At 28.1% G+C, this 72,089-nt stretch overlaps 3 protein-coding genes across 4 annotated transcripts; all 3 read left to right on the top strand.

The window, feature by feature from the left end:
* Window positions 1-20,201: 20,201 nt before the first annotated feature.
* LOC107450535 (flavin-containing monooxygenase 5-like) lies at window positions 20,202-27,415 on the top strand. The gene is made up of 3 exons (XM_043039116.2): window positions 20,202-20,307; window positions 23,197-23,830; window positions 26,416-27,415. The coding sequence occupies exons 1-3, from the start codon at window positions 20,228-20,230 to the stop codon at window positions 27,343-27,345; spliced, it is 1,644 nt and encodes a 547-aa protein (XP_042895050.1). The 5' UTR covers window positions 20,202-20,227; the 3' UTR covers window positions 27,346-27,415.
* An 11,244-nt stretch (window positions 27,416-38,659) lies between these two features.
* On the top strand, window positions 38,660-48,390 carry LOC107438675 (dimethylaniline monooxygenase [N-oxide-forming] 2). 2 transcript variants are annotated; one of them, XM_043039107.3, is made up of 4 exons: window positions 38,660-39,212; window positions 42,933-43,037; window positions 45,227-45,877; window positions 47,227-48,390. In XM_043039107.3, exons 2-4 carry the CDS (start codon window positions 43,035-43,037, stop codon window positions 48,178-48,180), a joined length of 1,608 nt encoding a protein of 535 aa, XP_042895041.2. In that variant the 5' UTR covers window positions 38,660-39,212; window positions 42,933-43,034; the 3' UTR covers window positions 48,181-48,390. The 2 variants fall into 2 exon arrangements, with proteins under 2 accessions (XP_042895041.2, XP_042895042.2); XM_043039108.3 differs by having other exon boundaries at window positions 38,737-39,212; window positions 45,239-45,877.
* A 6,678-nt stretch (window positions 48,391-55,068) lies between these two features.
* LOC107438674 (flavin-containing monooxygenase 5) lies at window positions 55,069-68,411 on the top strand. The gene is made up of 3 exons (XM_016051003.5): window positions 55,069-55,272; window positions 63,474-64,116; window positions 66,821-68,411. Exons 2-3 carry the CDS (start codon window positions 63,478-63,480, stop codon window positions 67,775-67,777), a joined length of 1,596 nt encoding a protein of 531 aa, XP_015906489.3. The 5' UTR covers window positions 55,069-55,272; window positions 63,474-63,477; the 3' UTR covers window positions 67,778-68,411.
* The last annotated feature ends 3,678 nt before the right edge of the window (window positions 68,412-72,089 follow it).

The following is a 72,089-nucleotide window of genomic DNA, read 5'->3' as shown; positions in this document are numbered from 1 at the left end:
TATTAACTTAGATTATTAGTTTTGAATTTTACCCCCATATTAATAATTTAATCTGTATTGTAAAATTTGTAAATTATATACTCAGTAATCTAATTACTAATAAATTTTTAAAGATACTATGATATTTTAAGAAGGATTTAAAATAAATTTTCTAATATTTAAGTACATTGTCTAAGTAATAAGTTAAGAGATATACTGCTATTTCTTACAGTTGAAAACTTTGAAAAATTATTACCTAATTTAATCACTAAAGAGCTTAAAGTTTTAAAGGCAGAGATATAAGAGGGGCGTGTTTGATTTTCCATTTGAATGCTCATTTCATCTTAAATTATGCCCCCTCCATTGCTTTAGATAAAAGCTTATCGTAAATAAAGATACAATCTTACTCCCTAGTTAGTTGGAATTCATATTTTAGTCCGCGGAATGGTAATTACCGGAGCATATTAACTTAATTAGCTTTCTCCCATAAGCAGAGGGGATATTTAAATATTCTCACTGGAGAATAAGTCGCTTTTAAAATGTATTTAAGAATTCAGATCAGTGTCACTTCAATGTTCTAAAGAGTTTAGATTAAATAGAGAGTTAAGCTTTAAAGTAAAATGTATTTTACTTTGCGATGGATTTAAAATTTTAATCAGTCATGAAAACTATTTCCACGCATGTTGAGAGTAACTTTTATAAAAGTTTTGCTATGTTTAAATATGAATTTGAACAAATGCTATTGGCAGAAATTGCATGAAATCTTCTGATTTATAAAAATTGTGCAAAAAATGTATGCATGTTTTGTTTTTAAATAACATGAATTTTATCGGATTAAATATTTTCCATTAAATGTGTAGGCTTATTCAGAAAAAAACCCTACAAAAGTAGTGTTTATTGTAATATTCATTTCATACACACAATATAAATAAAAAAAGTAGTGTTTTTGAGTCAATAAATAAAAGTTATGTGCATAAGATTTGTATGGATATGGATATGCTAGGAGTGATGTGAAAATATGAATATTCATCAGTGCACCATTTACTGAAGTGTTGAGGCTGTTCATGTATTACACTGTAAAAAAATCAGGATCAAATTATGTTAAAAAGTACCAGCGTGCTCAGTATGCCTGTACTTTTTCGGCACATGGTACGGAACAAAAAAATCGGATGTATCGTAATTTTTACAGTAATAACAATTAAATCACTGAATCACTCTAATTTAATAAATATCATTGTAAAAATTACGGTACAATATTATACGATGAAAAGAGTTTTACGGTAAAATGGATTTTAAGGATGATGTGCCAAAAGTGCCAGTAATTTATACTGCAAATTTATTCGGAATTTTTTGCAGTGCTGAGTATAGGTGTATATCATAAATGTTTACACATTAATTTACCTAACTTACAAATCCTTTCAAACAAATATAAATATAGTTTTACATCTAAAATATGTGTCATAAATATAAAAAATTATAAATATAATATCTACGCACACATCTTCTTTTATTCTACGTTAAATATTTTACGTTTATTTTTTTGTTTCACGATTTGTTAAAGAAATACTCAAATAGCGTTTTATTTGTTATTTTAATATTTGATGTACTTTAAACCATCACTAATGAATACGTATAATTTAGAATACATGGAATGTTAATAAAGTACTTATGTTTCACTGATCAATTTATCTACACTGTAAAATATTTCAGATCAAATAAAAAAAATTTAGGCATTTTTTGATTGCATCATCCGTAAAATCCATTTTAGCCTTAAAATATTACAACGTAGATTTTACAGTAAAATTTATTTAATTTGAGTGATTCAGTAATTATACGGCAATTATTACTGTAAAATTACGGTATATCAGATTTTTTGTGCTGTAACAAGTTCCGGTAAAAATTAAAAATGGATTTTAAGGTAAAATACTTTTGCCCTAATCTTATCCAGAATTTTTTGTTGTTTTAAAAATAAAAGAAAATATAATAAAATGGGAAAAAAGTTAAGTACAAAGAAAAAAAAGGAAAGAGAAAAAAATGAGAGGTTATTTTCCCGATATTACGTTTGAAAATATTTTATTTGTTTTTTGCACGTTTTCGAAAAAAAAACACCCATCAAGAATTAAAATACTTACAATAATGAATTTAAAATCCAAAATTTTTTTTCAGCTGATTAAATATGTATTTTATGTTACATCAGATAAAAAGTTTTGCTGAAAGTATTATATATTTTTTCTTGACCAATTAAAAGGGAAAAGTTATAACTTTAAAGTGTTTTAAGCATAAAATATATTAAAACTCAATTTAGCCCAAGTGTGGGCATCACAAATCCAATATCTTCACGCGTTGTTATTAAAAGCAATCTATTATAAACATGATAAACTAATATCCGCCCTCAGAAAAGCAATATCCCAAACTTCAGGGCTTCTGACTGATGAGAATATAATAATGCAGATCGCTCAGGTTGATGGATTGATGTAGAAATCATTATGCGTCGCAATTCATTTCATCAAAGATTGATTGCGGCGTCACCATTCCATCAACGGTGGCAATTACTGCAGGCAGTTGACTTCATTGAATTTCTAAAGTGGTGCACCTTATACTCCCAGCAATAGGTCAGTGAGCATAAAATAGTTCTATTCATAACTTGAGAACCCCCTTCCACTCTGCGAAAAGTTTAATGATAATAGTCCTAGATAATGATCTCTCATGTGAAACATAAATATTAAATTTTATATGATGATGTTTGATACCTGTTGATGTTTAAACTGATAAAAGTAAATTTATATTAAGATTTAATTGAGTCTTGCAGTGCAATAATAAATACTCCAATTTCGGGGCATTTTCCTCGTTGTTGTTAATAATACCGTTTATTTAGAATTGCTTTGAATAGATATTTCGTCAAATTTAAGAATTCATTACATTTTTATACATAAATTTTTCAAATGTATTAGACTTAATGTAAATAATCTGCAATTAACATAATAAAATTATGTATTAGACTTAATGTAGTTAATCCTCGATCATCAAATATATTAGACTTAATGTCGTAATGTAACCATCGATCGTGAATGTATTAGATTTAATGTTGCTAATCATCGATCTTCAAATGTACAAGACTTAATGTAGTTAATCCTCTATCATCAAATATATTAGACTTAATGTCGTAATGTAACCATCGATCGTCAAATGTATTAGATTTAATGTTGTTAATCATCGATCTTCAAATGTACAAGACTTGATGTAGTTATAACATGAAATAAAGGAACAATGAGTGAACGAGAACACTCAGTCTTATAGAAACTAGCTTGAGAAGTGAGTAAAATAGAACACGTATAATCCAGCTTCCATGAGTACTCTTTCTACCTTAAAGTCTGAAGTTTCCTGATGCTATAGAAACTAAACTAAAATTACTCCTAATAGGGGAGAACTGAAGATTTTCATGGATCTTTCTATCTATCTATCTATACAAAGGAGAAAAAACGTACGCCTTAAATTTAGATATTGAAAGTGAATTATTCTAGTAAACACAGGAGCCGGCAGCACGCGAGCATGGAGGTTATGACATCATAGTCCTTGAAAAGAAAGCTATCATAGCTTGCTATGCTGCGTCAGAAATCACGTCAAAATTTTCTCGATGAAATATTAATTTAAATTAACTAAGTACTATGCAGGAATTAATTGTTTATGAAAATACGGAGTTGACTTATAAAATGTTGATTAGCATGTATACTGTAATACTGTAAAATAATACAAGAAATACTGTAATAATTTCCGGGTAAAATTACGATATATCAGATTTTTTATCAATATTTAACGATAAAAACTCTTTCTTTTAACGGTTCTTTTAATTTTAAATGTTATGTTCATATTTAGCTTACGGAGTAAATTTAATTAATTTTATTTATAAATACAAAATTCATATATAAAGTATACGAAGAGGAAAGCATAGTGTGAATCGTACGAAATTAAGAAATTGCAGAAAAAAATTACATTCCTTAGATATTTAATGTTAATTGCGAAGTTGTCATTGATCAGATAACTGTTAGTCACATAAGTACACTTTAAAAACTGTAGTGTACTATTTCTCCCAATTTGACATTGAAAAACCCAAAAGAAATTGTGTAAAGTAACACTTTTATTCAAGTTAATACAGAATCGAGCTTTCATATACAACTTAAAGAGTGCAGGTGAATCTAAAACACTTATGATCGAAATGATTTACATCAAACCACTCGCAATCACACCATACGCTGAATATTTTCGCTTTGGAAAACACCACACATGGCGCACTTTTTTTATGTATCTAGAAAGTTTACAAGCGATCACGAGTTGGCTTGTAATTGGTGATATTTTTCACTCGGCTATACACCAAATGAATCAAAAGTTCACCCTTATGAAATGTTTGTAGATGTTTAATAAGGATATTTATATTTTTGATTTTAAGTTGTAAAGCCGTGGTGGTTTAGGGGATAGAGCGCTCACCTCCCAATGAGGAGACCCGGGTTCAAATCGCAACGATGGCTGGTTGATACGAATTCCGCACTAACGGTTCTCGCCGGCTACAGTGCTGACGAAAAATATCCCGAGCGGTGGACGAATCATGGGTTAAAGTCCCCTTGCCGTCAGGTGAGAGGTTTTCGTGGCTTCCTCTTAGTTATATTCCTCTCCATATAACTAGGCCCATCAAAAAGTCCTCCACGGAGTCAAAATACTCCAAATATTTTATCCAGGAGTTCCTCTGTTTTCTGGATTCGGTTCAAAATTGCGAGGTCAAAGATTTAAACATCAGAACGAAGTTGAACGGTAGTTGTTAACTCAAATTCAGCTGTTCAACGACGGTCATAAAATGAAATTTTAAGCCACTGAAAGCTGTTGTAAATAATTTCTTAATGTATATTTGGAATTCTCGTGCGACTTGTAATGCATTTGTAATGTATATTTTGTCCTACGGGTATGTTTTATTTACAAAAAAAATTTTTTTTGGAATAAGTTGTTAAGTTAATATTTATTACTTTAAATTGCGTCGTAAAATAACTTTAATGACTCTTATCCTACATCTTATGACTCTTATCTTGCATCTTATGACTCTTATCTTACATCTTATGACTCTTATCTTACTGTAATTATAAATTTTCGAGTTACTGGAAACCAGAATATGGTGGCAGCTACTTTACACCAAAAGTTGTAACCACCAAAAAACAAAAAAAAAACATTCTTTGTGTTTTATTACGCCAGGAACTTTCCTTAGTTTTGCAGGACTGCTGTCGTGTCATGTAGTTACCATCATCTTTAGTGTTAAGGTACTCAAAAAACTTTTTACAGTGGAACATTTTTTTAATAATATTTTTTAGCATTTATATTTCGTCTCAAAATACTACTGTGAAACATGAAAACTACAGTATCACTTCGTGAAATTTAGATTCCAACTCAGCTTATAGAATAAATTTATTTTTTTCATTTAACAAACATAATTTTGAAAAACTTAAAACTCATATATGAAGCATACGGAGTGATATGCATTGTGCTTCTTAACAGGTAATCTAAGTATGCCATGTCGCATCTCGGATTTCTTTTGAAGAGTTTATAAAAAAAAAATGAATTCCTTTCAAAAGCTTAAAATATTCTCTTATTTCTTCTTCTTGTATGCATAATAAAGTAGTAATCCCTTATCATTTGGAGAAAAATCAGAATTGAAGCAAAAATGTTTTTTAAATGTCTTCTCCGCCTGACAGCATATTTAGTTTTGGAAATTTTCCTCAGATAAGAATATATATATATATATATATATATATATATATATATATATATATATATATTTTAAAAAAAAGAGAAAAAACATTCTAAGAAAAATTCTAGAAAGCGAAGAAAAGTTTTTCAATCTTGTATTAAAGCTTAAAATTTGTCGGATTAGTTTATCCTCAAGCAAAAATGGTAGCTTGTCAAAATTTTATGGAAATATTGCATTTTAAAAGGATAAAATATTGCTGATGCACTTAAGTTCACAAAATATATTCAAATGTGCTTTCTCAATTAGCATATTAATATAAATTCCGTATAAATAAATAGTTTTTAAGGAAAAATGAGGAAAATATTTTTTTCACATTAAAAAAATTTACATAAACATGTAAGTAGAGAACCTTATTTTTTAAAAAAAATAGAAATGAGATAATTTCGATTATTTTATTTTTTTTTCTACATGATTTAAAATTACCTTTTAGATGCACAATTCTTTGACGTCATAATTTCCCCCCTTTTATTGTATTTATAAAATATTACCCTACATACGAACACTATATACGAAAACTATAATACGGATAATGAAACTGAAATATATATTTAGGATTTCGAATTGTTTAGAATTTTATATTTCGGTAGAAATGTGTACTATTAAAAAAAACACTCAAGGAAATTCACGTAATCTATATTGGATTCAATAATGTTTATTGAAATGAAACAAAAGTAAACTTAAACAAGAGATGTACTATTATTTCGTAGCAATATACTGTAATAATTCAATGCAGTTTCTCAGCTGCCTGTTGAAATCTACAGTAACATTTAAACAATTAACCTTCGTCTTTTAGCACTGATAGAAAGCACTACGAACTGTTGGTCTAAGAAACTTCTTCGAAAAGTGTTTTTATGACATCACAGTCCATAGGCTTTGAATATTTCTTTGTTCAGAGAATTATACTCGAAAATGCTGTTAATCTTAACCATGTTTTATTTTGAGCTCAATGATGGTATCGAATAATCCAGTTAAGGAATATTTAAATGGCAAAATAACGTTTTGAAGCTTTAGCATGGTATTAAGAAATTGCGATTCAGCAATCTCTAAAATTTTTAAAGCTCTATGTTTTGAAGAAGACCCTTCTTAATTTGCATGCTTTTTAACGATTCGCTCTCTGAGAAAAATAGTGTGGTCAAAACTACTTGAATATGGTAAAATTTACCATGTTTCTGGCTTTATGGCTACATCAAAGAGCTCGGAAAATTTTACCGAAAATCTTTCGAAAAAATTTGGTGAATTCATCAGCAAATGTTCGAAAATAATTTATTAACTTTTTCATGATACCTTAGAGCATGGCATGAATTGTAGAGCAATTATAATATAATTAAGCATGGATAAATTAAATCAGCTAAATTTACTTCTCAAGTATATATTTTTTAATGAAAATTTGTCGTAAACCGAACTATAATTTTGGAATTCAAAACATATACAGCTACCATATAAATAGAAAAATTACCAAGGAGTAATATAAAAACCGTATATTTTGTTTTTGTTAATCGAAATTATGCTGTTTTTTTTTACGAAAAGTGTCATCACTATACACTGCATTAATTTAACTGAAATATACATGCTTACACCATGTGCAGTTTATAAATCACAATTATCAGTTTTGCGCTCGATAATCGGGAATTGCGATAAAATATGTCAAGAAATTTCTCATTAAGCGTGAAGCTATTTGTTTGGGTTTATTTAATTTTAATTCCATAAGTATGCTGTATTTTGTTGTGTTAAATTAAATAGACTCAATGAATTCATTGCATATATCGTTGATGTAAATATAAAATAATGTACCAAACTATTCTAAAGAAAAATTCATTCTGGTATTAGTCAATGAAATATAAAGGATAAATTGCTAAACAGTAATAGGAACTTTTCATTACAAAGAACAATGTTAAGTGTTAACTCTTTTGTCCGAGTTAATCAAATTTGCAAACATTTGTTATAATCTTACGAAATTTTCTATTCTCTTCAAAAGCAGAATTCATTTGAGATCTTGAGTAATTATAATTATCGAAGCATATTAACTTAATTATATGTTTACAGCACAAAAGCAGAATATTTATCTATCCCCTTAAGAGAATTTCGATCTTACGAGTGCAGCTATCTAAGAGCAATAATTCAGATAAATATAACTCTGTAGAATTAAAATAAAATAAGTTAAAGAACTAAGACATAGTGAAATATTAACTTAGCTTTCCGGGAAGATTTTTTAATTAACGTTGAAAAGTATTAAGGTATGCCAGAAATCAAATGAAGATTAAATTGTCAGAAATGGTTTTGGCTTAAGATAGAAAATGTAATTAGTTGCAATGTTTAACTAAAAGTTTTCTTGAAAATTGGAAGAATTTTAGGAAAAAAATTTTTAAATATTTGTGGTTGTGATCTGAACTAAAATATTTTCCTTTAAGTTTTGTGCATTCACCATAGGATTAATTGTCTTTATTAATTTTGACTTTTGTCATACTTTTTAATCGAAAAAAAATGGTTGTTTGATAGAACTCTTATGAACATTTGTTAGCTAGAAACATTTAAGAAACTCAAAGATACGAAAAAAATTTAATAATTTAATTAAACATTTTCATATAATATAGTCGCTGTGCTGGTCAACTCAAAAACTGCTTCCTCAGTTCTTTTAATATCCGAACACACTTTGATTTCTCACGTGATATTACTATAATGGGTACTTATTACAATACCATTATCACCCAACTAATACAAAAAGTAATTGAGCATTACTGGCATCAATGATAGTTAGGTGATTTTTACACCTTCTCGAAATGGAAACATACCAGCATTTATTTTTCTAAAATGTGAAGAAAAAAAAATTAAGAAAATGGAAAAGAAAATGTTTAGCCCTTTCTTTGAATAAGTGTGCCTTTTTTTTTCTCGATGGATTCGAATTTCTTACCCCTAAAACAGAGAGTAGCCGCAATCTGCAAAACATGGCCCCCACTGTTGGGTCAAAAAAGCGACCCACAAAGTTCGGACTTCTTAATGATAAATTTATTTTCGTACATTTCACCATATCTCTAGAACTTTTTAGGCGATTTGAAACATTTTGTGCACACAGTTAAAAAATTCATTTGTACAAAGATATTTCCCTCAAAAAATAACGTTCAGCAAATATTTATTATTTTATTTAATAACAGTTGGACAATTTTAAGATGTTAGGGATACCATTTTTTGCATAATTTTAATTATTGTGATTTTACACTGCAAAATATGAAATTGGAAAGAATTTTAAACACACGACTTTTTTTTTAAAAACACAACTTTATTTTTCACATATAGTGCAAAAATTTGAGTAGACGGAGCAGACTGAAACGGACTTTCTAACAACTAAGTCTCATGATGGAGCAATCTTCTGTCCATTAGTTACATATATTTTAAAAATAATAACTGTAGCAAAATCATCAAAATTTACTGCTTTTATTAATAATGCATTTAAAAAAAATATTTTTAAATAACATTCATTGAGCTGTGACTATGCTTCCAATTCACCTGAACCATGCATTCGAGTGTATTATGATATTTAGTATATTATTTCAGCAACAGATATCTTTTCCCATCTTCTTATCTACTTTTCCATTTCAGGATTCATATCGAAAAAGGAAAAAGAATGCCTTGTTCACTATATTCGAAATGCATTGAAGAACACATATAGAGGGGGGAAAGTGTATCGCATGCTAAAGTAACCGAAGTCAACTACAAGATTTTTCTACTTTAAAATCGTTGAATCTAAGAAATGGAAATTCTGAGGTAAGATTTTCATTCAAAAGATTTCTTTTTCACTTCCTGTTACGGTATTGCATCCTTTCACATCAAACGCACCAGAAAAGATTTTTTTTCTAAACTGATGTTTTTTCGATACAGGATGCTTTCTTTTTTTCAAATATTGGTTCTCTAAAAACTTACTTTCCATTTTTCTGGGTACCTTCAGATATAAAATTTAAATCTTAGTTCCATACGTAAAAAAAATATTTATTTCTCAATCCATTTAAATATCCTGTTAATGAACAGAGTATTTTACGCTAAATATTTATAAATTCTGAAACAAATTACGCGTCTAATTATACCGAGAAAATTATATTACTTGTAGGATGGCCTTATAAAATTTTAGATCAAATAAATCAAAAGTATTGTTATATTTATTTTTTTTAAAATTGAAAAAATAAAACTAATGGTTGACGAAAAAACTTTAAACTTTAATCAGCAGAGAATAATTAGCAATTAAGAAATGACACCGCAGGGGAGTAATGAAAAAAAAGAAAGCTTTACTTTTTTTCTATTTTTACTTTTTATTTTAATTGGTAGATTTTGTAAATGAAACTTATTTAAATCCAGCTTGATCGCCGTAAGTTAGTGTTATTTAGACATTGAGGTTACTTGAAACCAGAATGGTAATACGTTTGGAATCTCTTCTGATACTAATAATGGACATAGTTCTTATCCATGTAGCTTGATACGTAAATTTTTGGGAAATTGATAAAGTCAATACTCTTTATATTTAAATCTTACGTAATATTAGCGGAATGATGTTACCATTGAGATGTTTGGTAAAATAGCTTTGGTATATTTTACGTAATATTAACGAAATGGATTTTATCAGCTACCCTTCGGTTAGATTGCTTTCGTACATTTTTACTAAAGATTGGCGAAAGAATATTTACTATTTTGACTTAGTAAAAATGTATTTTACGTATTATTGATAAAGCAAATTTATCATGTAAATTTCAGTAAATTTCGGCTCAAATTTATTTACGCAAATTTTCAGTTTCTTGGATAATCACTTTTTTCTATAATTCGACGATTCACCTTACGCATATTTTGATATACCGTTGACGTAAATAATATGTAAAAATAACGTACTCATTCTTAGCTAGTTAAGAGTGTTTGGTAAACTATTCGTAAAAGAAATGAATTTGTTTACGTAAAATTTAAGTACGTTAGATACCATTTTTCGCTATAATTCGACGTTTCAGTTTTACGTAAATTTGACGAATTTAAACGGGAAATTTGTCCATTTTTGACATAAAATAGATGGTTCTCTTCTACTTGAGTAGTTCGTACCTAAGGTTTCTAACCCCCGTTGTTTTCTAAGATACCAACTAAGGTCAGTAGAGAATTCTCTTCTGGTATCAAACAAGCACATATTTTTATTTGTTAAACTGCCTTTGCGATATTAATACATATTTGTGCAAATTAAGTGAACTTTTATGTGATATTGATGTAAACTTTATCAGTACTACGGCATTGTGCTGTTAACTCCCAACACAATCATCCGACACATCTTCACGTTGTCCAGCCCTCTCATTGCGGATCTGTTTATTTTTCTTGTACCCTCAATCTTTGAGGATATCATTTTTTTTTCGCTAGTTCTTCTCTAGTCTAGTCAGTTAAATATGTCCCCAAGTCAGTTCATCCTCAATTTGTAAAATGTTAAGTTGCTTATCTATATAAATAAAGAAAAGGCTTACATCTATGCGCGTATGTACCTTATACAAATCTGCAATTCTGAAACAAGGGTCACCAAATTAGGTGTGTTTACGTCCAAAACTGTCAAAAAAATGTGTAATTTAACTCAAATTTATCGTATAATTTCACGGACAAGGCTCGACTTTCATAATAAAAAGTAAAACTCCGTGAATTTACGCTATTAGCGTATCACTGAAGCGCACTTGAGTGTTTTTACTGGCAACATTTGGCAACACGTAGAATGTTCAAATCTACAACCAGGCCGTTTTTTTACTGCCAAGTTTTTTCAAACAAAAGATTGTCAGGGACGTCATGAGAGAATGCTTTATTATATATGTTAAATACTGATTATTAGTGGGCTCCTCCACCTTTTTAACACTTGCAAATCCTTTAAAATTTCCGCGTGATATTGTATGGTTCAATTTACGAACCAAGCTCGCTCAGCTCACAACTAAAATGAGTCCATTAAAAATGTGACGTAATACAAAATCTTAATTAGTCGATCATCCATAAAAATACTTTTTTTTCTATTTTTGATGCAAATTTCTAAACTTCATAAGAAAATTAAATAATGATTTAAACGGAACCAAGCGAAATGCAAACAATTTTTTCATACTGTAAAATTTAAATGTCTTAAGTACAATATTATTCACAAGCTAATTGCTCAATAAATTTGAACTCAGATTCGATGTTTCATTTTCGAAATATTGGCATGCTAAACAGTTGAAAAGGGGCATTCACTTCTCCCGTAATAGTTGCTATGGTTTAGTCTTTTAAATATTTAAATCAATGAGTTGTGCAAACACATTAATAATAAAATAATAATTAAAAATAATAACTAAAAATAAAATAATAATTTTATTGATTAAAATAATATAAATAAAAACAATATATTTATTTAGTTGATGAAATATTTTGAAATTTTTTGACAGATTTAATGCTTTTCAATAGATTTATTTTCATTCCCTCCTGGAGAAATCGAATAAAATAACTGTGTTTGCAAAGCATAATCAAGATACCTTTATTCAGGTGAGGTGTTTTTGAAAACTCAAGAAACCTCTGCGGAATGGAATTTTATTCAGTTTGCTAATTTAATATGCAGAATATGCAGAGTTTTATTCTTAGTATTTCAAAGAAAAGGCCAGAAGAATGTATAGAATGCACCCAGAGGTTTGAAGCAGTATTTTCTTATCTTTCCTTCTTGCATGCATAACAAAGTGGTAATCCTTTATCATCACTAGAAAGGCCCGATTGAAAAATATTTTATATACGGATGTTTGCTGTCAGCACATTCACTGTTTGATGGAACTCCGCTTCTACAGCTTGAATTTATGAGAAAGCATTCTGTAAAAGTTTCTCGAATTCAGCGAGAACTTTTATTGTACTTTGGTTTGGATATTTTTTATATTGAAGAAGTTGTGGGGAAAAAATATTCATCCAATGGGAAAAATTTTACAGCACAATTATGAACAATCATCGAAGAATTTAAATAAACTGTTTAATACCAAGAGACTTTATATTGTATTTGCATAACAGAAAGTTAATTAAAATATTAAATTGTTGTCAGCTAATTAAGTACTTAATAGAACTTCTTGTCTACAGCTTGAATTTATGCGAAAGCATTCTGTAAAAGTTTCTCGAATTCAGAAAGAACTTCTATTGTAATTTGGTTTGGATATTTTTAATATTGAAGAAGTTGTGGGGAAAAAAATATTACTCAAATTGAAACATTTTTAGAACACAATTATAAGCATTCATTGAAGAATTTTAATAAACTCTATAATACCAAGAGACTTTATACTGTGTTTGCATAACTGAAATTTAATTAAAATATTAAATTGTTGTCAGCTAATTAAGTACTTAATAGAACTTCTTTTCTGCAGCTTGAATTTATGAGAAAGCATTCTGAAAAAAGCTCTCGAATTCAGGGAGAACTTTTATTGTACTTTGGTTTGGATATTTTTTATATTCAAGAAGTTGTGGGGAAAAATTATTACTCAAATTGGAAACGTTTTACAACACAATTATAAGCATTCATTGAAGAATTTTAATAAACTCTATAATACCAAGAGACTTTATACTGTGTTTGCATAAGTGAAATTTAATTAAAATATTGTTGTCAGCTAATTCAGTATTTAATAGAACTTCTTTACTACAGCTTGAATTTCTGAAAAAGAATTCTGTAAAAGTTTCTCGAATTCAGTGAGAACTTTTTCCATTTGCTTCATATATATTTTTGTTCTTTTCCACACAACTTCTATAATATAAAAAAAAATCCAAACCAAAATTCAATAAAAGTTTTATATTATAATAATAACCATTCATCAAAGCATTTAAGTAAACTCTATATTACCAAGACACTTCATATTTTTATTGCACAAGGCATTTATTGTCTTTTCTTGTTCTAATTTATTCTCAATTAAAATACATGATTCCGATTGAAAATTTTTTAAAATTTTTCAGGCTGCTTCTGAAAAGTCTTTACAATTTCCTTTATTTTTATTTTCACAAACTTTCTTTTAAAATTCATGAATTTGGTTATTTTTACTGAATCAAAATTAAAACATGATTTAATATTGAGGATCTTTGGTGAAGAACTGTTTATGACCGTAAAAGGTGATTAGGTGAAAAAACGATTTTGTTCTCAGAAAGGATTTTTCTACAGTATAGCCCATTTTTACTGTAAATAATTCTTGCGGAGATTTGATTTTTCACGTTATTGATTGTCGAAACTTATAAATCTTTAAAGTGCAACAATCGTCATTTTTATGAAAAATGGACTTAACCCCTTTTACCCCTTGGTCTTCAATCATTATATTATTTGATAAAAGTTAAAATAATTTATCAAAAGAGTTGCTCATTATAGTTCATTATTCAACTGAAAACGTCCATACAGTATTGTAAATATATAAAAATATATAATACTATAGATATGTGAAATACTAACGTTGATAAATGTTATTTTTTTCTAATATGTTTATATATATGATATAAACGTTTAATTACTGCTGGCCAGAAAGAAGATTTCCTGCTGTTGACAACAACTCTGATTGATCTGTTGTAATAACAGGACTAATTTCATGATAATTTAATAAAGTCTATAACGACAAATGATTATTTCCATTCATCTTGCTTTCTCAAGTGAAACGAACCATTAAATGAATTTTTTATGCCATCAAAACAACATAAATTGAGAATAAAACTCAGAATAAATATTCCGAAGCGAAATGACCGTTATAAGAGAAAATAAAAATTTTGATGAGTATTGGTACTTTACTGACATTTTATTGCCTACTTGGATATAAATTTAATTTCGTCAAGAATGATTTATACTGAATACGACAATTTTGCTTATTTTTAATAAATTTTCCAATATCCACGTGTCATTTTGAAACATTTCCTCAATTGATATGTTACTTAATCAATGCTTTAGCTTATACAGTTAAGCTATGAAGTAGAAAACATTTAAATATTTTATGATTCACAAGTTTAAAAAAAAATAAAGGAATAAAATCCTAAAATATTTCTATCTAATAAACAACACAGGGCTAAATAACAATTAAGTGAAAAAAGTATGAAATATTCTGAAATATGGTTTATCCGAAAAAAAATTGAGTTTTATCTAACTCATGGCTGTGGCAAACAAATCAATTAAATGAACCATAATGGTTATTTCTTACATGTTAAGTTCTTACATGTTTCTTACATGTTAACTATGCCATATCAGTTTACGATATGAAACAGTATTAAATGACTTAGTTAAGCTGGAATCTTCCTGTAAATCTGCAAAGGTGAAGATTTACAGGATACTTTTAATAATACTTTTGGTTTGCAAATGTGATACATTAGACATTCACATTTTTATCTAATAAACATATTACCTATTAAAATTTTATTGATGGTATTAAAAAACTAAAATATGCGTTTAAAGATCTTATATGGTGAACATTAATTATAAATATATAATATTATTTCCTAATAGTTTCCTAGTACTCTAAATATAATATTTATACATGTTGTAAAATCTCAGACAAAATTACCATACTATATTGAAATGGTATTTCTGGTTAAAAAAATTAAATTCTGGTTAAGGAAACAAAAATGCACGGTATTTAAACCATTCATTTAGTAATTTTTATGTTCATATCGTAACGATTTATCGGAAATTCTTGTTTTCCAAATTATAGTTCGTAATATCACGCATGTAGTAAAAAATGCAAAACTTAAATGTAAATTTCACCGATTAAATAGTTTTATTTCAAGTTCTATTGTATCGTGTTAAAGATTAATTAATTAGAAAGAAAAGAAATTGTATTACAATAATATACAGAATGTTCTGTAAAATACATTTTTTTTTCTTTAATCTGAATTTTAAAAAAATAAGCTATTTAGATTTTTGAGATACAATATAGATTTTTTCAAACATAAAGGCATTTTATTAACAAATATTTTTTTAAAAATTCCAAAGTTAGTAATTCAGTTTTTTGACTTTAAAAAAATTCAATATAGGCTCAATTTACTCAATTCATATTTGGTTTTTCAAAATAGTTTAAATAGTTTTAAAAGTCAAAATAATTTTATATGGCCAGAAAGAATTTTTTGCCAGAAAAATATTATTACAGAAATTCAATTAGGACTTTGAAAACTATAATGCAAAATCAGATTTGATTTGAGTAAATTGAAGTTATATTAAATATTTTAAAGTAAAAAATCTGCATTAATAACTTCTGAAAAGGTAAAGAAATATTTATTATCAAAATGTCCTCACGTTTGTAAGACACTATAAAATATCTCTGAAACCTAAATGGTTTCTTTCTTTTTAAATTCAGATAAAAGAAAAATTATATATAATTTTTTCGAACATACTGAATAAAATACGCATAATATAATATACTGAATGGTCAAGAAGTGTATTTGAAAAAAAAAATAGTCGAAAAAATCAATTTCTAATGAACGTGAGTATTCTCGAAGAATAAAGTTACACTTTTCTCCCATTAACAAGGTACTACAGTCAGTACCAGCAACTGAGGTCTAATTAAGAAGATCAATCCAGGTGAGACAAAATGCATTAATTTCTGATTATTTCCTGGCAAAAGTTTCGGTCGAATTACAAATCGGAAATCCTCCTTACTAATGCCGCCCTATTAACGCTCTACGGACTATCATTCCCTTATTCGTTTAATTTAAATCTCTCATTACATTTTTTGTTCGAATTCAGAACGATTTATAGTTTCACTTTCCATTCAATGTTCTTTAAGGTAAGTTCCCAAAGGTACCGTGAAATGAAATTTACTAATAGAGATTATATTTTTATACTGAAAAGTAACTTGTTCAAAAATTTATGAAATAATTATGTTGTTATTTATGTAACATATATGTTTCGTCTCTTAAAATAATTAAATATAAATATATAATTGCTTTTATGAATAATTTAGATTTCAATATAGAATATAAGAAATATTTGATTTACCAACCATCCTTTATTCTTTTAATTTAAATATTAATAACGTAATAATATCGTTTGCGTGAATTCAGTGCACTATATTTTTATTCTTCAGTCAATGTCCTTGAACATAAGTTCCCAAAGGTACCACACAAAGAAATTTAGTAATTAAACTGGTACTTATAATTAACTTGTTCGTAAATTATAAAATAATTATACTATTATTTATGTAGCACAACTATTTCATTTTCTAATTTTCTAAAAGAAATCAAATATAAATAGATCACTGTTTTCTATGAATAATTTATAAATGAATGATTTATATAAGATGAAATATTTTTTTATTCTTTAAAATGCGTCTAATTAAATGATTAATATGATGATAATAAATAAATGTTTCGTAGTTTAAATGGTTTTAAATAGTAGAAGATCCAAAATTCTGGGTTCGGAAAGGTTTAATAATCGATAAAAAAAATTCGAAATCAGTAATCAAATAATTTGAGAAAATTGATATCTGCTGGAAAATAACGTATTTTAATAGATTTAAATTACAATAATGATTTTAAAATAGACCAAAAAAAATATTAATTTGGACAAGCCTAAAAATACGTGGGGCTGGCACTCCCCCCCCCCAACAGATTGGGGAGTTTATTAAGAAACGTTTCTGGTTTCAAGATCAGATGAAATAAAATTATTTGTTCCTCTAATGTCGATTTTATCGTGGTTTTTAACTTTCTCTTTTATTATTTTTTTAAAAAAATATTTTGAGTTTGTCACTTTGATCATGTCTGTAAAAGGTCAAAATTTCAAATGGCGGTAAATTTGATTTGGTGATAAAATGACATTATAAATTTTGCTTCTTGATTCAATTCCGGATTGAAACAAGTATATCAATAAAGAACAGATTTTCGAAAATTACTGATAAATTCGTCTCGACAGTAATATTTTGATGAATTCTACTTGAAGCGAATTGAATGTGATTGAAAATTATATTTTCATATAGGCACATATTTTCACATGCGTCAGTAAAACTGTAAGCGGTTTTGCAAATTGATAAAAAAAAAATAATAATTTTGATTGCAAAATTCCACTTTTCCACACACAAAAGTGAATTCATCAAAACATCTTAAACTGTTGCGTACTATGTTAAAGGAAATATTGCTAAATATTACTTTAATTAAATAATCAATTTTAACTTTTCTGTTTTTAATAATGAAGAAATTATTTTGGAATTTAAAATCTAGTGTATTACAAAATACAACACAAAGCTCAAAGAAATATAAAAAAAGCACTTTTAAACCCACATAAAATTGTTTAAAATTTATCAAACGTGAAAAAATGCGATTTCAAATATAAATTGAAACTAATTATGTTTATAACTTCTATAAAATTTCACACTCATTTTATTTCTACGAACTATCACAAAATTATAAATCGTTATGAGCTTTAACTCCATTTTGCGTAGCATATGTGGAATATTGAAATACACAATAAAAAGCATCACACATTTCATTGATTTTTATTAAAATTAAGAGCACGCAAAAAAAATTACTTAATTTGAGAAAAGGAAACATCTTGGAACATGAACTTCTCCTTTTTTGCATTTTAAATTCTAATCAAGGCTCTAAAAACAAATTGAGCTGGTCATGAGCAATCAACAAATGAAATAACTTCTCAATAATATTCAATTAATTTTCTTAATTATATTTTATGTCTAGCATATATTTAAATGGGCTTTAAAACGTTTTCACAACGCAATAAATAAAAAAGATTTACAGGTGAATTAGTTGGCTTTTGAATGTAATGTGCCCCGTCGCTCTACCGTAACAGACGGTAATAAGAAAAATGGAACATAAATTAAAACTATCGAAGTTTGCGAAAGTAGTCTAAATAATAAATTAAATGTATTGAAAAAGATAAAGCTTATAGTTTTATTAGCTTTGTCCTAATTTTTATCTTAATTCCATTGTTCTATTTGGAAAATATCAACCTCACACTTTCATTTTTTTAGAATACTGTAGCCAATGTTTTATGACGAATAAAGAGTTTTATAGCAGAACATACTTGGATATTATAAAGGGTAAGTGAGATTTTATTGATATACTTGCAAAATAAAATCAATTTCTTTTGCTAAAATTGATCTATAATTTCCTATTCCTTCAATAAAAGAATATCAAATTCCTTTAATAAAGTCCTATTTTTGAAGAAGAAAAAGATTTCTTTTTTCGTCTCATGAACTTTGGTCAATAATACTTATGCGAATGTAAAATAAGCATTATTGCTCTAAATAGTTTATTTTTGTAATTATCAGTCGGAATGTGAAGTAAATAACTTGCAACAAAATTGTACAATTTTATTAACCGTAAAACAACTATTAAATTTTATACAAACTAATGTTCAAACTATTTATTGTATTTTAATCATTTTATCATGAGGGCATTGTTGATAGTTAAAAAAAACATATCCTCTGTCAAGAAGGCCTTTATCACAAGTTAGAGTTTACCTATATCTTTTTATGATAACGTCTAGGGTTCGATAAGAGTCAGTACAGCTAGGAAAAAAAATAAGCTAGGAAATTCCATTCTTTGTAAAATTAGTAATTTGTTTAACTAATTATAACGCATTACGCTGAGAAAAAAATAATAGCCAAAACTACAAAAATATGGTAAAACTTACCGTGTTTTTAGCACTATTGGAAACAAGGACCTCGGTAATTTTTACATCAGCAGTTCGTTAAGGATTTTGCTAAAATCAAATAAGCCTTTTTACAATATGTGATAAAATTTGGTAAATGTTGTAAAATTTGGAAATTTTATTATGATACCTTAACGCAGGGCATTAAAACCATTCAATCGGTTAAATTTACTTTTAAGTTTCGTACATTTTAGCAAATGTTTTGTAATTATAACCATAATTGCGAAAACCAGAATTTCGGATAAAATGCTACCTGTCTATAAAAAATTTCGGTTATTACTTATGCAATAGTAACTTTTTGTTTAATTGTATAAAATGTTTAAATCTGTCACTTTGTGTGCATTAAGCCTAAATTATTTTTATCATGACTATCAATTTTTATGAAAATCGGCTGTTGTTTATTGAGAACCACGTCACAATAAGGCATTACTTAGCTGAAATTAAAAATTATATGTTGATTGTTTCGGTATTAATAATAAGTAATCAACCTCGTATAAACTTCTTTTATGCATTAAGTATAAATCAAAAAAGGTTTAGAAATATAAAATTTATACATGTATACAATGTTATTTTATTATGTCACAAGCACTTGTTTTTAGTCTCAAATACTTACGTGTTGAAATATGAATTTAATGTCCTACTTTTTTTAATAGAACAGAATAAAAAATTGCAGAAATGGCAAAAATAAAACTGCAAGCAATGAAGAAGCATATCTTATTAATTATTTTGTTTAAAATTGTCACTTATTTTGTTTTACCACAAATAAAAAAGATAAATAAAGATTTAAAATAAAACCAAAATAATACATCTTTTATTTCCTTAGAGATCTATGAATTCCTCCAGAAGAAATGAAGTCAAAATGGCACAATGAATATGAAGTTAATTGTGCTTTAAAAAATATTAAAGCTGGTTCTATTGAAACTCATAGGTATGAAAAAAATAAAAATTTTATTTTTAAATATCAATTGTTTAAACTAATTTTCAGATAGATATTCTGCTTATCTGACCTAGATAATAAGCGTTACTAAACATAAAAAAAGATCTTGATACTTACTAATTTTTATTTCAACGAATTTTCAATTGTCTTTATTTAAATGAGATATATCAAATTATTTATACAATTCATATAAATTATTTAAGGAAAATAAAAAGTACAAAACCTGTTCACCATGAAACTTAGTCTTTAAAATTTAAAGATATAAACATTTAGAATTATTTTAAATGAAATAGATTTATTAAAAAAACACATGAAAAATTATTATCGATGTGTTAAACTGCTTTAATTGACTTTTATATTTGTTGGAGATTTCCAATGTCATACAATATTTTAAAAAATTTTAAAAAAAATCTATTTTTTCCTGTATACAGTAAACAAAATTATTTAACTTAGCGCAGAAGATATTGACAAAATTACTATTGTGTTGGAATTAATGGGACAAAATGCTGAAAAAATAAATTTTGCAGTAATAAATTAGGTAGTTTTTTTATTAATTATCTTATTAAATTACAAAAATTACATGCATAACACAAAGTCAAAGAAAGAATTTGGACGAACGCGTAGATTTTTGTAGCGAATGCACTCACCCAAGCAACAAGCACTAAATAAAAAACTAACGAATGATAAATTAAATCAAAATTTATTATTTTCATATTATTAAAAAATTTCTTCCACCAATTTTTTTTTTGCTAACATTGCATTGTACTTCATACAATATAGTGAAATATATTAAAGAATTTTTATTAAAATTTAGCTAATTAAATTTTCATTTATTACATTTTAATTACTCTATTTAATTAATTAATTACTGTTAACTCTACTATCACAATCAGTTACATTATTTCTAATGTTATTGGTTAGCGTAACAGAACACTTGAATATTTTTTGATCTATTGATTGGATTTTCAAGTGCTAAGCGGTAATGTTGATAGTTATCTTCTATATTATATAAAACGCTAATACGTACGTATGTATGTATGTATCAATAAAACCGATGATATTTCTTTTCTCGCGCTGGCAATAGTTTTCATTTTTAATTGATTGGATTCGGCGTGCAAGAGCACGTAGTGAGCAACCAGATAACAATAACCAGAGCATAATATAATAGAGTGAGCATTATCAGGTTGTTCAATTCAGATTCATGCACTAAAAACATGACAATATTTAATTTAAACTCAATTAGGAATTAATTGAAGTGAGAATGCTTTAAAAGACCGCTGTTGAATTGATATTTTTCTACTGGGAGCTACCTAAACGTCTAAAAAACGTTTAAGTGTTTGTATTGAATGCATTGAATTTTTTTATATTTCGCGTTTATTTATGCATTGAATTTTCACGCTTTTAAATGCAGAATATTAGTGAAGCAATATTTGATAATTTATTTTGCTAATATGTTTCTTATTTAGCTAATGTTTTGATTTTTTCACCATGTAGAATCTAAATGGCTAATATACTTTTTTAAAAGCCAATAAGAACATTGGTAGAATTCTTCTACATAAGTACAATACTATGTCTTTGATGATAAAATACTATGTCTTTGATAATAATATATTATGTCTTTGTGCTAGAACATTGTGTTCATTGGCGAGCGAGCGCAGCGAGCCATGGTTCACGGCGTGAACCACATAGGATTGCGTAGCAATTCTCGGGGGTTGGCGAGCGTTAGGGAGCAGGGGCGGAGCCTCCTAGTATTTATATATATGTAAGATTGCATGTATGTGTGCATGTATGTACCTTATACAAATCCGTAGTTCTAAACCTATCTGCACCAAACTTGTAAATTCGCTCGAAGACATGAGGAATCTGTCTATTTTGAAACTTTCCCAACCAGTGGTTTGCGTGCTACATCTGAAAAAAATTAGTTTTTCATAAATTTTATTAAAGATTTTATAATATGAGTTATTTGCTAGCATGCTGCTCTTAGAAAAAAATAGTTTTATCTCACGCTTTTATGACTTATACTGGGGAACTAATTTTTTGTTACATAGATGCAAATACTTGATCTATCCTAAATCAGGTGTGGGGCTATCGAATTTTGCTCCAAATGCTACAAAAATTTCAGAAAACAATTTTAGTCCATTCTTATCGAAATATACAAGCTTCCCTTATATATCAGAAGGAAAAACATAAAAGTCTGTAACAAACTTCTTGGAGAGTTGGGCACATCATCAGGGTTTACAATGAATTAGAACTCACAACTGGAAATATCATCATACGTGGATAGGGCTACTTCCGCTATTATGATCTGTTGCGAAGCTCTCGAGGAAACACCAAATTCTCAACATGTTCCAATTTTGAAGAATAATCAATGGTTAAAAGGCGTTTTTTATGGGATTTTCTTCAGATTAAATTGTTTTAAAATTTTATGCTGAGTTTTTTCATAGTTTATGAAAATTTCAAAGGTACAAAAGAAAAAAGATTATTCAAAAAATATGGCAAAATAACTCCGAAACAAATATTGTCAAATTTGAAAATTCACATACACTTTATTGAGTACAGTGACAGTCTCTAATATTCTATTTCAAAGAATATGATGTTTCAATGTATATGCTGTTTCAATGTAACATACTTCACATATATGTTGCTTCAATTTTGAACTTATCACTATACTTCATAATGGGAACATGGGGGATTCAAATTCGATTATATTTGTTTGGGATCTAAATTGGCACATTTTTTCTCAATTTTGAGAAACCCTTTCTTACAGTGTGTGAAAAAATATATAAAAAGTAAAATTAACATTATAGGGCTTATCATTATCACCAAACTATTAATCTAGAGTTTACTTTCAGAAACCTACATAACATCGTTCAATTTCAGGGATATGAGTAAAAAGAAGATAGCCGTGATTGGAGCAGGCAACACGGGCATGGTATCCATAGCCATGCTAAAGGAAGAAGGTTTGGAACCAGTGTGTTTTGAGAAGACGAGCAAACCTGGAGGAACCTGGTACTACCGAGAAGAGACAGAAGATGGCGTTCCATCTATTATGCCCACCACAATCATCAACCACAGTAAGGAAATGGGGGCGTTCAGTAATTTTCCCCCCTCAGAGCACTATAATAACTATATGAGACATTTTGAACTCTATCAGTATTTTATGGAGTACTGGAATACAAAAGACTGTCTGCGCCATGTGAAGGTAAACATGGAGACAATAAGTGTCGTACGTGCTGAGGATTACGAAATGAGTGGGCAGTGGGTTGTAACAGTGAGAAGTACTCTTACTGGTGAAATTACAAGTGATATATTTGATGGTGTTATGGTATGCGTTGGGCATATCAACCGCCCTAAAATGCCCACCTACCCTGGACAAGAAAGGTTTAAAGGTAAAATAATTCACAGCCACAGTTTGAAAGGTGTAGCTGAGTACCAAGGACAAGTTGTCGCTGTTGTTGGAATGGGATGTTCCGCTTTAGATGCTGCAGTTGAAATCAGCCATGTTGCTAAACAAGTAAGTTTATATTATTAGTTAGCTTCTTCATCTACGTGAACTCACTAGTAGTTCTTCACTATTTACAACGGAATTTCAGTAATTAATTTAAACATGAAGAGTAACTATATTGGAAGAGCAACTATAAAGGTATGGCCGGAAATTGAACTTAGATATCGAAATTCGCGAAAGAAATTCCGAATATATATAGATGTTAAAATCTACTAATATACATGAATCAAAAAATGGCAAATTAAACTACAGAGAAAAGTTACCTTTATAAAGTTTAAATTTTATTTTAATAATAAAATCACTTATGATTTCATGCGATGTTTAGATTATTGGATGCTTAGAAACTGAGACCTATTTAATGCTTTTCAAATACTTAAATGATTCTATACTTAACTTCAAACATTTAAAATCAGTGTTCTGTTATATTTAAACAGCTGAATGCAGTCACAACATTTCTTATTCCCCATTCTTAAGACAATAAAACTCTTTCGAAATACATTATATGATTCGGTTTTCAAAGATAAGCTACTTTAAAAAATACAGACATACAAATATAAAAACATTATTTTTAAAATATATAAGCTGGATGAGTAAATAAATTCCCTAATAAGTAATTTTTCACTAATTAACCCACACTATTATTATAGAAAAGCAATTTAAAATGAATAATAAATTTTATAATATGTACATGTTTTTATGTTCATTAGGAGGAAAAATAAAGATATTTTATTTTAGCAATCGAAAAACAAATTAAAATTTTACTTTTTATGAATTACGTACGAATTTATTACTTGCGTAACCATAAAAACACTGTCTTTAAGTTCCTACTAAGCAATTAATCAAATCCATTTAACTATACATGGATATTTAACTCTATTCTGTCCTTCGTATGACTTCAGTCACTTATTATAGGCAAAACATATTAATTAGCTTTTAAATTTCTTTAATTCTTAAATTTATATTCAAGGCTCTAATTCCTTTTTCAATAAAAACCGTTAACCTTTTTTCCTCGTTGTCTGAGATACAATTATTTTATTTTGAAGGTTATCTTTTACGTAGTTTCTTATAAATCAATATTTTTTCGGCAATGTTTCTCCGAAATAATGTAGATTATCTTCTTTATAAATTTTTAATTTAATAATTTTTGATAAACATCTTTTCAAGAAAGCAGGTCATCGTAGTTTGAAAGTCTCGCAACCTGTAATATCAAATTTTAATTAAAAAATGTTGAGAAAGCAGTCCTTACTTGCACATAGAAAATATCATTATTCAGTGGATTTGAGTTTTATGTTGATTTATTACCAGTTACAGAAAGAATATATGTCAACCAGGTTTAAAGAGCACTTTTAAACTAGTATTAAATTGATAATAACTACATAATTTAAATGTATTTTTAACATAGTACTCATTCAGCATTAATTGTAAAAAATTAGCATTAAATTTAAAACAGTCAAAAATTGCTGAAGGCTTCTATTGTTTAGAAAGCATGTAAATTAGAGGTTTTTATCAATGAAAAGTTATTAAACCATTTATAAAAAGCTTAGAGTATAATAATGAAATTAAAATAAAAAAGTAAATTGTTTTTGTTGTACAGTTTATTTATTTGTACCAGACGCAACTTTAAGATATAATTCAACAGCCAACTTTAAGATAAAAAAAAATATAGATTTATGTTTGGAACCTTAATAAATAAAATTACCCTTTGACCTTCCAAATTAAACAAAAATTTTATTTCTTTCTATAATTGATTCCTCTTCCAAACATTTTGGGTACAGAAGTTTGGTTCATGATTTAAATAATATAATGAATTTAGTTTTGCAGATTTTAATTCAGAAGAAATTTAATGATTTGCCATGAAAAAAGAAAGATGTATCCTAAAATTATGCCCTTGGTATCCCCTTTAAAACTTGTAATTTTGCATCGCAAAAACAAAATTCTGCACCATAATTTTGCCTACTAAATACGTTTTGTGCAGTGTTAATTGTTAGTTTAAATCATATCGCAGGAAGAAAAGAGTTTACAATGAAACAAAGTATTCTGCTTAAAAATGCGAATAAATTTACGGTACCGGTACTTTGGCTGCATCACCCGTAAAATACATTTAACCGTGAAATCAATTTTTTAAGTAACATTAATTTTTACCTTAGGATTTGTTTTTACCTTAAAAATCCATTTTTACCTTAGAATCCAATTTCACCATCAAATCCATTTTACCTTAAGATATTATGCATTATTTTTTACAGTATTGCGTATTTATTTTAAGTGATTCAATTATTTTACTGTAATTATTATTTTAAACATTACGGAGTATCAGAATTTTTTATTCCGTAACATGTTCCGGTGAAAATTGATTTTACGTTAAAATATACCAACATCCTGAGTGGCGTTACTTCTTACGGTAATTTGAAACTTAATTTTTTACAAAGTGCGCAGTCTTAATGTTTCGAGAATCAGTCCAAAAAAGAAAATTTATTTAGATTCTAATAAATTATTGAAACAAATTTTTAATTCATATTGTTTCAATAAATTATTCAAATATATATTTTAAAAATCATTATGTTGGTCAGTTTTAAGGTTTAAACTGTCTTTTTCAGGTATATTTAAGTACAAAAACTGGAGCATACATAATGACAAGAGTGGGACCGAAAGGCTATCCCATGGACTATGTACTACTACGTCGTTATATGACATTCTTTTTGGATTACCTTCCAAGAGATGCTTGCAGTAAATACATTGAAATGAAATACTTGAATCCGAAGTTTGATCATAAAATGTACAGTGTACAACCTAGCTATCACATGTTCTCCAAGGATCCAGTTATTAACGACCACATTGGGTCTAAACTCTTATCTGGATCTGTGATTCAGAAAACTGATATTGCACATTTTACTGAGGACGGAATACTATTTAAAGGTGATGATCATATTACAAAAATAGATTCTGTGATTATGGCTACTGGCTACACATGGAAATTTCCACTTTTAGAAGAGGGAATAGTTCTACAAGAAGATGGTGTCATAAATTTGTACAAGTGTATCTTTCCCCCTCAACTAAGACATCCCACATTGGCAATTATGGGTTTTATTCTAGTGTTTGGACCCGGTTTCCCGGTTTCCGAAATGCAAGCTAGATGGGTCAGCCAAGTATTGATGGGCAAGAAGACACTCCCGTCTCAAAAAGTGATGGAAAAAGATGTGAGAAGTAGGTACAAAACTAATTCAAAGAAATATGCTCCAAATGACAAGATGTCTATCAGAGTTGATTACGTACAATACATGGATGAAATAGCATATTTGATAGGTGCGAGACCAAATTTTTGGAAAATGTTTTTTACGGACATAAAATTGTATTGGAGATTAGTTTGGGGTCCAGCTCTAGCTTATCAATACAGATTGAAAGGACCACATAAATGGAAAGGTGCTAGACAAGCAATTCTGACAAGCAAACAAAGATTATTATCACCATTACATAGAAATCGAGACAATAGAAATCAAGTTCACGTTAATTTAGCATATTCCTCGTAAACGAAAATTTCTAGAAAAAAATGTCATCTATAAAACTACATATTAAAAGTACTATTATGAATATTTGAGAGGGCTCTCATAGCATTTATATAAATTTTAAAAGCGTATGAAGATTAATAAATAACTTGTTTCTTTGCTTTTATTTCACACTTATTAAAATTTAAAAATACAGTTATGCGTTTACAATGTATTTAATACAAACATTATTTTTCGTTAGAAGCAAAGATTCATGTCAAAACTCGGATAAAAGACTTATGAAATGATAACATAAAGATAAATCCTTTTTTTTTTACTTCTAATTCCAACTGTGTTAACATTTTTTCAATTAGGGCATTTACAGGGCAGATTTGTTGGCTACTCTTACAGGGCCAAAATATTAAGTGATCCAACCTTGCTCCCACAGTAAGGACAGATAGTACAGAGAATGAAAGAACATCCATGCCTTGCCCGGGATTCAAACCCAGAATCTTTCCGGTGCAAGCCCAGTTCCCTAACCCCTACACAGGCCGGTCGGCTTAAAAATAAATCTTCATTTATAAAGATAAATCTTTTCTATTCATTTAGGGCTTTTTTTGTCAGTTTGTAAAGAGCATATCAAGTAATTTGTTTACCATTTATAGCTATTAACTATACATGGAACTTTCTGCATGAGAAAAGGAAACAGTTCTTCAAGATGATGGTATCACGAATTTTTACAAGTGTATGTTTCCCCCTCAATTAAGAAACCCCACATTACTAATTATGGGTCTAGAGTTTAAAACTATATCAGAAGCAAAATTATAAATATTTACATGTTCTTATACAAAAGCAATTTTTATTTTAATATTAAATATTTGTGATATCTTGTTTTAGTTCTATTCAAGTATTCTAGGTGATTTAACTGAGAAATAAACAAGTCATGGATTTTCATTTTGAATTTTGAGGTATAGTCCATGAATACTCAAGTTACCTAAGAAGGACTCTTAAGTAAAAAAAGTAAATAACTGGAAACTAAAATAAAGTGATTGGACACCCACTGTCTAATTGATTTTTTAGATAGTACTTTATTTTCAAAAAATATTGTGAAATAATTTATAGCAGGTTTAATAAAATTACGAACATGCTTACAACACTAAAACCTGAATTTTATTAACAAGGTCTAATTACAGATTACCATTAATGACGTAGAAAAAAAAATCAAAATTATTTTCTGTTTTATTTATAATATATAATTTTTTTAATAAATAAAAAAATCTGCGATCTTGTAAATTTTTATAGGTTAACATGGAGGAAGTAAAATTCATTTTCTGTTCTAAACAGTACCCTAAAATGAGTACTTTATTTATCCGCTTTCATCCTCCATTAAAAATGTGACTTATTTTGTTCGAATTCGAATATAGATTCGAGCTCAACAGCATGGTAATAAACACAAACTTCAATTTTCATAAACTTCTATTTCCTTTCAGATGTCTTATTTAAGATATCTCCTAATTTGAATGCTTTGAAAGTCACTTATAATAATTTTCCTCATTAATGATTCTCAATCCAGACAATATTTAAGGTATAATCAAAGAATTCAAACCATAATATAAAATATGTTGCAACTTAAGTCACTTAATCTAACTTAATGGTTCTAAACTATTCTTTATTAGTTTTTGGATTCAAATAAAGTAACAAATATTTTATGCTCACCTCAAAACAACTTAAAATATTAAGAATAGACAAACAGAAAATGGATTGGGATAATTTTCAATTGCAACTGCATAAGCAATTCAGTATTTCAAATATTTTTTATTTGAAAATTAAGAACATTTATACATCGTTTGACAGCGTGCATAATTGGGAACATCTTTAAAGTATGCATTAAAGAGGCTACACTTTTCGCTTTGAAAACAACACGGATTGATCAGCATTTCTACAAATTTGTACACGGTTTCTTCGGCTCTTTTAATGATTGGTGATGACAATAGAATTAGAGTGGAAATTATAATGAGTTCGTTGTGCACCGTGGTGGCTTAGAGGATAGAGCGTATGCCTTCCAATGATGTGAACCGGGTTTGAATCCCAGCGGATACAAATTCCCCACCAGACTAATACTGACCACAGTGCTGACATGAAATATCCTCAGTTTTGGACGACTCATGGGTAAGACCCCTTTACAGTCGGGCTAACCATTTAAGGTTTCCATGGTTTTCTCCTCTTCATGCGGGTTTGTTCCCTCAAAAAGTTTACCATGAAGGCAAATTTCTTCCACTACTTGATCCAGTAGTTCCCTTGTCTTCTTTATTGTGTACAAAATTACTAGACTACGGAGTTTGATATTAGTAGTCGTAAACTCAAAACTGAGTCAGCTGCTCAACGACGATTATAAAATAAAGTAAAATAAAATGAGTTTGTGACCACCATTGTAGATTACTTTTGAGAATCAGTAAATCTACACTGTAAAAAATTCCGGATTAAATTATGATGAAAAGGACGATCACTTTGGGTACGTTATCCGTAAATCAATTTTTACCGTGAATTACTATAACGTAGGTTTACAGTATTATTTATTTAATTAGATTCATTCAGTGATTTCACTGTAATTATTACTGTAAAAATTACGGCTTATCAGATTTTTTGCACCGTAACATATCCCGGTGAAAATGGATTTTGCAGTAAAAGGCATTTGTACCCAGAGTAATGGTATTTTTTTACCATATTTTGATCCGGAATTTTTATGTATTCTATTAGAGAGTCTCATGCTGCAAAATCTCTAAACTTTACATTGATGTTTAAGAAAAGTTTATATTTCAAACCACTTTAATCAAATCTCTTAGACCTATGATAAACTAGTTGTTTTATTTACTATTTTAAATTTCGTTAAAATTATTACATAGTAACACATTTGCTTTTTGCTATCCAAAAATTTACTTCGAAATTCAGTACTTTATTCCGAACTATCTAAGTGGTATTCCTCCTTCAAGCTATTTTCTCGCTAAGAATAAAGAAGTAGAAGACAGAAGTAGAGAAAGTAGGAGACAAAACTTACAGTAACCTTTCAGAATCTTCTTAGTCCATTAACTGCTCATTATGGTTAGTGATACTATCGAGATAATTACATTGCTAAGCACCTTTACAAGTAGCCGCTATTCGTTCTTTCACTCTTTCAAGTACTTGTGCTACATTGTCTGCAGTTACTAAACTTTCGTAAAGCATTAAAGATATTAATGGAATCAAATCTTTTAACCTAACGCCGGGTTAAAAAAAATTGGCGATCTCTCTTAACAATTGATTCTTATCTTGAGTGTTTTATTCTATTGTTGGAGTGATCCATAATTAGTTATTTATATGAAGCTATTTTCGAGGAGATTCGTTTCTTATTGAAATATTTCAGCAATTTTTTTATATTTTTTAACTAAACATTCTCAATTTAAAAACTAAACTGTCTTTTGCTTAGCCATAAATATGATAAAGAAAATTTCAAATCAACTACCAAAAAAAAAATTAAAAAAAACTAAGAATTCTTAAAATTCTGGATTCACAATTTTGAAATAAGCTTTTTAATAAATTAATTACATTAAATAAAAGAAAGGTTTTAATGTGTTAGTATAAAAATAATTTTACAGTGGCTATGAGGTGAACTTTGCAAGATATTAATTATTGGTTTATTATTTCCTGCACATCAAATTTTAAAACAAATTGGTTCTAGGTTTAAAATTTAAGCGGCGTTGTATAAATTGTCCATGAACGTTTCTGTATTACAGTTGTTGAAATTATTGAATATGAATTACCTTAAAGCAATAGTAAAATATGGTAAATGCAACAATCAAGAATAATTAAAATTTTTAAAAATATTACTTTTGTTAGGTTCATCAACATCAAAAGAACTTTTGCGTTGTAAAATTTGGACCAGTCTGTGTTCTTTCTTGGAATGGTTCAATGGACGCGCAACATGTTCCTATCTAGCACATATATATTTAATGCAGACTATGCCACTCACAATAAGTAAAATTGATTTGCTTTAGAAAATTATAACTTTTATTGAAATATTCTAATAATATATAATTCGATATTATGTTCATATGATTATCTTAATTTATTTTAGTTTACATATGTGACATGAAAAATAAGCTTTAATTGAAAAAGTATCCAAATTCAATCTACTAAAAACTTAAAAGAAATAAACTCCGTGTAGTGTTATCTAAAGTATGTATCTAAGGTCTAAGGTGTGTATCTAAGCGTTATGTAAGATCTAACATGCAATTGTTGAAGGTACATTGCCATGTTACACCTTCGACCACTTTTTTTATTTATTTTGTTTTCTGAAGTGCACGTTGAAATTCGTTTGGAGAAATGATTTTATTGACATATAAAATGTATCAGGTACAAAAAAATTTCTCAGCTACCTGAATTACCTTTTTCTACAGAAAAAGTAAAAAATGTTCAAATTGCTCATGGTACAACACTCTCTATTTTTAAACTAGTAATTTATCATGAAAATCAAGAGACTGTTATTATTAACTAAAATTTCATTCTTCAAAATTGTTCCCTAAAGACATTTCAATTAAGAACAATGATTAAAAAAAATGTCTCGCAACAAAATATTGCTTTTAGCCTATACAAATTTATGTACAATTCATTTTTTTACTTGCTTTTAACTCTATCATTTTACTTAATCTGACCAACACGTTTTGAATTTAATAATTTTTTACCAAAGCATTATCGGGATTTTTAAAATTTTATTTTGAACATGGCGTTTCTGTAGAATAAAATACTACAACGAATTATTATAATCTTTCCGTGAATAAACATTTGGTAGTTGATAATTATTTTCCAGTTGATAATTATGATCATCTGATTGACAATTAAAAATAATATACATCAATATTTTTGCCTTTGTTATCAATTATTCATCTAAACATCTTTAAAGCTGCAAAAATGTATTCCCTTTCAACATAACTCAGAAGAATTGGAAAGAAAAACTATATGTAAATGTATTAATGATAAATATGGTTAAAGCTTTGAAATTAATTTCGTGAGTATTTAAAAATAATGTCTAGTAAATCGTAAATAAATGCGCATCATTTTGAAAGGGAATCTTATACGGAGAAAACTATTCTGGGGAAATTACCGTATTGTATATTAATAACATTACTGGTAAAAAAAAAAAATAAACATATTTGTGACTACCACAAACAAAATATACGATATTTAAACCATTTATTAGGTAATTTTTTTGTTCATATGCATTGTTAAAAAATTCGGATAAAATTAGAGATTAATGTATCGGAACTGTGGGTGAATCATCTGTAAAATCCATTTCAAGGTAAAATTCATTTTTACCGTAAAATATTGTACCGTGCTTTTTACATTAATATTTATTTAATTAAAGTGATTCAGTGATTTTACTATAATTAATATTATGATACTTAAAGGGCATCAGATATTTTATTTCATAATATGGTAAATATTGCTTTTTCAGTAAAAAGTTCAGTAAAAGTTCCACCCTGAATGCCGGGGAACTTTTAATCCGAAAATCTTTACAGTGTGGTAACGTTTTGCCGGAAATTCCGGTTTTCAAAATTCCAGTTCTTATTATCACACATTTAGTAAACAATACAAGACTTATAAGTAAATTCAACCGGATAAATGGTATTTTTTATACCATACTCTAAGGTATCATAATAAATTACCAAATTTTACCACATTTAACAAATTTTATCACATATTATAAAAGCATATTTTACTGTTGATTCTACTAAAACCATTATCGAAGCACTTTGGTAAGACATTTCATCTTTTTGGTGTTCCCATATCGGCACAAATACGGTAAATTTTACCATGATCTGGTAGTTTTTACCAAACTTCTTAGCTCAGTGTATAGTAAATATATTTAAAGAAATTGATAAAAACGAAACAGTTTTTTCTAAAGAAATAAAACATAACCTAAAAAGTATTATACCTTGTTCTTGTAATTGCTACTTTGCTACAAAGGTTTCCATGAGTATCTAATTGATAGATAATTGGACAGAGAAAATTAATTTTTCACACATATGAAATGTAAACAAATTATGATTATTAAAAATATCGTCTTAAAATGGAGAAGGAAATCTTCAAGGTCAAATTCCAACACGCTAAAGAAAAAAGAAAGTTCATGAAACAAAGGACAAGGAAAAATTCAATAAAACAGCACAATAATAACGTATGCCAGTTTTACGAGGAAGTGGATGTATGTTATTCACTTATGTTTGCGACCAAATTATTCAGCAATTAGTTAACTTATTGTTTAGTCTTTATAAAACGTAATATAAATGTCTTGTCACTTTTTAAGGCTCGTAGATACAATTTGCAAAATATATTTTTCCAATTACGTATTATGCCCCATAGCAGAGAATAGTGAATCTTTAAAATTTGAAAGCCAACTTTTTATTTTTAAAATTTTTTTATAGGTATTAATAATAAAAACCTAACTATTTGTTGATGAGCTATTTATATTTAAGCAACTTTTCATGCAAAGTTTCGGAAGAAAAGTTAAAATTTTATAATGATAACTATGCAATTTTCTAATTACATATCCTTTCATACTACTCTTTTTAAATAATTCTAACTTTAAACTTTTTAGTCACAAATAAGGTACAGAAAAATATATAGTAACATGAAATTAATTCAACATTCAAATTCATAACCCATTTCTTAAAAATAAAACCATTTTGTTCTTAACTGCAAAGGAAGTTTTGATTTAATTTTTTAAAAGTAAAAAATATATGTTTTAAACTATTTCAAGTAAAATTGGTTCTAATTTTTTTCTATGACATATGTTTCCTAAAAGAAATAATTTTTGAAGATTTGAAGTGCAGGTGACTTTTTAAATAAAATTTAATTATTAAATTAAAAAAGTTCTGCAACATCCATGCAGCATCCCTCGATGAAAGATTTCGTTTACAGCATTAACGAATCTAAACCCGAAGTTCAGTTTGATCCAAAGTCATTTAGAACTTATTGATGAAAGTGTAAACTACGAGCGCCAAAGCACAACAGCACATGAGGAAAATTCTTAAAAGTTGAAATTTTCGCGAGTGTTGCAATTTTTCTTACCAACCTAATGAAATCGCATAGTCTGTAATTGTATGAGTTGTTACCTGTTAAATTTAACAGACCTCGCATGACTATTTTAATGAATAATGGAAACTTAAAATTATTGATTTTAAAATTCTACATTGAGAAATAAGTATTGACAAAAAATCTAGAATATGGTTAAATTTACAGTGCATCTGACTCTATGGTAACAGAAGAAAAGCTCCACAATTTTATGCAAAGCGCTTTGGTAATGATTTTAAATAAATAAACCATAATATATAGTGTTAAGGAGAGATAAAATTAGAAAAAAGCGGGAAAATTTGGTAATTTTATCACGATTCCTTAGGACATGGCATGAAAATCATTTATTGGGTTAAACTTAATTTTCAGATTCGTATTTTTTACTGAATGTCATATAATAAGAGCTATAATTTTGAGAACCAGAATTTGCAGTAAACCTTTACTATATGAAGGGAAAAATCATCAAATGAATGGTTAATAAATAATATATATTTCGATTTTATTACCAGATTTATGTTCTTTTTCTTATTTTTCTTTACTAGAAATCTCATTATCATACAGTGATATATATATATATATATATATATATATATATATATATATATATATATATATATATATATATATATATATATATATATATATATATATATATATATATATATATATATATATATATATATATATATATATATATATATATATATATATATATATATATATATATATATATATATATATATATTAGTAATTGAGATTTTAGTATTCTATCAGGACAGTTTTCTACCATTAAAAATCAGAGGTAACAGGTAAAATTTTATTTATTTGAATTTAATTATTTGATTTATTGATTTATTTAAACTTGAATTATTTAATAATTTATAAAATATGAGTCTAAGAAAACTAATTTGAAAGACTTAACAAGTTTGCATCCAAATCATTAATTTGCAGCTAAAAACAATTATTTCTGACTCTTTTTTCTGAAACTTTCGACAATAATTATTAGAAATCAAGAAACCAAGCAAAAAGTAACATAATTTATACACATAACAGCACCAATTCAAAGACGCTTGAACAGCCAATCAATAATGGAGCAGTATATAAATACGTGCAGCATATAAATACGTTTACGGCGATGTGTTACTATGTAATTCTTAGTCCAAATGATATGCCTTACCTTAACTCCAAAACAATATTTATAAGACATCCTGAATGTTCTAACTATTACAGGAGCCGTGGTGGCTTAGGGGATAAAGCTCTCGCCTCCCAATGAGGTGAACCGAGGTCGTATTCCAGTGATGGCTGGTCTATACGAATTCCGCAACCGACTCGCTCCGACCACAATGATGACGTAAAGCATCCTCATAAGATGGATCATGGGTTAATGTCTCCTTGCCGTCTGTCTAGCCGTGGGAGGTTTTCGTGGATTTCCTCTCCATGTAACGCAAATGCAAGTTAGTTCGATTAAAAAATCCTTTACGAAAGCAAATTTCTCCCAAAACTTGATCCAAGAGTTCCTTTGTCTTCTGGATGGGGTTCAAAATTTCAAGGCTATGGATTTTAACATTGGTAGTCGCAAACCCATAATTGGGTCAGCTGTTCAAAGAGGGTTATAAATTAGAATAATCAGCTACTACAACTAAAGACTACCTAACTGTTAATTATTGTGTTAACACTAAAACGACCTAAGATTTGATTTGCCAACGGTGATCATTGCGGTCATTTTGACCCCAATAAGAAAATGAGCATAAATATTTGATTTTTGATTCTAATACCATTATTAAAATAAGAAAAGGTCATTTTTAATAATTTTAACATTCTGCAGCCTATTTAAAGGTATTATTTTTCTTAGATATAGAAAATTGCTTTTATTTCCTAGAAAGAAAAAAAAACATCATAAATCAGTTGAATACGATTCCACATGTTAACACATGACTTTAATTCAAAATTACTAACGATAATTTCTAAGCATTTTCAGAACATTTTTGCTTTCTATCTGCAAAAAGAATATTGACGACGCTTATTACTCGTAGTTTAAAAAAAGTCAGGGAGGGAGCAAGCAGTTTCTTTGAAGAAAAAACATGATAATCTCAATTCGTTGCAAAAGTTGACTATCAAGAAATCTGTGGAGAGTTATCAAGCTTTTAAAATTCAAGAAAATTGAAAATAATTGAGGTTGCATTTTTTTAAAATTTTTATTTTATAACGATCGGTGAACAGCCAACCCAATTTTGTTTTTACGACTACTAATGTGTAGCCATAAGATCGGTCCAAAACGTCATCCCTGTGGAACTCCTCTTGCTAAGAGCCTCTCCAATTTCTCACTGTGAATATTAATCCTTCAATCTATTTCTGCATAATAGAAAGATTGATATCCTTCATTAGAAAGATATCAATCATGCTATTATCCAAAAAACTTGAAATCAACTTAACCAAGTCATAAGAGTAGTTACAGGAATTCAATTCTTCTTTACGACTACTAATGCTCATCTCCGTAGCCTTGTAATGTTAAGCCCAATCCAGAGGACAAAGGAACTCCTGGATTAAGTAATGGAAGAAATTTGCCTTCGCGGATTACTTTTTGATGGAATTAACTTACATTTGCGTTACATGGAGATTAAAACCACGAAACCCTTCCGTAGTTTGCCTGATAGCAAGGTGACTCTAACCCATGATCCGTCTACCACTGAGGATATTTTACGTCAGCTCTGTGGTCGGTACGAGTAGGTGGCGAATTCGTATCAACCTGCCATTGCTGGGATCTGAACCCGGTCCACCTTAATGCAAGGCGAACGCTCTCTCTGTTGAGCGAGCCACCACACCAGTTGCAAATTGAAATTGGCCATATTCTAGAAATTGATCTTGTTGTTTACAATCGGGAGCTTTTCTACGGATCACATCTATGCTCAACGAATTTACACAAGGAAAAGAAGTTCTATCTTAGGGGAAATTTTCTAATCACATAGACTACGTTAATACGTCCATAAAACGTAAAGTAGTTAAGACGCAAACATTTCCTTTTTTTATTAGTTTCCATTGATAAACTATAATAATAGGATTTTGATCCTATTCTAAATTATTTAAGAAAACGCGCAATGTAGCCGTAGCTTCGCTAAGTGATAGAATATTTCTATAATTAGCCGTATCATAACAACTATTGAAATTCTTTTTGACCATAAAAAATAAATATATTTTTTAAGAAGCAAAAAAGTCTGTTAGGATATTTCTTTCTTAACAAAATATAACGGCATGTTTTCTTAGATATATCTCATTGTTTAAAACAAACTATCTCAAGTCTCACAGTCAGCCAGAGACTTAATCTAAATTTTACAGTCATGCACTAAATAAATTTTTAACGTACGTAATTTCTAACGGAACGGACTGTTTATTGAATTTAATTAGTTCCCCCTGCTATAAAATAACAAATCAATTTTTTCTCAAAAATTTACCCTTTTTCGAATGGTAGGGCAAATTAGATATTTCTAATCTGATTGTGAGCTCATATCTTGAAGCGATCTGAATAAAAACAATTTAACACTTGCGTAAATAATTACGAGGGGTAGGTGAGCAATAGAGAGCAGGAGGGGGACTATCTTAATGAAAAACTTGTTCAGTGGCTATCTAGTCAATCATGCCCTCGAATAAAATAAAGATAAAGCCTTTACATCAATTATTTTCAACTTGATGGTCGTCCTAAGTAAATCGCCATTTTATGCGTTCATTATATATTCGAATAAAATTTCATTTAATAGCTTTTGATGATCTTAAAAAGTTTAAAAAATTTACTAAAGTAAATTAAGCTGGTATATTTAATTTAGGTCCAAATGCCTCTCAAATTGAGTTGCGGAAAAAAGGACCACTGTGGTTCCTCTAGTGTTAAAATAATTACTCTAAGAAAAAATTTTAACTTAATATTATGAACATAAATACTATTAACTAATTTTATTATCATTTAATCAAGTGAAGACCAAAATATTCTTTAAATAATTATCATCTTATTCTTAAAAATTACATTAACTCACTAAATAATATGCAAATTTTAATGCTATGTTTTAATACATATTGCTAATTTTAGTTTTACCAAATCCATTCTTACATGACGTCTTTGAAAATGTCAGTAACCTCTCATTAAACTATCAACTTTTGACGAGAAAAACAATCACAACTAAATCAATTAAAATGACGTCAAACGTATGTTATTATAATATCCTTTAAATGTCATTTCTCAAACAGTTTACTTTCTTGAACAACTTTCATTGCAAAAACCAACCAATTTTAAAGGAAATGCAGGGATAAATGAATAGCATTGAAACTTAGCGTGTCAAGTTCAATGGCAAAAAGAAATAATACTGCAATCGATGTCAAGTTTGTTTGGCGAAATAGCAAGCTCATTTCTTGTGGTCTTCACCTAACTACTAAAGCATTTAACTTAAAACTCCTTATTTAAGGAACATTATAATTTTAAAACAACTTTAGTTCTATTGTTTAAGAGGATTTGTCCTTTCCATTTAGAAACTACTAGAAATTTTTAACTATGCTTGGTTAGACAATTTCCTTTGTTTTTGTAACATTTCCTCGTAAAAAAGTTCTCATTTTTACACTTTCACTTGCATGGGTATTCTTTTTTAATAGAGATAAGTGTTTTCCTTGGATAACAAAAACAATTTTTTTTCTATTGTTTGGAATTGGATTAATATTTTAGTGTGACATGCAAAGGATCAGTTTGTTTGATGTGTCATTCGAAGAAACATCTTAGCATCTTTGTTATTGATTTTCAGTTGACTTATACACTAAATGGTAGCATTTAGGTAAGTTTTAATATATATATATATTTATAATATGATATATTTTTATTAAAAACATCTTTCTAAAAATTGCAATTTAAATTTTCAATACGCTATTTAAGTGTATTGCGTTTAAAATTCAAAAAATATTATCAGGGAATGAGTTATTGAAAAACGGGTGCCATTAATCTTAATTTTTGTTATTATTTCGATTTTCGTAAAATTTATTACAATAAGTCATATTTCTATTGAAAATAAATCTTTTGAATTTGAACAAGCACGTTTCGCATTTATATTTAATTAAGAGATGTAAATATAGTTTTTTCATATCTGGTTAAGAGGAAAATATTTAAAAATGCATCTCCTATTCAAATTACATTGTTTATTTCATAAATAAAATTTTGCCTTGTAGAAATTTGCAAATTATTCGAGATTACATTCAAACAATGTAAAAGCTATACTTAAATTTATCTAACGAGGAAAACCAGTAGTAAAATAAATGTAATTTCTGTCGGCATTTTTATCATTTTGCCGGAAAATAATAACTATATTAATTGAAATATAAGTGGCTGGAATAGTGACTTACTTTTAATTCTTTGTACTTTTATTGTAAATTTTTAGAAAAATCTGAAAGCCCTAATATATCGAGAATTTCGCTCTTATTAATCAATTTAAACATCAAAAATGTTTGCATGCTTTGTCTACTTTTTTAAAGTAATTTTTCATTTCTTTTTAAATTTCTTTCCTTATTTTTATTCTAATGAGCCGAGTAAATAATATACGTCAAATAATTACGTTCTAAAATAAATTTCTGAATAATTGCTTTTAATAACTAGTAGCAATAACTAAAATAACTTTTTCAATTAGTTTTTAAATTAGTTAATAATTTATATTAGGATATATGAGTTTGAATCAACAATTGGCAGTTTGTTGAAAAATTATAAACAAATTTTTTTTCGAATATATTAATATAAAAAGAATAAATAAATAAAGGAATCTAAAGCGAATCATTAAATAAAACTTTATTTGATTTCGCTAGTCGGTTACAGTCTTTAATCATTTATGCAACGGAATCCAGTATGATGTAAATAAATAAAGCAGCGGAATCTCAATTTAATCTGAAATTGCATATAATTATTCTTTTATTCAATTTTCAGCGTACATTTAGAAGTGAATAAGAATATGATTACGTAATATTAAGTGATTGTACATAAATTAAATTAAAATTTTTAAAAAAACTGGTGTTGAACACACAAAAGAAAAATATCATAATGCCATAAAATGGTAGCATTTTCAATTACCAAATGAATGGTTTAAAAACTGTATATTTTGATTTTTATTAACAGAATTTCCTTTTTCATACAGTAGGATAATTTAATCAGAATTTTTTCCCTATGTAGAAAAGTAAATAAAATATATTATTTATTTTATTTATTTTATTTATTTTTCTACGTGGATTTAAAAGTTAAAAAAAATTTAATAATTTATTATTTTTGATAATTTTTATATTTCAATTGCTTTTTCTTTGGCCTCTCACAGAAAATTAAATCTCACAGAGCTTGTTAAATTTCATTACCAATGTATGTCGTCACTTAAACCTGATTCTTGAATTCTTAAGAGATTTTTTTTAAGATATGCCTTACCTTTGAGTAGCTAATCAAGTCAACGGAGTATTCACTTAATGGTAATTTTAAGGAATTAAAAAAAACATTATAATTTTTATATTAATGAAAATTACGTAGTTATGTGATGCTGAAAAAATACTTTTTTTGTATTTTTCGAAATTTCACTATGAATGTTCTTACATTGACTAAGCTATTCAAGAGTAACTACAAGCATTTTTCTTGTAGTAAATATTCAGTGTAAATTTACTTTCAAACTAATATAATAAACTCATATTATAACATTTTTATTTAAATAAATAGATTGCGTAAAGTGTAAAATGAGTACAATGAATTCTCAAAATCTATTGAATGGAATTTTTGCACTTTCTCAGAAAATTTAAGGACCAAAGATGAAACGTTAAAAGATGAAACCTTAACTGGAACGTTGAATTGCTAATTTAGTGAAGATCATATTTCAAGTTATAAAATCTGACCCAAAAATATACTTGTTTCCGATCAAATTTTTTTTTTCTGATAAGAAAAGCAGAATTGCATTTCAGGTTTTGAAAAAAACTTTTATTTATTTTTAAACGATTTAACAACATATGTGAAACAATTTTTATTGTTTTATAATAAATTTAAACTCTAATTGACCTTTAATCATTGTATTTTATGACAAAGTTGAATAGTTTATCATTCAATTTGCATTTTTATCACCACCAAAGCTCATATTGATAATTGTTCAACACAAAGATATGTTTCACTAAATAATTAAAATGCACTTACGAAGTAACATTTTATCTACCTACTCTTAAAAGTTGTTATAATTAGAGATGAAAATTACCCTGTGAAGTTGGCTAAGTGATTTTGGAAAAAATTCAGTATTGTTAAACAACAGTAAAGCGGCACGCCTTTAAATTATTATTTTTAATTTAATTTTCTTTTTTTATTTACTTTATTTTGTTATTTACTTTTATTTGTTCATTTATTTTTGATCAAATGTAATTATTTTTCATGTGCCATAAAATGTAAAACCCTGTTCATAAAACAGGTGTAAGAAAAAAGAAGTTAACAGTTATAATTAGAAGATGAAAAACCATCTGTAAAGCATTTAATAGCAGAAAAAAGTATGTAATTTTCTATAAAACATTTTAAATGGTTTAAACTAGTCGCTAATTACCAAACAAGTCTATTTTTAAATTTAAAAGCAATATTTATTAGAAGTATAAACAAACTTTTGAAAATGTGACGGCATAAAAACGTTTTTCTTAGAAAATATAATCTAGCTTCTCCCGATTAAAAAAAAGTAGTTTTATAAGAAAGGCATTAAATCGCTTATATTAGTTAATACCGTCGTTCCGATACCCAATTTTTTAATGTAGTTTTCGCTCGTAAGATGAAACATAAAATTGAATTTTAATTCTGTTTCTTTTAACAAAATCCCACATTTTACTTTCGCGAATGTTTCCCAATATTTTTAATAAAAGAATTAAAAGAGTAAATGAACATTTATTTTTAAGTGAAATTGTTAAAAAATGGGGATCGAAATAACTTGAAAAACATTTCATATTTGGAGATCGAAATAATTAATTTAATAAAAACTATTATAGAAACTAAACTATAACATTTTCTTTTTGTAAATTTTAAAGATATTTGTCATGATGTTTGTTTGCTTGATTTTGTGTAAATAATTAGTTTTGCTTATTTTATAATCATGTTACAGGCGTCATCATTCTGGATTCCAAAAATTAAAATTTAATTCTCGTGTTTTTTATAAATCTTTCAAAATTTAAAAAAAATAACTACTTCCAATTTTGATATTTTCTTCATTTCAAAAGCATCTTGTCAATTTCTTGTCAAATCAGTATTATATTTTTTTTTCATTTTCTTCATAAAACAGTTTAAAAATATTTTATGCAATAATGAAATTTATCGTTAATTATAAGAAAAATTTCTTAGCTTGACCATTTCATCTCTCCTTAAAATTTGAATTAACTCGCTAACAGCGTGGTGCTGATGATTTTTCTAAAATGTTTGTCAATGACAATTATGAATCTTTAATTCATCTTGACATCATTATATGCTTAGCTATTAAAAATTTAAACCAACTAATTAATTTAATATTTAATATTTATTCCAGAACTTTAGGCTAGTAAAGTTATCTATCTGCGAATAGAGAAAATTTGAAAAAAGAGAAAACTTGAGAAAACAGAAATAGTCTATCATAAACAAATCTACTTTAATGGTAAGTATTTAATCTATTTCAAAATTTAATTTATCTAAGATATAAAAGTAAGATTCTTATTTATTGTAAAAAATTATGTAAGTTACTTAAAATTTTAATTATTTTATAAATGATAATTTTTTTACTTTTCTGTAAAGTTTCATATAAATTATCAGAACATATTATGAATAAAGAATTTAAAAGTGATTTGCATTAATATTAAGAATTATAACTGAAAAATAAGAATTATACTTAATTATTTATATGATTTTATTCTGATACCAATTTAAAAGAAATTTAGAAGCTTTTATAACACTAGAAGGCTCCGTAGTTTGCTCACTCCTCTCAGAAACTCCGGTGATTGCTTCTCATTTACAAGGGTTGCTATTTATATTTCTGGTCTTGGCAACAGTAAGTGTTGCTAGACAACCGCAGACGATTTTAATCGAAAGTTTGATATTTTTAAACATAAATTCAGCATACAATTTACCATTATAGCTTCATTTGTGTTGTTGACAGTAAATTGTCTTCAGTTCTTCTCTTTCAAAAAATGGAATTGAATCGTGAACATTTTCGTGCATTATTTTTCATAACTTTCGACGTGGATAATCAAGACAAGAGTACTTCGATGAACTTCATTCTTAATTCAGCGATAAAGCGCCATCCTACATCACTGTAAGAAATTGGTATAACGAATTTAATCGTGGTCGATGTTCGATCCAGGACGAATCCCGTGCAGGTCGTCCAAAACCCGTTGTTGTGCCAAAAAAGATCGATGCTGTGCGTGAACTGATAAAGCAAGATCGTCATGTGACATACCGTGAGATAGAGGCGTCTTTGGACATTAGTATGACTAGCATCAATAAAATATTGCAGTAACATTTGAGCGTAAAAAAAAATTTGTTCGCGTTGGATCCCGCATAATCTGACAAACGCTCAAAAAAAGGCTCGTGTCTATTGGTGCAAGGAAATGTTGGAAAAACACGCTCAAGGTACATCAAAGGCTGTGTCTAACATCTACACAGGTGACGAATCATGGATCTATGCATATGAGCCGGAAACAAAACAGCAATCGACTGTATGGGTCTTCAAGGACGAGGCAAAACCAACAAAAGTTGTTCGAGGAAGAAGCACATCGAAACAAATGATTGCCTCTTTCTTCGGCATTAACGGGTCATGTGGCAACAGTGGCGTTAGAGCAACGCAGGACGGTCAATTCTGAATAGTACACGACCATTTGTTTACCATAAGTCATCGTAGAAATTCGAAAAAAGCAGAAGAAGAGGCGAATCATTTTTCAACATGACAATGCGAGCTCTCACACATCGACTCAAACAAAGGCATTTCTGACGGAGCGAAAGATCGAACTGATGGGTCATCCGCCGTACGGCCTTGATTTGGCACCCAATGACTTCTTCTTATTCCCACACATCAAAAATAAATTAAGTGGACAACGATTTTCGACCCCCAAAGAAGCGGTTGATGCATTCAAAACGCATGTTTTGGAATTACCTCAATCGGACTGGAAAAAGTGCTTTGAAAATTGGTTCAAACGCATGCAAAAGTGTATTGATCATCATGGAGAATATTTTGAAAAACAATAAAACCAATTTCGATCCTACATATTTGTTTTTTCATTATTAGGCCTGAAATATAAATAGCAACCCTCGTACCATTGATTTCCCCCCCCTTAAACTTCAATATTTTTCACAGTAACGCAGATCATTTTGTTTTAAAAAAATAAATATGTACTCTAAATAAAGTAACAACATTTTATAAATATGCTAAGCGTAACGAAATGGATAATTAAATGAATTTGAAAAATAATAATTAGAATTTGAAAAAAAATCAAATGAAAGTCAGGTGTATTACAACTCAGTAAGAAAATATAAATGAGAAGTAATTTATTCAAGATATGATTTGATATTAATTTGATAATCACACTTGTCTGGTAATCTTCACACTAGTGTTTTTTTTCTTTTGAGGGGGCGCAATTGCAGTTGCTTACCATACATGTGTTCAATATTCCATACACTAATATTTTTAAAAATCAAGTACCTCATTCCGGTATTCCAATCACTAATGTTTTTTTTTAAATTTATCCTAATCGGATATTAAAATATTGGATTAATATTAAGATATCAAGGAATATGTCAGTATATATATATATATATATATATATATAGTGTTGTGAAATAATTGGTAAACAGTCTTTTTTACAGGATATGGATCCACCGAGAAAGAAAGTAGCGGTAGTTGGTGGTGGCTTCTCTGGTCTATTTTCAATTGTCATGTTAAAAGAAGAGAATTTAGAGCCGGTATGCTTCGAAAAAACTGACAGAGTCGGAGGCACTTGGTGTTACAGGGAAGAGTCCGTGATTGGTGTCCCATCTATTATGCCAACTACAATACTTAACCACAGTAAAGAAATGGGAGCTTTCAGTAACTTCCCGCCAAAGAAAGAATACAATACTTACATGAAACACCACGAAGTTTATGAATACTTAATGAACTACGCCACCAAAAACGATGCCCTAAAGCATGTTTGTTTTAATTCTGAAGTTACAGATGTGAGAAGATCTTTAGACTATGAAGAAACCGGTAGATGGAGCGTGACTGTGAAAAACACCTTAACTGGAAACGTTGTATCTGATATTTACGACGCTGTTCTTATTTGTGTTGGACATATAAATCGTCCTAAATGGCCATCTTATCCAGGACTGGAGGATTTCAAAGGTGAAATAATACATACACACAGCTTAAAAGGTGTTGCCAAGTTTGAAAATAAAAATGTCGTTGTAATCGGAATGGGTTGTTCTGGATTGGATGCTGCAGTTGAAATCAGCAGTGTTGCCAAACAGGTAAGATATAAATCATTATGGTTGATTGTTTATTGTTTATTATTACATCAACTATTATGACTTCTTCACAAATAGATTTTTTTGACACCATGCCAATTTTCGTACGATGGTGCAATTTTATCTTTTGGTATATAATATTGCAAGAAATCAGTTTCAGTAACTTTTGGACTATAGATAAGAACCATCTAGAATAAAATTGATGTTAATTTTACTGTAACATAAAGAAAAAAAAAGCAGTATTTTATTTATTTATTGAAATTTTTACTAAAAAATGACTATTTTTCAGTCTAAGTAATTTTTTTCATGCTTGACACCTGTTTTTGAAGTTATTTTATTGGAAATGAATAAAAGAAAGAAACAACCAAATATCAGTAGCTTCGTTTTATATTTATTATTAGCGTTGAACAGCAGACCTAACCTTGAGTTCACGACTATCTCAGTGTTCTTATAATTTTAAACTAAACTCTGAAGAAAAAGGGACTCCTGGATCAAGACAGGCTGGATAAACAAGTTTAAACTATTCGCATTTACGTTAGCTGGATAGAAAAACCATGAAGACTTCACACGGTTAACCCGATGACTAGGAGAACTGACCCATGATTCCTCTATCACTGAGAATATTTCTGAATATAATACTGAAAATAATACTGAGAATATAATACTGTGGTCAATGGGAGCCGAGAAAATAAATCTTATCAACTAGCCAGAACTGAGATTAGAACCTGGATCAACTCATTGGGATTCGAAAGCTCTATCCCTTGTACAACCATGACTCTCGATCACTATATTAGAAACATACAAAACTTCAGCTAATACAAAGGATATTGCACTCATGGATATTGCACTAATTTTAACTCTGAGAGGCTACATAGTTGTTAAATAAACTTTAGAAAAACATAGGTGTTCAAGCAATTAGAGGATCAAATTGTGGAATTTGTTTTGTAGCATTAGTTTTATCACTTCAAAAAAACTTTAAAACTGTAAAACACAAATAGGCATTCGTTAGACTCTTGTGTTCATGCTGTTATTTTACAAGATAGAATAAATTAATTAAAAATATTTCTTTGTTTTTTTCGTATTAGAACAACTTATATGCTTGAAAGTTTGCTATAAAAATAATCAAAGTGAGAAATCCTGAATGAAAATTTATGGATTTAAACTAATGAAGAAAAATACTACCTGTAGAAGTGATATTTCCATATCGGTATTTTTTGTGACAACTATAATCGCCGTGACGGAAAAATAGTTTTAAATATTTAAATATAAAAAAGAGAAAAAAACATTTTTTTAATGGATTTCCTTACATAAATTGTATTTAAATTGTGTTTAAATTTCCATTTTTCTTTCAGGTGTATTTAAGTACTCGATCTGGATCGCACATCATAGCCCGAGCAGGACCACAGGGCTACCCATTTGACTATATTGTCTTAAGACGCTTTTTCACTATTCTAATTGATACACTTCCAATTAATATCGTCAGTTGGTTAATTGAAAACCTTATAATAGATCAAAAATTTAACCACAGGTGGCAAACTGTCATGCCAGAATGGCACGTATTATCTAAGGACCCAGTGATAAATGATTACATTGGCTCTAAAATGTTAACCGGTGCTGTAAAGCAAAAGAAAGATATAACCAAATTTACGGAAAATGGCGTCATCTTTGCCAATGAGGACGAAGTTACAGAAGCAGATGTTGTAATTATAGCCACAGGCTATACATGGTCTTTTCCATTTCTGGAAAAGGATATTATTGCAAATGAAGAAGGCAGGATAGATTTGTATAAGTGCATGTGGCCACCTCACTTAAAACACCCAACTTTGGCGGTCATTGGCTTCATTCTTCCATTTGGTCCAGGATTTCCTTTGGGCGAAATGCAGACCAGATGGGCAGCTCATATATTTTCAGGAAAAGGAACTCTTCCTACAAGAAATAAAATGATGAGAGATATTAAAGCAAAGCATAATTTAAATTTGTCTAGGTATGCCCCGAGCCATAAGCAAACTATCAGAGTGGATTATGTCCAATATCTAGAGGATATAGCAGCTAAGTTAGGAGTGAAACCGAATTTATTAAAGTTACTTTTTTTTGACCCACCACTGTTTTTAAAATTAGCCTTTGGACCTCATCTCTCTTACCAGTATAGGCTGGAAGGCCCACATTCCTGGAAGGGAGCAAGGCAAACCATTATGACATGCGAAGAGCGAATGCACTATCCTGTGAAAAGATACTTGACTAAAAGATTGGAGCACCCATTTATAGTTTTGATTAAGAAGATACTGCAAATTTTCCCATTTATCTGAAAATTGTGTTTTACCAACATTCGTAAAATGTTTTTTTTTTCATGTCAGAAAACAAATGTTCTTAATTTATTTTTACAACATTTTTAGTGTCTTAATGAATCATGTCAATTTACTTTTTAATCTATAATTTTGAACACCTTTATAATCTGTAATTGATTAATTTACAAAACGTGTCATTCTCATGCTTTTAATAAATATTACTCTAAATTATCTTGGTGCTCATTCATTATTATTTTTAGTACACAGACACTATTTTAACAAAATGTTAGAAATTAAAGATTAAAACCTTAAACTTGTAAATGTTTTGAAATTTCTTTTTTTTTAATTACGTCTAGGATAGAATTTGAAGGATGATACGTGAAGAAATTTATATACTACTGATATTTCATCTCCAACTTGAAATTGGGGTTATTTAAAATATTAGACCTAGAAGGTACCAAGTAACACTGTAAAAGTGTTAAATTTCGGATTAAAAAAGCATTTAATGCTCAGCTGTCTGAGAGGAGTAAAATTTTTTCTACTGTGGTGTAAATAAGACATTAATTAGAAAATCTATTTCTAAATTCACTGAAGAGTCACCTATAACCTTCCCCAACCAAGCTCTTCAATTATGAACATGGTATGTTAACGGACAATTTATATCATTGAAATATACGTTTATATGTTATAAGTTTTTCATATGAGTTAAAATATAAGTTTTTCAATGCATTTTAAAAAAAATTAAAACTTTTTTCGCATGGACTGTGACAGCAGTTGTCACATCCGAACTTCGGATCTTCTAGTGGGCTTGTAACTTTTTCAGCGTATGAATGGGGAAAGAAGTCTTCTCCACAGTTAATGGAGAGTTATAAGTTGCAGGTGGATGTGTTTTATTGTTTTAGTTACTACCGGAAGTCTCACCTTTTAAGACAAGGAGAGAAAAGTTTCTTTACATTTCCCACCCATCTTCAAACATCTATTCCAAGTTTACATACTTCGTTGTTTGTCTGCCGATTTCTTTACTTCTGTTTCAGACAGTTTCAAGGTTGCTATTTTTTGTGCAAATTGTAAGTTCTTTTTTTTTAATTAATTTATTTATTACAAATTTAATTAAATGAATATTTTTAGTTATACATAAAAAATATATAATAATCAGAATCGAAAAGCGTTCTTTTAAGTAAATTATATCAAATTGAATTATAATAAAGGCAATATATTTTGCATAAACTCATATAAATAAAGTTTTTTTTCAGGTTCTGTTTCGAATTCGTGCTATAAATATAGTTATTGGAATTTTAAAATTTTGATTATAATTGTTGTAGTGGAGAAAATGTTCTTACATGATTTTAAATAAATGCATTATAATAAATAAATGCATAAACATAATGCAGATCCACATGACTCACTAACAAATGTTATTAATATAATTAAATATATCCTTATAAAATTTAACATATATTTTAATGTTAAAATTTGAAACCTATTATGAGAGTCTGTTATTTACGAAATAGATTCCAATAAATGAAAGTGAATTTAATTTTGTACTACATCCGTTTATTTAACTTTCATACAAATAAGTTACATTTGGTGAAAAAGTTACATTTGGAGGAGCAAATAAAGGTTTAAAGTTAAGTAAAAAGCAAGTTATTGGCCTTAAATATTGAAGTATGAAATTTAGCAAAGTCATTAATTCCATGAAAATTTCGGAAGTGATAGATGTAAAGCTACGCATTTCAAAATTTTTATAAAACTTGGAATTATTTAATTTTTTGCCAATCTTTAAATCATACGAGAGCAATCATTCAAAATTGAATTTCGAATATATATTTCATTGTAAGTGGTCGAATCGTTCACCTATTTCCAAGATTAATAACTCAGTAGCTAATAAATAAAATATTCTTAGTAATTTTAGTAGCCTTAGTACATGTTTTTTAAACACTCGGGGAGTCTCTTTTTGCATTCTGAACGTAACCACATGTGACGTTTCCAGTCATATTGCCTTCAAATATTAAATTATAAGTTGCAATGCAATTTTGAGAGAGCAAGACACACAGAGTTTAGCGAAATTTTTAGGTGTTTGGAATTAGCAATAGAAATGATTTTTGCCAAGCAGTTACGAGTTAATGAAAATATCACAACATAATATGTAAATTATAATTTGTGCAAACGCAAATTATAAGTGTTTTTTTTACTTTAAATAAAGAATTAAAAATGTTTCTGAAATGTTTTCATAAGAAATATTCATAAAAAATCAGAATTAATAAAATAAAATTCATTTCCCTCATGTTACTGCAAAAAACGCCATGAGCATTTTTTGTTATTAGCATAATTACAAAAACTATTAATGCAAAGTTGCTTTTTTTAAATGAGTTTTATAGTTAATAATATTAGTAGTTAGTAATAAGCAGTTAATTAGTAATATTTATTAAATTATATATATATATATATATATATATATATATATATATATATATATATATATAAGATCCCTCAGAAATTATAACGAAGACAGCGAAACTAAGAAAAAAATGTATTTTACTGCATTTATATTCGCCACAATATTCAATAATCAATTTCAAATACTCCTAATATCTGGTTTTTTGAGGTAAATGAAATTTTGATCTTTGTACTTCAGTTTCTTGGGGTTATTCATTTAGTGACAATGTTTACTGATACTTAAGGCGATTTATAAAAAAACTTCTACGCAGGATAATGGTTATGACTGTAAGTTCGAAAAAAGAAGAATTTTTTGAGTTGATGATTCTAAAAAAAAATTTCATAATTTTCTAGTTTTATTATTTGCAAAAAAAAAGAAAGAAAGATAGAATATCGAGCATTTTTCTGATACAACAATATCTCGTGAATTGCGCTAAAGATAATAATAATAATATTAACAACTATAATAACATCAATTACTTTTGTCTAATAAAATTAACAGCTTTTTTAAGCAAATTTTCTTAACATTATCTTTTTTAAAAAAGAAATTTTCTTAATGTTAGCGGGTGAGAATAAGTTTGAACGTCAAAATAAAATAGCAGTTCAAAAATATTTTGTCCAATTAAAAAGCGGAGCAAAATTATTTTTTTTTATTCTGCGTTGCACATATACGCATTTACTTTTCATTTCTCAAATAAATAAGAAACAATAAAAAAAAGCAATCAATAATTAATTAATCTTCATTCTTCAAAAAAAATAGTATATTTAGTATATAGTCAGATGTTTCACAACGAGCAATTTTGAAGCAGTAGAATGTTCTCAATTTCTTAACAAGGTTTAATTCTCAACTGCCAACAGCTCTAAGCTTTATTTCGTTAAGTACTTTACATAAATATAAAGTACTAAAAAATTTATTAGTGTATTATTGAGCATGAAATCTACGTGGCAGCGTGCAGAATAAGAGTTTGAAAAGTGCAAAAATATAAATAGTTCTGTAAAGCATGCTCGGCAAGATAACTAAAAAAATTCTTTTAAGATTAAGACGTTTAAAAACTGAGATGTTAAGAAATTTAAGATGTTTAAAAGTGTACGCTACGTACTCGGAAACTCTATTTTTTCTGTAGTTATATAAAATACCGAGGCATGATTTTAGATAATCATCGTTGACATTTAAATTTTATTCAAGAAAATATAACGATACCTTTTATAAAATGCATATTTTCATTTAAATTATAATTGGTTCATAAAAATAAAGTATATATTGAAGAAATATATGAATACGATATTCCAAAACTATGCATACGTACACACAATTAAATTATATCAAATATATAATGAACAAACTTAAAATATACTTTAAAAAAATCCGACGTATAATCCCATTCTATCAGAAACATGCTTTTATAAAACTCAATATAGGTTCAATGCAATGTTGTTGATTTTTTCAAATCTCTTAGCTGAATTTCAAGCAAATTTTCAGATGACATAAAAAAAAACATCATTTTTTATAGTTAAAAAAAGATTTAAAATCGTATATTGGCAGAAAAAAAATATTAATGAAATTTCAGACAACGCGTGAAGTTAATATCATTTAGTTAATAATCATCTAATTTAATTATTTCTGCATTGTCTGTAAATTCTTTCAAACATAATTAATTTTAATTTTTTTCGGCCTTCACTAATAAAGAAAAGTTGGAGCTTTAGATTTCACAATAAAAAAATACGTAGAATAATATGGGCATAAGAAATACGTAGAGTAATATAGGTATTATGCCTCATAATTCAAGATTTTTTCACAACCATTTAATTATTAATAATTATAAAAATTCTCGAAAATTTATTGTTTGCATAAAATTATCTTTGGGTAAACGGGTCTCATGAATGGGTTCAATGTTTTCTGAAATTGCTCAATTATTTTTAAAGATATATCTAAAAACACAAAAAGAGAAATTAAAATAAAGGGGACCAAACTTGCTGATAAAACTTATCTGATCAGGGACATGATTTGCAGATAGCAGCTACCCCCTATATTTTGAAGGTTAAGAAGCCAAATATGTAAAAAAAAATATGTTTATTGAGAGAAAGGACTTTTTCTCTGGTTTTATAACTTATCTAATAATTACCAATTAATAATTAACGTATTTGAAGTCCCCTGCAGACAACATTAAGATTGTTGTTGTTTCCAATCCCAGTTGGGATAGCGGAGCTATACCAGATCCATGAGACAGCGAGTCTTCAAAACATTGAGGAAATGGAGAGGTTTCTCAAGAACCTCTTCCATGGTGAAATCCAAACAATCAAGTAGATGGGGAGGATTAGTCTCGCTGGAGTTGCAATTTTTTCAAGATGGAAAAAGTTTAATTTGTCCACTGAAAGTGAGACACTGACCAAGTATGCCCACTGACCAATCTACAGGTAGCCGTTTGGCCGGCACGTTTACCCTGAAGGTCAAGGGCTCCTCCAGGACGCTTGCGGGGATACCAATTGTGATCTGGTGGAATAAGCCAAGCTTTATTAACTTTAGATTTGCGGATAGAAAATAATTCAGAGTAAGTGAGGGTCATGTTTGGAGAGGTTGGAAGGGAAGGACCTTCGTTTGCCAACTTATCAACACGTTCATTGCCAAAAAGACCCACGTGTGAAGGTATCCACTGAATATGGATGTCATGGGAGGCTGAGAGGGCATTTAATAAGCGAAGTATAGAGACCCCAGCCCGGTCCGTTACTTTCTCCCAATTGCTCAGGTGCTGAATACAGCTACGACTGTCTGTGAAGATCCAGACATTGCCAAAAGTGGCTCAGTCCTGATATTTTCCAGACCTGTTTGAATAGCAATAAGTTCACTGCGAAACACTGAACAGAAATCTGGATTTCTTAGTGATCTTGATTCGTGAACTTCAGAAGGATATATATTGTAAATTCCACTGCCGACGTGGTGCTACCATCCGTATAGATAGATACATTGAGATTGACACTTAGCGAGTGAAAATTTGATCATTAGAACGAAAGTTATCCAGATTAAAGTCTTTTTTTTTTGCTCACTCTACGTCTATGAATTTTCAGGTATGATTTAATGTTCACAGTTGAAGAATGAATGATTTCATTAAATCTGACAGTTTCTAGGTCGAACAATTTTGCTCCAATAGATCTTCGAATCTTAGCCACACTACCTTATCTGATTTTCCCCTAATAAAACAAAATGCATTTTTTTATTAACGAAAACTTTTGAGGACATGAAAACACAATTAAAAAAAACGCTTAAAAAGACCTGTACAAATTAATAAAAATTGTTACAAGTAAGGAGGTAATTATTACAATAAAAGCATTCCCGCTTCGATTGATTCATGAAAGAACTTTCCAAGGAGACAAGCGTTACACTTTTCTAAAATTAGTAAATTTGACTTCTTTTAAGCAAATGAAACTAGAAAATTTTTAAGCATTAATATCAACGTCTTTTTTCAATTATGTCAACACACCGTAAAAAATTGATACTCAAATTTCATGCAACTTTCTTCGTTTTTGATGAAACCGTTTTCTGGTACATGCTTCGAGAGAATATTTCGCCAAAGTGAGCGTTTCATTTCTGAGCGAGCTGAAATTGCTGTCGAACGAGAATTTACAAACGCGTTAGTAACGCCCGAAAAGCGTTAACTTTCGAGCACTAACTTTGTTTTGTTTTTTCTTTCAATTGAAAGCATTTTCGCAAATTATTCTCCAATATTGACAAAGAACTATAAAAATTTTTAAGCAATTGGAAGTAAAAATAAATATTGAATTGTGAGCAAAAAATTTAAGAAAGCGTATGATCCAGAATACATATGCCGAAAACAATATATTTTTTAATCGAAAATATTTTTTGAAATAATTTATATTAATTCATATTTTATTCTAAAATCTAATTTGCGAATAGGCTGTCGAAGAATTCAAAGGCTATGAATTCAAGGTTTTCATTATGATACGGAAATTATTTAGTTTGTTTTTAATTTTATCTAAATTCTCTTTGACTAACTATGGACTTTCCTTTTGAAGCAATTTCGTAATTTATTCAGTAAACTTCTTAATCAAATAATATTAGTTGGTTCCAACTGAGTAAAGGTACATGAATAAATTTAAATGCAAGAAAAAATAAAAACTCTATTCAAAATATTTTTCTTAATCATTTAAATATTTAAAAAATATCAGTTTGATCAATTTGCAATCAATATGCAGTTCCACGTGCATGAATAAATTTAAATGCAAGAAAAAATAAAAACTCTATTCAAAATATTTTTCTTAATCATTCAAATATTTAAAAAATATCAGTTTGATCAATTTGCAATCAATATGCAGTTCCACGTGTATGTGAACAAATTATCTATATGATAGTTCAAGGTTACAAGCATAATTTGCTATTGTCCTTTTCAAAATTTGATTTAATGCATTACGATTTCCCAGTTCCTGGGTAAGTTTAATAAAATGGTTTTGAAGGGTAAATCACCAACACGTGTCAAATTATATGAAGATATTATTAGAGAAACCATTGATAATAGATTGACAATAGATTATTGCCCAAGAGTAATACATAAGCAGAAAAAAGTCAGTAATTTTTTAATCAAGTGAACACAGAACTTCAAATTGATATTAATTTTCGTTTTTGTACCAGAAAATTCAAAATCAAACGGCTACCAATACAGAAAGGTAAGGATGCGAATTATTTACTTTTTATAAAATGTTTCATAAATTATGCAATTCAAATATTTATTTGTTAATTTTAAATTTTAACCCTCTAACATGATAGTATAAATACTTCAAAGTAAGTTAGCAAAAATCTTATGTGAAATCATAGTTTAAAGTAAAATTACCGTGTTATTTGGTACTAACATTTTTGGCAGCGAAGAAAAAAGAAAAAAATATAATTCAGGTTAATTAAACCAAAGTATTCCGAATTTAACCGTGAATTTCGTTATTTTCCCATCAGCTAGAAAGTGGTTTATCGGAAATTCTGGCTTACAAAATTATAATTCTTATTCCCACAATTTCAACGCAGTTTATAAAACACAATTTTATTGCTAATTTTACCAATTGCATTAAGAAAATGCTTCGGTAACAATTATCGAGCTTTTTGGTGTTTCCTCAGAGCGAGAAACATGGTAAATATAACCATATTATGGTAGTTTAGGTTATACTTTTTGCTTTAATGAATAAAATGAATACCTAAATTATACATTAGGAAAATGATTATTAAAGTACTTAATATAATTAAAGTCTCTACTTTAAGCTATGTTTTATTATAGATGGTTTATTACATATGCAAACTCTTTAAAATCATAGATTCAAAGTAGTTCTAAAAAAGACATTATCTTATTAATCTAAAGTAAAGTGAGTGGTCAATGAGTTAGTTTTCGGTGCCTATATTTATATTTTTTAGTTCAATATTTTTACTGAAATTTATTCATTTAAAATAAAATTAAAATTAGAAACATCACAGTAGCTGAATTTTACCTTCCCTTTACTAAATGTTAATATTTTTTACATAATTATATAAATTTAATTATTTTCGCTTGAATAGATGCGAAAGTAAAAAATAATTTCAGTCTTGCCTTAAAAGCTAAAAAGATTGAATGCGTAGTGTTTAATAATTTATGTTGGATAATGTTTCTAATATGATTGGAATACAAATTTAAATTCATTACAAACAGTTATTGACGATAAATAGTAATCCATGCATATGCATTGGTTTCCTTTTAATCTAATTTCTAACCAGACCGGAAAACTAACAAGACAAATTTGCTTAATCATAATAAAATTAAACAGTATATCCTGTTGTCATTTGTATTAAAAATGAATCAATTTCAGATAAATTGAAATTACCAGTTCCCAAAATGAAGATAAACATTTTGGGAACATATATTCTAATTTCTCTTTATATAGGATGTACTAGGTGTTATGAAATGCATGATTAATAAAAGTCTCATCATAATAAGAATAATTAGAATTCCAATATTCTATGATGTTTTACATATTTAAATTATATCAGTTATGTTGTATGGTTCAACACTCCCTATATTTATATGTTAAGATGATAAAATTTCAGTCTTTGATATTTTTTTTTCTAAAATACTTTCATACAGTAGATAAAAAGAACAGATAAAAAAAACACATTTTTTAAAAATAATATAACTATTTAATTTCAAGAAAATATTTTGTCAATTTTAGAAAAATATTACGCAGATATTAAAAACCAATAATTTTGGTATAAGCTGTACTACATGCAAATTATTCCTATAAAATGCGTGAAATTTGATCCGAATTTGTATATAACCTTTTAGAAAATTACGAGTCGCATAATTATCGCAGTCGCATATGTTATATAAAATTTTTTTCAGCATTTTAATTCATATTATAACATTCATTTCTCGAATAAAATTCAAAATCATGATAAAAATAATTGTTATATAGCTACAGAAAAGCTTTTCTTTTCAGTGTATTTTACTATATTTCTTATGTACTTAAGATTTCGCTATTGAAACCTACGTTTTTTTTTTTCATTTAAAACTGTTAACTATCTTATTACAACAAAGAAGCGCTGATTTTAAATAGTATTATTAATTATTAAAAAAACTGCGGTCAGAAATGAGTACATATAATTTTGAGAATAGTTTTGAATACAAAAATCTTTGAGAGAGGAAGATTGATTACCAGTTCATAATAAAAAATATAATCACTGTTATACTAGTTTGAAAAGAATATCTGAAATAATCCGGCAAAAAGTATTTATTTTCAATTCAAATGTAATATTAAAAGATTAAGCTTAGATTCAAAGATTCGTTTTTAGTTACCGTTTTACTATAATTGTAAATCATATTTACTTTTTCGCAAGTGTTTTAATGAAACTGCGTCCTCCTAACAAAAAATGCAATTAAATTAGGAAAAATTAAAATTAGTAAGATAAATCATTAATTTCTTTTCAAACCGTTGTTACTTATTTTTTTCGGTAAAAAAAAATTGTGGTTAAAAAAATTATCGGTAAAAAAAAATTGCAATGTAACCGAACAGAAGGGTTATGTTCAGATTTGTTCCCAATAGAATTGTAAATATTAACAGCGGAATCAAATCTGAGTTATTACAACAAAATATTTTTGAATCATTTAAATGAATAATTTTTAATTTTGTTGTAACAATCAATTAAACTAAATAAAAGAAAATAATGATTGCATTGTAAAGGTGCGGTTAAGTAAGTGAAGCAAGAAATGATGTAGCCTCTTATGATAACCAATTAATCAATGGAATTTTCCGGGAAGATTTTTCTACAATCTTAATAGATGAGTTTCGGTAGATACCAACACTTTACAGTAATATTTTATCAAAAAATAGTGAAATTCAACTTAAAAAATAATAATTTTAAAAAATGCCTCTTTCATGTAGGAGTAAAATAACAAGTAAAATGAAAAATTGTAATTTTTGTCAACTCAGAAAATTCTGTTAAGCTGTACGTTATCAAAATAATAAACATAGATATAAAAATTGGGAAGGAAAATTATTTTTTTTAATCAACTATACTCACAGCACTGATAGAATATTAATATGAATTTATATAAAACCGAAGTAAATAGTAGTTAAATGATATAAAATGATTTTAAAATAAATTTATTTTATGATAAATCTATATAAATGTTAAAAGAACATAAATATCATTATTATCCGACTCAAAACCTGCATGCATTCTGTAACAATTTAGAGCAGTTTGTTAAATCAATCCGACTAGGAGATTAAAATTACTTGGCGGATAATGAACGGAATTCGCAAATTTTCATGAATCCGTAAAGAGAATTACACCTTACTTGCTTCAAATAGACTGCTTCCAGTTAGCAAATTAAATCTGACAAAAACTCATTTTTCACGTGTACACTTAATGTAAACAAACAATCATAGCTGCCATATTGTCAATATCCTAAAATTACACAATTATTCGTCTTTAAACTTCTATCAATGGCACAGAAGTATATTTATGAGCTCAAAATATGGCCTATCATCATTATTCATAACAATTTAGTTAAATAGTTTAAATATATATTAATTATTCACCAAATTTACTGAACAATAAAAAACACAATGCTCTTCATCTCGGATTTGCAGATTGTTGTAATATTTATAAACTATTAGTGCTAAGGTTTAACTACACCCTTTAAAGTTTTTCGGTATTAAATTAAAACCATGTAATCATTCCCACTATTCTTATAGTTTTTTAACACGATATTCGGATAGGTAATCACACCACAGTTTTTACGATGCAAGCTGTGAAAAAGTGTGTTGAACTTGAATAAATTATATGCACATTAAATTATAGATTTATATATCAGAACAGCACTGAGATCTAAATTAGTTAAAATTTAGATTTCAAATGTGTAGAATAAAAAAAAAAAAGAAATTTCAACTAAAAGTCAGTAAAAAAAAATCCTACTCCATTCAAAATAAATTTTATGCAAAATGCTGTAAATTTAATGCAAAATCCGTATAAAAATAAATCAATTGTTTAGAAAGTATGTAGATAAATCTGAGATTGTAACCATGCTTCAGTGGAGTTTTTTAGGATTGTACTCATCTAACATAATACGAGAAGAGATACACAGTAAAAATTACAAAAAAATTGAAAAGTTAAAAAAAAAAATTATTACGATAGTAAAAAATTTTGTTCACAATTTAAGATATAAAGGGTATTTAAACCATCGAACAAGCATAGAAAACTTAAGGATTCTCTTTTAAAAAGTTTTAACCAATTCAAATTTTTAAGAAGATAATTTTTTTTCTTCAAATTTTTCATTAATTGGAATGGAAGCATTATGCGCAGCCGGAAGATAAAAACCATATTTCCTTTATTATTAGTACAACAGACTACTTGTCCACACTAAAGAGTTCCGAAATCAAATTTTTTTTTCGACTCACTTTAATTTATAGTGTGTTCTAAAATTCATGTAATATTACATTCGTTAGAGGGAGATAAAACACAACTAGACGAGCACAAATCACTCTACAAACCATGGTCTGAACGCAAGTCGTAACGAGCTAGAGGCTATCCCAGCGGCTACCTTGAAAAGCAACTATCATCTTTCGCTCTGTGCATCATCGATAAGACAGGAGAAAACCAATGTGCATTACATGCACAGAGCTGCAGGTGGCAATGCAAGGATACCCTATATAGCAAAATATCGATATAATTTTATTTAATTTCATAGAAATTAAAATCAAGCATTAGAGGCGCAATTATTTATTAATATTGTTCAGATAAAATGCATGTTTTTGAATATTTTAATTATATTTTTTGAAAGCAAAGCATAATTTGTTATTTCAATTTTATCTTTGCTTCGACGAAAATGATTATATATGTGACATAAAAAAAAATGCGGAGTGAGAGAAGTTTATTGTCACTTGTTGACACCATCTCGGTGCCTTGGGATCATATATGGTAGAACTTTTACTTTCGTTACTTGTAACGCCGGTACAAGTAAAAAGTACGTACTTTTACTTGTACTTCGTTACTTTTTAAATTTGGTACTTTTACTTGTACTTCGTTACTTTTTAAATTGGGTACTTTTACTTGTACTTTAATTACTTTTTTAGGGAAGTACAATTCAAGTGTTTGTAGCGGAAATGTCGAATGAAATCGTTACTTTTTGCTAAAACTCGGAAAGCTTTCTAAAAAAAAAAAAATATTAAATAAACAAAAAAAATGCTTATGTTTTTTCAATTTATAGAATTAATGTGCAATACATATGCATTCACAGCTAACTTCGTGTTTAAATACCTTGACCTTTTAAAATTGTCATTCTTGAAAGGGAAAAGAGGGCTCTTTTGATCTTTTTTTGACTGCTTTGTGAGTGGAGTGTTCTCCAGAATTGTGTGTCCAGAACAGTCATTATTCATCTTCTGAAAATTGCCTGTGATAAAGGATGACATGAATATCAAAGGTTTTGAATACAGGTGATTTTCACCTCAAGAAAAAGTTTCAGAATGGTAAAAAGTGCTCTTGGAAATTCTGTGAACCAAGTATAATGAATGTATACGATTATGCGATTTTACTGTTACCTTGCATCAAATTTAATTGGTTGGAAGAAAAAGCTAAGGAGGAGGCTACAAAAAAAATTGGAAAGAATTGTCCAAGCTGAACACCCTGCTATAACTAATAACGTAACAGAAAAAAACCAAGGATTTCAAATTTTCTAAAGCTGAAAACTTCATGCCAATCACCAGCGACAGAAGAATTTATGGCATACATGAGCTCAAATGTCGAAACGGAAAGCATATAAATTTTGAATCTATATCCAATCGTAAAAAAATTATATGTGAAATATAATACTGCAGTAATTTCTAGGGCTCCCGTGGAGCGCGTATTCAGCGTGGCTAAGCACGTTCTGAGAAATTCTCGCAGAAGACTCAGTAGCACCACTTTCGAAACACAATTATTTTGCAAAATGAATAAAAATATTAATTAAGTTATTTTCATTCATTTTCGAATTTTATGCATTTATTTAATATATTTTAAATAAAAAATTTTGGATTTTGTTATTACGCTCTTCAATTTTCTTTTTGAACACACTAATAATACATTTTTGTCTTAATACATTTTTTACTAAATACATTTTTACCTAGTACATTTTTTACTAAAATTATGTTTATGCCCGACCTTGTCAAGCAACGCCCAGTCAAATCTCTAAGAGTTTCAGAACTATTTGTGCCATTGAAAACTATTATAATTACTATTTTAACTTTTGAAAACTCGAAGGTATTAATTTAGCCGCTTAAACTGAAATTCGTTTACAAATTTTAACTATTTCGTTAGGCAGAAATATTCGGAAAATGATTTTCTCGCATGACTTCAGCATTAGCCATTGTTACAAATAAAACTGTAGACTGTTCTGTTTCAACTTATATTACACATTCAACTATTTTTTACTAGCTCAAAGATCACAAAGCCATCTGAAACCCCGTGTTTGTTTTGTTTATGTTTGTGCTTTTAAAACGCATTTCTATAGAGTACAACAATTTTAAATCAATGGTAATTTAAAGAAATAAAAATAATCAGTTAAAAATTAAAATCAATAGATAACATTTCCTTTTCGAGCAAATCCATAAAAAGTTTGATATTAAAATTATATTTGATTTAAAATCATATTATACGATTATATTATACGATTATATTATACGATTATATTATACGATTATATTATACGATTATATTATACGATTATATTATACGATTATATTATACGATTATATTATACGATTATATTATAAAATTATATTATAATATTCTTCCGAATTTAAAAATAAATTAATGTCCATAACTTTCAAAATTAAAAAAATAGTTGAATAAACAACAATAATTTTGCAAAAGCACTAAAGAACATAAGAATATTATTCAATAAAATTTTAGGTTACTTTGAATTTTCGATTTCCTAGAAATGTACTTTTAAATCGTTACTTTTTTTGTTTAGTACTTATACAGTTACTTGTACTTTTTACTCGTTACTTTTTAAAATAAGAACTTTTTACTTTTTACGCGTTACTTTTTAAAAGCAACGTTGCCATATATGCTTGGGATATTCATCCACTTTTAGATGCACCTGGATAATTTTTTTTAGAAATTTTTCTCCGCACATGCATTGTATAAAGCAACTAATTCAATTACTCTTATCTGGCGCAGTTTTTATTATTATTTTTTAAATTTTAAAGCAATAATTTCGTTATCAGTTTAAAATTGATTCAAACGCTTTGTTTAATTTTTTTTAAATATTTAAGCTATAGCAAAAGTGACACTAGACCTAGTATATATTTCGGACATTTACCAAAGGTCTAGTCATAATAGGTCTGGTTAAGTGCCATTGCCCGGTATACCCTACACTGATGTTTTTTTAAGGTTAAGTGCCACTGCCCGGTATATATTTGCCCGGTATACCCTACACTGATGTTTTTTTAAGGTCAAGTGTCATTGCCCGGTATACATTTGCCCGGTATACCCTACACTGATGTTTTTTTTAAAGTCAAGTGTCACTGCCCGGTATACATTTGTCCGATACTCCAAACACTGATGTTTGTTCAAATCTATAGTCAGTAAGTATTGAAATATCGAATAAATGTAATTATATCCACGAATAAATTAATATCAAATCGGATGTAATAAATATTTCGGACATTCACTAAAGCGACTATTTTGATTGTCAACATTCACCGGTGAAAGTCAACAACCATCGATTTCGGTCATTCACAGTAATATGCTCATCATTTACATAATAACCTCATCAAGACGATTATTTCATACTTTGCCTAAATAGCATCCGGCACTTCAAAAAATAAAAGTAATTGGTTTTGTTGGCGATGCTCTCGTAAGGCGATAAAGAATCATGCATAGTACAGGTAAGGAAGATATTAACCTCGAAGGAAAAGTGGATGAATACCCCAAGGAACCCTTAATCTCAAACAGTGGATTCAGGCCGCGATAGCCTGGTCGGTAGGGTGCTGGGCCCATATCCAAGAGGTCGTGGGTTCGATCCTCACCGGCCGAAGACTCCCCGTGTAGTAAATGGTGACTGATGCACGTTAAATCTGTCGAGTCTCAAAGTCCTCCATGTTCCCACAACAAATCAATACCTCTGGGGGTACTGCTCCAGGAGTTTCCTTGTCTTCTGGATTGGTTCAAAATTACAAGGCTACGGAGTTGAACGTAAGTAGTCGTAAACCCATGAAATTGGGTCGGCTGCTCAACGACGGTTATAAAATAAAATACAAAAAAACAGTGGATTCAAGAATTTAGCGTAGTTTTTATTTTTAATTTTTATAAAACAAAAACGTTCCTAAAAAAATATTATTTTTCAATATATATACATGAAGTTTTAATTTTTCAGAAGTATGGTTTCTTTGCCAAAAAAGAGAATAGCCATCGTAGGTGGCGGTTTCTGTGGCATTACCCAAACCATCATGTTGAAAGAAGAAAATATGGAGCCTTACTGCTTTGAGAAAACTGACCAACCAGGTGGCACGTGGTACTATCGAGAAGAATCTACCACAGGAGTTCCTTCAATAATGCCAACTACAATCATCAACCATAGCAAAGAGTATGGAGCCTTTAGCAACTTTCCTCCACCTAAGGAATTACCTAACTATATGAAACACAGGCAAATATTTAACTACTTTATGAGCTACGCCAATAAAAATGATGCCTTAAAGCACGTTCAGTGTAATTCCGAAGTATTGGAGGTAAAGAGGGCTGCTGATTATGAAGAAACTGGCAGGTGGAGCGTGAGTGTAAAAAATACTATATCCGGTGAAGTAATAGTGGATACCTATGATGGAGTTGTAATTTGTGTGGGACACATCAATATTCCTAAATGGCCCTCATACGAAGACCAAGACAAGTTTAAAGGAAAAATAATTCACACCCACAGTCTAAAAGGAGTTGCAGAATATGCAAACAAAAATGTAGTTGTTGTTGGAATGGGTTGTTCGGCATTAGATGCTGCCGTTGAAATCAGTAATGTGGCTAATCAAGTAAGTCAAAAGAACTCTAGAATATCTTAATTTATTTATGATTGTTGTAGAAACACAATATTACAAGTATTTTTCAGACGTTTAATAAAAGACATTTTCAGACAAAGAAATATTTCAAACCTACAACGTCGTAGTTACAGAAATTTTTCAAACACTATTCAATTTTACAAATCACTTTTGTGACATTAAATTGTGCCACATGGAGTAAAATGGTCAAGTATCAAAATTAAAACTTCTTAATATTAAAATTATTTTTACATATTATGTTTACCATTGTAAATGTAATTTATTTAAATGTTTTAATAGCTATGAACTTATATATTTTTTTTCATATATAACAGTGAAATGAAGTTGGCAAGACTTCAAAAGCAACCTAATTTCTAAAGTGGCGGATTTAAAGTTTTTTTAAGGTGCTTGCGATATTACAACTCGTCATTTAAATTTGTGTTGTGTTTAGTACATCCAAATTTTCGCCCTTTGAAAAAAAAAATATTCCTTTTTCCATATTTTTTCTTCTTTCGGATCTTATTATCAAATATTTAAAAATAATATTTTGTAACAATTCGGGTAATAAGGGGCATTCTCGACAAAGTATTAGGCTTAACAAGTATGATTGTCTTATAGTTAATTAAGCGCTTTCTAAGTGGATATAATTTTAAATTTATTTGTAAGTTAAATATTATATTTAACAATAGTACTATTGACTATAAATAAAGAAAAAATAATAAAATTTGAAGAAGCGTAGAATATTAGCTGGTAATTGCAATTTAAATATTTTTTATTAATAATGAAACAAATATACATGCATATATATATATATATATATATATATATATATATATATATATATATATATATATATATATATATATATATATATATATATATATATATATATATATATATATATATATATATATATATATATATATATATATATATATATATATATATATATATATATATATATATATATATATATATATATATATATATATATATATCTTATTAATAATGAAATATTTTTAACTAATAATAAGCACAAATATTCAAGTTTGCAAGAACATTTTCTGATTAATAACAAAATGCTTTTTCTCTAAGTATTTTATTAAAAAAACTGAATTCTAAGTAAAATTCAAAACTAATCCAGCTCTAACTGAGAAAGGCCTACATTTCGGTGCATATAAAAAACTTCTTCTGATAATATGTGCTTTTCCTTTTGTTTTTAAATTTGTATTTGTATAACTAAAAGTATAATACATCTTTCAGACTCTCTTCTAGTAAAATTTGTTAGCTAAATTAATGCGGAAAGAATTATTAAAAAAAATTTAAAATAAATTTTACGTGTTAAGGGCTAAGAAATAGAATCAAAGAAATATAATATTTTGAATTTGATAATTTTTGGTATAATGTTATGTTAGCTAATTAATAAATTACAACAAGCTTTTTAGATTGTATTAATTATATTTTAGTAAATTTTATTTAAGTATTTTTGACTCTATAAATTTTGTTTTTGCAGTCAATCAAAAATAATTTTCCACCAACTTTTTTTTGTAACTAAAAACCATAAGTTTTTCTTAGAATTTGATCATTTACTTCTCATTCCTATCATTTTTTACCAGTATACGAAAAAAATTCTTAAAATATGCTAGAAATAAAAATTTTATTGAATAATAGTTTAGTTAAAAAAGTTTTATGGAATAAAAAGAAATGTGTTCCTTAAAGGTATAGCTTTTATTTGAAGCGATCTCATTATAATATAAATTAAAAATCTCAAATGACGATTAATATCAAATTATTAGAAATATTTTATGTATATATTTCGCATGAAACATATTTAAATCAAATTATAGCAATTCTTATAAAAAATTGATTAGGTAGAAAGTAAAAAGCCACTTTACTGTTACCACTTACGAATTATAGTTTCAACTGAGATTAAAATAAATACATTAGTTTCCGGGAAAATTACATAGAGTATTATTCAGTTGAAGCTGCAAATTGTTTGGAGATAGAAAACGCAAATACATTCGTTAAACAACTGTGCAGATAAATTTTTATAGAAATTTAATAAATTTTAGCCTAAATTTAAAAGAAAAATTACAAAGGCGTTCTGTAAAGTGCTTAGAATAAATAAAAATTATACTATTTAAATGCTCTACATCATTATGATTAAATTTATGATTATTTTCTGCTTGTGGAAGATGATAATTTCATGACATAATTTAATTCTCCTATTTTTTTTTCTTTTATTTATTTTAAATTACACATCATAAAAAACGAATAAACTTAGTTTTTTTTTACAATGGCAATGAACCAATATAACAATAAGATACAAAAACAGCATACAGACTTTTCTCGTTTGAAGTAACAATGAACTTTTCCTTATTCAAAAAGCAAAAAGATTATAACAGTAGAGTTTCTTCGATTGCACAAAAAAATAGGTTTTTGGCCAAAAAGGGAGTTTTATATTCTTATTAAATTACCTTTTTTTTTCTCTTTTTCTTTTTTTTTTTTTTTTTTGTAAATTCCAAAATCTCCGAAAAATTAAATGTAAAAATGTTGAGCAAGTTTCAACAAAGTAAAAAATAAAATATATTAGGTAAATATTTTTTTTCATTAATCCAATGTCATATTTTCTTTTGGATTTGTTTTATTTCAAATATTTATAATCTTCATCATTCATTTGATTTTTTATTCTTTACAGGTTTACCTAAGTACTCGCTCAGGAGCACATGTTTTAACTCGAGCCGGACCTCATGGCTTACCCATTGATTACGTTTTGTTTCGTCGCTACATCACCTTTCTTTTAGACATTCTACCTACAAATTTATGTAGTTGGTTGTTGGAATGTTTCTTTCTTGATCTAAAGTTCAACTCAAGATTGTATGCAGTTGCACCTGAATTCCACATTCTTTCTAAAGATCCAGTTTTTAATGACCACCTTGCATCGAAATTAATCTCTGGATCTATCATTCAAAAAAGAGAGATATCGAAATTCGCAGAGAATGGTGTAATTTTCGAAGGTGAAACATCCATCACTGAAGCTGATGCAGTTATAATGGGGACTGGTTACACTTGGAAATTTCCTTTCCTTGAGAAAGATATCCGCACAGATTTGGAGGACCAGATTAATTTATACAAGTGTATATGGCCTCCTAATTTAGAGCATTCCACTATGGCCTTTGCTGGTTACATTTTACCATTTGGTCCAGGTTTTCCATTGGGGGAACTACAATGCAGATGGATAGCTCAAGTGTTTGCTGGAAACGTGAAATTGCCTAGTAAGAAAGAAATGTTAGATGATATTACAAAAAGGAATGAAGCCAATGAACGCAGGTATGGGCCAAGTGATAAACAAAGCATCCGTGTTGATTACGTGCAATATGAAGATGAAATTGCAGAACAAATAGGTGCAAAGCCAAACCTTTGGAAAATATTATTTACAGATCCCAAACTTTGGAGGAAATTGTTATTCGGTCCATGTGTCCCTTATCAGTTTATGTTAAAAGGACCTCATCCATGGGAAGGCTCAAGAGAAGCTATAATGAAATGTGATGAAAGAGTATTTTATCCTTTAAAAGGAAAAGAATTAGAAAGAGTGGAATCATCATTTGTTCTATACGGAAAGAAGTTCGTATACTTCTTATTCCCAATGAGTTAAACAAATTTCGTTTATTAGATATTATTGTCCAAAAGGAAACGTTATTCAATGTAAAAATTGTACTTCAATTGTTTAACAATTAATGTTAAAAATGAGATCAATCATAAAAATTAGTTGAAAATGGTTTCTGTTCATATGGTTTTAAGAATCTATTGAGACACTGTTTGAACAAAATCACACAATCTAGGGGCAATTATAAATTTGCTTCCAATTCACATACTTTAGAAGACAAAGAAAAATTGTTTTTAAAAGTGTGTGAATAGCAAGTTTCTTTCATTATTCAACTATTTTTCTCATTTTTTTATATTCTTATTTTTTTTCCAGGTTGTACAAGGTATTTTGAAATGCATGATTAATAAAAGTTTCATCATAATAAGAATGAATAGAATTCCAATACTCTATGATGTTTTATATATTTACAAGTAATAAAGGAAATATTAACAGTGTATGATATGTTTTAAACTGTATAGAATATGCTAAAAGTGTATAATATGTTAAAAAATATATAGAAGTGTATAATATGTTAAAAAATATATGGAAGTGTATAATATGTTAAAAAATATATAGAAGTGTATAATATGTTAAAACTTTAAGATTTGTAAATAAAGTTTATCTACACAGCTCTTGCCAAATAGCTAGAATTTTGTATCATTTCTAAAGTTAATGCACAAATTTTAGAATGAAGTTGAAACAAATGACTAAAATTTTTAAAGATTATTTGAAATTTGTTTAATGATTATTCTCTTTTAATTAATAAATAATTAATAAATATTCTCTTTTTTCCTTTTCAAAAGTACTTTATTACTATAGAAAACTTGTGATCAAATATTTTAAATCTGAACTATGAATTTAATGAAATTTTTAGTGACCATACGTCTGCCTAATATGTGATTCGGGAAAAGAAAGAGACATTTTTAAAAACGATTCTCAATTAAAAAGAGCTTATATATTGTTAAAACTATTTTAAAACAAAATGAAGCAACCATAATAAAAAGTATACAGCCAAAATTGTTGTCTTCCAATAAAAGTAGCTCAAGGATAAGGTATTTTTCAGAAAAAATTTGGAAATACTAAATCTTTGAATAAAAGAAAAAAGTCAACCAGAATGACTTCTGTTTTAATGATTATTAACTGACCTTAATGTTTCAAATGATTGACTTCAATCATACTAATTAGTTAAAGTAGTTGAAAATTAGACGCAAAAGCTTACTCTGAACGATACACTTTCTTACGAATCAAAATCCTTTTCTCGGTTTTCGAAATTTACTTTTAATGTATTTGGATTTTTAATCATCCGTGTTTTTAAGGCAGGTAGCCGTAATATACAAAATTAGTTAAGAAATCAAGTAAACATTTGGGCTCTCTAAGGTTCGTTTTTTTCATTAGCTACCTATTTCTCAAAAACTCCGGAAAAGTAAAGTAACTAGTAAGTAAAAAAAGTAAAATAACTAGTATAGACAGTTCATTAAATTTTTTCTTCGATTAACTTTTGTAATTAATATTTGAATATCTCCGAAATAAGGAATCAAAAATAAATGAGACAAAATGTAATACAAATGAAGCAGGAAATATGAAAAGTTAAAAATGTGAATTATGTAGAATGTGAATATCTAAAAAATTTTTTTCATAAGTTGCCTAACCAGTTCCCTACTGGTTTAGACAAATGAGAAAATAATATTCTAGAAAATAATGTCTTCGTTCCAATTCTAAAATACTCCATACTTTGGTTTTTATTTACCTTAATACTATCAATGGTTTTAGTTTTAAAAAAAATTGGAAAAAGTTTTATAAAAAAAAAACAATGAAAAAATTTGCAAGGTTTATCAATCAGAATCCTCTTACGGTACATTCAAAACATTGCATACATTTTGATTTATGTCTGCCATAATATTTGGAATACGTAGTAAAACTGCATCTTGAAACTTACGGGTAAAACACCCGTAAGTTTCAAGAGTAAGTTCCTGCGATTTCATTATGAGTTTTCTCGTTATTAATCGATAAGTTCCTTTCTTGACGAGTAATTTAACTTTACCATAATTTATTCCTAACAGTGAACCTTTCCGGGGATCACATTTAGGTCGATAAGAAACTCTTGACTTGTTTCTGGTAGCAAACGGTTTGCTTGTTTACTTTTCTTTTCATCTCGAGGATATTAATATAAATGAAACGTGGTGAAGTCACAATTAAGGTTTTGAGGCTAATTATCAAGTAAGAAGCTAATTGTCTTCATGAAGAAGTTTTCAATTTTCTCAAACTAATTCAATATTGATGGATGGTTATCTATGTTAGGTGTGACCGAGAAAATCAAATTATTTTTATAACTTTATTTATAAAACGTAGTTATAATTTTTTTTAATCTTCTTATTTGAGGTCTTTGCTAGTTTTTTTATGCCCTAAAATGGTCAATTTTTACTCTCGGCAACGAAAGGAAAAGGTAAATAAGCAAATGACAATACTCGCACAATTATCACTCACAGAGCTCCAAGTGAAATTAGAGCTCCGACTAGTCAGAAAGTGGTCAAAAATTTTGATTCATGGTGATTTAATTAGGTAACATTGCTGCTAGTAGTGGACTTAAATAATTATATCTTGCATTACCACTCAGAAAAAAAGCTGCAATTAAAATTTAAATTATTTCGACTGTATAATCTGAATTTTGATTGAGAGTTAGCTATATTATCATGATAAATTCCGCTTGGCTTATAGTGTTTATTATATATGATTGCAGATTGCATTCAGAAAAATGCCGTTGCACTAAGTAAATAATGAATTAGAATAGGTAGGTTACAAAATAGAAGCATTTTTTTAGAATAAACTGCAAATCTCGATTCATTATAGATACCAAGTAAAAAAAGGCTCTCCTTTTTAGTAGTTCCTACGGTTATAATGTTACTTTTCGAAGTAATATAAAAATATGGTTAATAATACTCATCAGAAAGGGCAATTATAAAAAGAAGAAAATGAGAACAACTTAAAAGAATAGGAAAGTGAATCGAGCTTTTACAATCTCTTAGGCTCTCAGTGCAGTAACAGCTCCCTTAGTAACAGCTTGTAGGTTATCCAGTTCACTCGAGAGTAAAGATGGCTTCTGCTCAATGATGTACACAGTACTACAATTATGCTGGTGATTATGAATATGTGCCGTATTATCCTTATTGACCCCCTGGCTCACAACGGGCTGTTGCACAGAAAAGTAAAGTTTTCTCTAAATTGGACCTCACGTTGACAGGCGAAACCTTATTAAAAATAACTGTTGGGAAGGCATTCATTCGAAATGTTTGTCATTTTCTTATTGATATAATTTTCATTTTGTGTCCAATACAGTTAAAGTCTTTTTTTCATATGCCGTACATATTGCATGTCCTTAACACAATTTCTCAGTGGGTGATTAAAATTGTGAGTGGTAAACGTAATATGAACGTTACCTTTTCGTAAAAATGCTGTTTTACACGTCTTATAAATTTCTATTTATCTTAATTAAAAATTGAATCATAAGTATATAAGAAATAATAGCAATATCAATGTTTCCACAGGCTAGTAATAAAGAAAAATTGTGAAAGAAAGGGGATGGTGAGCTTAAATTGTTTCCAACTTTGTCTGTCTTTATTAAGCGTTTTCTTATAAATGTAACCAAAATGCATCCGGTAATCAAAAGAAGGATAGGTATTAAGACTGTGAATCATAATGAATTAAATTGGAATATCAATGAATGGGATATCTATAACAACCATAATAGATGCTATACATATCCAATTAAAATTACCGTACTGGGCGGTAAAGTCATTTCTGGTACAACGAATCTTAATTCTGGTAATTAACCCAAAATATATGGTATTTAAACCATTGGTAATATATATATATATATATATATATATGAAACGCTTGTTGTAACTGTTAAATTATTTTTTTGTAGACTTTAGTCACCCGAATATAACAATGACATGCAGAGTTTGTCTGTGTGTGTGTCTCTCTTTTACAGCTCTAAGACCATTTATACTATCATCGTGAGTTTTAGACAGTGGTTGCAAGAGGAAAACTTAGCACAACCAAAATTCAATTAGTTCGTTCGATAAAGCCGCAGAAAAAATGGAATGTTGTCATTGGCTTAGAACTCGCAATTGATAAAAATCACAACAATGGAAGATTTTACTTCTTTCAAATATTTTAAAGATTACATCAGTTATATTTTCTACCTTATAGCTGTCAAATATATCTGATGTATTCATGTAAATTTGTAATCGTATAAAAAGACCTGTCTCGCACGTTTTTAAAAATAATTTTTTTTTTTTCAGTAAATCCGATAAGCTCATTG

The sequence above is a fragment of the Parasteatoda tepidariorum genome, chromosome 1 (assembly GCF_982258835.1).
Source record: "Parasteatoda tepidariorum strain Cologne lab strain chromosome 1, Ptep-v5.0, whole genome shotgun sequence".
Taxonomy (NCBI): domain Eukaryota; kingdom Metazoa; phylum Arthropoda; class Arachnida; order Araneae; family Theridiidae; genus Parasteatoda; species Parasteatoda tepidariorum.
This window is presented reverse-complemented; position numbering and strand designations above follow the sequence as displayed.

Coding starts and splice junctions, on each gene's coding strand:
- LOC107450535 (XM_043039116.2), top strand. CDS start 20,228: ATGAAGTCAAAATGGCACAATGAATATGAAGTTAATTGTGCTTTAAAA. Junction 20,308..23,196: donor GGTTCTATTGAAACTCATAG/GTATGAAAAAAA, acceptor GTTCAATTTCAG/GGATATGAGTAAAAAGAAGA. Junction 23,831..26,415: donor TCAGCCATGTTGCTAAACAA/GTAAGTTTATAT, acceptor TGTCTTTTTCAG/GTATATTTAAGTACAAAAAC.
- LOC107438675 (XM_043039107.3), top strand. Junction 45,878..47,226: donor TCAGCAGTGTTGCCAAACAG/GTAAGATATAAA, acceptor TTTTTCTTTCAG/GTGTATTTAAGTACTCGATC.
- LOC107438674 (XM_016051003.5), top strand. CDS start 63,478: ATGGTTTCTTTGCCAAAAAAGAGAATAGCCATCGTAGGTGGCGGTTTC. Junction 64,117..66,820: donor TCAGTAATGTGGCTAATCAA/GTAAGTCAAAAG, acceptor TATTCTTTACAG/GTTTACCTAAGTACTCGCTC.